A 67,751-nucleotide genomic window follows, 5' to 3' on the forward strand; every position below is an offset into this window, starting at 1 on the left:
TATGTCTGATGCATTAATCTTCAAATTAATTTTTCCACAAAATAATAATATACTAATAATATTCAAATTTATTGTGTAAATATTTTTGTAAGTTACTATTATAATAGATGTGATCATTAATTTGTATGATTTAATAGGTAAGGTTATTTGTAGAAAGTACAAGTCAATTTTATTCATTTGTTATTTGCTCTTAACAAAAACAAAAGCCACAATTATCCAATTAAAGGTGCTTTTTGTGTAAACTTACCAACCTCAAGGATATCTTCCTTTCAAAGACCATATTGAAGTCCTATCAAGTACTCATATAGTAAAAATACTTTTCCAAAATGAAAAATGGAATAGACTGGTAATGTTAGATTAGAATCTATAATTTATGTACTTCTATGTTTTATATATGTATTTCTACGTTTAGTGGTGGTGTGATGGTGTTGCATGCATATGATTATGAACTATAAAGGTAGAGGAACTTCATGATGCATGTATGTAGGCATTTCATCCAAACTCACCATCATTCACTCCCTCATTGATTGCAATTTAACATCCCATATTTTATTTTGAAAATTTTATCCTATATCTTATCACATATTATATTATAAATGACACATTAATTGTGACATCGACAAGTAATTCCAGAACATGAGAGGAAAAAAAAAACAGAATATTTTTTATTCTACGAAAATTTTTGCAATAAACAACGCAAAATCCAAATTTTCTCTTCTATATATGTCATGAAGAACATCCTACATACCATATTGTTTCTCTATTAGATCACCTTCAAAAAAAAGTTTTTCTTAGAAAAAAGCAATTAAGGAGTTGAAAAGGTACTTCTTTCAATTTATATACCCATTGTTTTCCCCTTTTTTATATATAATGTTCTTCATAAAACATCAAAAAATTTCATTCTCAAAATTTACATTTTTTTAGTTTTAGTTTGTAATACATGCTTTGATAAAAAAAAAAAAAAAAAAACCGAAAAATGGATCATAGAAAACTAAAGATGGAACTTGTACTCGATGAAAAATCTCGAAAAACAACATTCCAGAAGAGAAAGAGAAGCATGTTGAAAAACTACTATGAGTTCTCCACACTATGCGGAATAGATGTTTGCATGATCACCTATGGTCCTAAACAAAGAACAATCAAACTGGCCTCAAAAACGTGCAGCGAGCTCTAACATTATAGATAATCATTAGTTCATTAGTAGTAATAATCATTTATATATTAGCTATGTTCAATTAGAAATTATAATTTATTTGCTTCTATGTTTTAGATATGTATTTCTATGTTTAGTGGCAGTGTGATAGCGTTGCATGCATATGATTATGAACTATGATGGTAGAGGGACTTCATGATTTATGTACCTATGCACTTTTATCCAAACTTACAATCATTCACTCCCTCATTGATTGCAATTTAAAATCCCAAATTTTGTTTTGAAATTTTTATCCTATTTTTCATCAAAAATTCTATCATAAATGACATATATCATAATTACCGCTAATTGATTGTGATCACATAAGAAAAATAGGAATTTTTTTTATTCTATTAAGGTTTTTGCAATAAATTATGGAAAATTTAAATTTTCTCTTTTATATATGTCATGAAAATCGTACATATCGTATTGTTTCTCTACTAGCTCACCTCTAAAAAGAAGTTCTTTTTTTTTAAAAAAAAAAAAAGCCATTAAAGAGTTGTAAAGGTAATTCTTTCAATTTCTATACCTCATCATTTTTGGTTCCTCATAAAACCCCCAAAAAGTTTCACTTTCAAAATTTAAAAAGGTAATTCTTTCAATTTCTATACCTCATAATTTTTGGTTCTTCATAAAACCCTCAAAAATTTTCACTTTAAAAATTTAAACTTTATTAATTTTATTTTGTAATACATGCTTTGATCAAAAAAATAAAAAATGGGTTATGGAAAACTGAAGACGGAACTCATCGCCGATGGAAAATCTAGGAAAATAACATTTCGAAAGAGAAAAAGAGGCATGTTGAAGAACTGCTATGAGTTCTCCACTCTATGCAGAATAGATGTTTGCATGATCATCTATGTTCCTAAACAGATTCGACTGCCTACAAAGCTCATAACATATCCCGATGATTCCACCCTTTTCGTTTGCATGATCAAACAGTTTCAGACCACCTCCATCACATTTGATAATTATTGGCCAAAACAAAGAATGTTGCTCATGCATGGCTGGCAGCACCTTGGATACTTCACAGTGAATATCCATAATTTGTTTTGGTACTTGAAACGTATACAAATAAATAATAGAAATAAACCAAAGCTTAATTCCTACAACCTCTTTTTTAATCCCTCCTACCCATTTTCTTTTCCCGCTGGAAAATCCAACCTCAGGTGATTATTCAGGAGAGTTTGAAATCCTGATAAACCTTATAGTTAAAGTTTATAACAGAAAAAAGAGGAAAAAAGAACCAGTTTTTATGATGTATTCTGTATTAAGTTATGTGTGTGTGTATATATATATATTATCAATATAGTTTTCGAAAAACTGAATCATGAATTTCTTTTCTCTAAAGGATTTTTAAAATTTGGAAACAAATAGTTTAATTTTTCAAATATTTTATCGCATCATATTCAACTTTTCATGGTTGCATTTCATGATATCAAGTTTTAAATCTGGAAATCTTTGGTACATCCATGTTATCCTTGACTCGTGGTGAGTTTTGCTATAGAACTTTGTAACAATATGCTTTCATGTATCTAACAGCAAAAATGAATATTGTACTTGTCCCTTTAAAGCTATTTTTACATAAAATTCTCAAACATTGTAACAAACCTCTGGTTTCTGTTTCTTCTTTTCTGCTGTTTAAAAAAAACAAAAACAAAAAGGTTCACGAATTTTTCATGTGTGAAGAGTGATTTTGGTGAATATACAGACAAGAGTGTTTTGTATATTAGCTGAATTTACAATTTTTTTTTGTTTTTTTGTTTTTTTTTTTTTTTTGTGGTGGTTAATGCTTATGTGAGGATGTTGTACAATTTTCAAGCTTTCATTACTCTCCCTGCCTCTCTGTGATCCGAACATGTGTAAGAGTGTGACAGAGATTTGCTTGTGTTTGATGAATATAATATATATGCAAAAAGATATTGTGCTTCATAGAAACAACCAAAAATTTATAATATTGTTTATATGTTATTCCAATTTTGAGCTGAATATCTATGGTTATTAAGCAAACACAACCTTTTCTCACTTGATTGTACAAACAATAGGTGAATATATAAACAAGGGAGAGTCTGATAACCATCAATTTATATAGAGGAAGGATTCTTGAAGATAGTCCTGTTAAATAAATTAATAATTGTGGACTTAGAATAATCAATTACTCACTTATAGGGCCTATTTATGCCATTAATGGGATTGACTTATTTTAATATTTTGTAGTAGGGCCTTTGGTTACACACTCTCTATAAGACTCCAGTTGGCTCATTGGACTAGAGAACCAACTCTCTTTATAAGCCCATTGACTTACCTATATTTTTCTACTATTATTATATTATTAAATTATTAGTATTTTGTGTGTGTTAAAATTAATGGGTAAGTGTGACTTGCAGAGACTATAAAAGGTCTGGGGCAAGCAAACAAATATATGCCATACGATATTTTGATATTAGGGTTTTCAGAGATCTGAGAGTGGTTTAAGAGTAGTGTGTCCATAGGCACTACTTTACATTGTTTTCTATTTTGCAGGATTAAATATTTAATTTATCAATGGCTGTGTTTGAAGGTTAGTAATTTATGATTTATAGAATTTATTATGTATGTTTAGATCCACAAATTCTAACAATTGGTATCAGAGCACATGGTTAATATGCATAATAAATTATTTTGAAATTTGTTGTTATATTGATATGCGACCATTAAACTTTGATCGTGTATATTGATGACATGATATTTATTTTATAATTATTCTCTCGTCCTCGTGATTCTATTATTACATGCTTGTTTCCTGAAATCCAATATGTGATATTCATTTGTGTTGGCGGCTATTGATTGTCTGGAAATCCAAATTTTAATTTTGAATTTTATTGATTAATTTCTTTTCTCTTGCGCAATATCGGGTTTATATTGAGTTTGTGCAAATTATGTGAATTTTTTGTTTTAGTTCGAATTAAGATCTGGGCATGGTGGAAAAATAGGTTGTTGTTATGAATTGTATTCTTTAACATCTTTAATTGGACTGGAAACCTTTTTTTTTGTTTTTTGAATTAAAAAAAAAAAATGAGAAACCCCGTTTTGGCTGAACGAATAAGTTTTCTTGGGCATTGATTTTGGTTGCTAAAACATTGAAATTGATTTGTGGAAAACATTTCCCAAGAAAAGAGGAATCAAACAGCACCAAAATTGTAGAAAAAGATTGCCGGAAAAGAAATTTCCAGGCGGGTCGAATTAGCGGGTCGCGTGACCCGTTTGGACTAGAACCGGGTCACCCGTGACCCGGTTGGGTGAAGAAGAAGAGAGAAACGGCATGCCGTTTGGAGCTTTGGTGCTGATGTCAGCACGACGTGTTGTTTGTTGATGTCAGCAAAAAAAAAAAAAACTTTTTTTTTCTTTTTATTTTTATTTTGTTTATTTATTTATTTGGTTAGTTGTTTATTTATCTATTGTTCACTCTTATTAACAAAAAAAGAAAAAAAAAAAGGGGGGATGTTATTCATTTATTTATTTGTTTATTTATTTCATTCCAATTTTATTGAATTAAATTTAAATATCTATGCATGAAAATTTTGATTGTGTTAGCTTTCCCTAAAGAGACTTTGTGCCTAGTTGGTATAGTAGTGTGGAATTTTAAGTACTCACCTGTCGTGAGACTTATTTTTATCTGCATTATATGTACCAATGTAATGTATGTTGGCATAGTGGATGGGATGTTTTATATTTGCCTATTTCATGAAATTGGCAATATGTTATTTTTCTCCCACTTGTTAACCAGGGTCTATACGGGTAACTAGGCTACCCTATTGGTAGTTTTAGTTGCTTTGTATGACGCTTGGAATGGCAGTGGAAGTTAATTAAATGCCATGTATTGCAGGTTCTGAGTTGCCCTGTCGGTGATTCAGTTCAATGCATTTGATTGTGGTTATTTGGTTGACTGTCCCTGGCCTGCGAAAGGGTATCTTTAGTACTACAAAGACCCTAGCGATATGGATATTTTATGTTTTGTGTTAAGGGGCTAGAAAATAGTTATTGTTTTATATGTATTAAATGTTTTATTGTGCTTGCTATTTTCACAGTTAGTAGCATCCCGAATGTTCTGCCTATGATTGCCATGATGAAATTAGATGGGACAAACTATCAAAAGTGGAAAAAGACTTTAGTTATGAATTTGACATTTATAAAATTGGATTTGGCTTTAGAGATAAATCCACCAGAGATACCAACTGATGAGAATAGTGCAGCAGATAAGAAACTTTATGAGGTTTGGAGGCATTCAAATAAGTGCTGCATGATGATGATGGAGAATTATATGGACGAATCAATTTATGCGAGTATTCAAAAGGTTGAAACTGTAAAGGAACTTCTTGAAGAGATAGGAAATAAATTTATCAAATTTGATATGAATGAGAAACATCATTATTTGGACCTTTTGAATAATACTAAGTATGATGATGCTTATCAGAAAGAGTACTTCAATGAACGGTGTGGTTACTGCTGTAACACCCCGTCCCAAAGTACAACGGAAATTTTCCAACTTTGACGGAGGTTGACCGTTAACCGTTGACCAAGGGGTCAAAAGTTGACTTTTTGACTCGGATGGAATTCTAGGTTGACTGAGGCACCGTTACGAAGTACACGTTGGCACGAGTTCGTAGACTAGTAGCACGTTGAAAACGGAGCTACGGTTTGAAAGTTATGGGCAAAACAAGTTGATGTCCAAACTGTCCAAGGGATGCCGGAGTTGACTTTTTATTCATGCAAAGTTGAGCTTTGACTCATGCATGGTTGTGAAGTACTAGTCTATACGAGTCCGTAGACTAGCGGCACGTCCGATTTGGACATGTGGTTTGAAAGTTATGGACCTGTAGAGTTTTTCAAATACTGTATTATTTTAATATTATTTTTAAACGTGTAACATTGTGCCACGTGTAACTTATTAAATGTGACCATGTGTCACCATGTTGAGATGCCACATGTCAACCATGCTTAATACCATATTATTTTATTATTGTTGTTTTATATAATAATAATATTTTTAATATTATTTAATTAATTTTAAATTTATTTCTTTTATTTCTTTTTCTTTTCTTCTTTCTTTTTTTTTCTTTTCCCCATGTGGGAAAACACCTTTTTCCTCTTTTCTTTTCCTTTCCTTCCCTTCTCCTTCTTCCCCGAGCCCGTTAAGAACCAGCAAGGAATTCTCTCTCTCTCTCTCTCTCCTTTGACTCTCTCCCCCTCTCTCTTTGACCGACCGTTTTGGCCGGACAGCCACACACGCCGATCACCGGGGAAGCCCAGTCCCCTATGACCCCAACCTCCAATTTTCCCGGCCAGTCGCCGCCGGACGCGCCCAAATCGGGCCGGTGAAGTCGACGGCGGCGGGTTAAGTTTTTCTGGCGATTCTCGCCGTTTCCGGCCAACCCAGCTCGACCCATACCTCTATTCCACCATTTTCGACCCCTCTGAGTCATTTTCCAGGGTTAGATTGCCCAAAATCCCCACCGTTTGAGAGATCCCTCAAGTTTAAATTCAGCCGAAGCTTTCCGACCAAATTCCGGCCACCGCCGGTCGAATTGAACTCAATGGAGGTCGGTAATGTGATCGTCCTCTCACAAGCCTTCCATAGACATATAATTGGTCAATTTTGGTTAACGTTGTGTTTGACCCCCTTGGGTACCGGGTATTATTTATCCGAATAAAATATTAATTTATTTGACTGTGTAATGTTGTTGTTCTAGGAGCACGGGTGAGTCGTGGAATTGATCCCATGGTGGATCTTAGGTTAATTGCGTGCTCCAGGTGAGTGACCCTTGAAAACTATTTTGGGCAATTAATTATATTTATGTTGTGTAAATTTGATATCTGGAATTTATGCTTATGTGGTGTATTTTAAATATAATCGGGAAAAAATATTATTTTATATATATGTTTACCCATTAATGCTAAACGAAATTTTGGGTTGTTAAGAAATTTTCGATTATTATTTTATTGTGATTTAATTGTATTTATTACACATGAGCAAGGTATTTTCATAAATTAATTGTGTCTGGATTTTTATATTATTTTTGGGCATAATTGGTTTAAATATTTTGTGAAAATATTTGTTTAATTTGGTGGTTTAATTTTATAATTATGCCCTTGGTATATTATTTGTTGGACCTCGTGTTACGAGAAAAATTATTGTTTTATTGTTATCGATGGTTTCGTACCGGGTTTGTTAAAGAAAAATATGTGGGATGGTAAATGTGAAAATTGATATATTTCCCACGGTAATTTTTTGGAAAAACGGTACGGTTATAATTAATTTAGTAATCATTTTAGATGCACTCATACAGTATTGGTGTTTTGGTGTATATGTGGTTTAGCGCGCAAGTATTATGTCTCCCGTAAGTTGCCATTGGATCGAGGGCAGGTAAGTCTTATATATTGCGTATCAGCCGCCCCCCTCATTGGCCGGGATGACGGTTTCAGCAGCGGTACTGTCGGGATGCCGAAGTGCCGTATGCAAGTTTCTCTCTTTAATCTCCCGCCAGTCGGTGCTCGAGACGCTGGGTATCGGAGGGCATCACTGGTATATGGTGTGGTACGTCAAGTACAAATTTTTCGGATAGAAATTTCAAACCCCAAAGTGTTCAAAAATTATTTATTATAATTTATTACATTTTAATTATATTTGGGGTATTTATTTATCTATGGTTTATTAAATTAATTGATCCCTTGGTTTTCGGAAAATACGAATATCGGGTTTTGTGAAAATATTTTAAAAGGGAAACATTTCCAACGGAGTGAATAGTGAGGGTTTTGAAAGAAAATATTACTCCAATTGTTATTATTATTTATTTATTTAATTGTTGATATTAATTAAATTCCTTTCATTGCTATATTATTAATATTAAAGGTGTTCAGTAGATAGGGTCACTCACTGAGATGATTAGCATCTCACGTTTTTAAATTCCGTTCCCTTAGGTCCAGTTGGGAGACGTTGATCGTTCGGGGCGAGCCCGACGTCTCAGTTCATTGCTGAAAGTCCAAGAAGTATTTCTTCCTTTTTTCCTCTCCATCTTGTATTACTTCTGTATCTGTCATTGTATTAATTCCACATTTATTTGTATAATGCTCTGTATACTGTATTAGACATTTAGTTGTTAATTATGCACTGATTTACTGTTATTCATTTGAAGTGCTGTAAATTTATGGAATCAATTTGTAGTATTGTGGGAGGAATAAGGGGATGAATATAGAAGTGTGTTTTCAGTGCAAGAAATTTTTAGTTAGTCCTACCCTTAGGGGAGGTGCTGCCGAATTTTCCGTTGGAAGGTTCGATGGTATTTCCCTGGGATCAGGGCTTGTCTAGGGTTCCGGGGAGGAATTCTGGACGGGTCCTGACAAGTGCAATAAAGTTGGACACAAGAAGATAGAGTGTTGGAATTTAAAGGGAAAGCAAGAGAAGAAAGATAATATTTTAATGATTGAGACCAATATTGTTGATGTGCCTTTGAATTCTTAGAGGTTAGATACTGGAGCAACAATTCATGTTACTAATTCATTCCAAAGGATGATAAGGCAAAGAGGGCCAACCAATCTTGAGCAGCATGTTTATATGGGAGATAGCTCAAGAGTGAAAGTGGATATCATAGAAACAATCAAGTTGAAGCTTGTTACTGGATATGTTTTAGAATTATAAGAAGTTTTATATGTACCCTTAATTAGGAAGAATTTATTATCTATTTCTCTTTTGGATAAACAAGGTTTTAGTTTTAGTTTTTTTTGTTTAGGAATAATAAAGTTGAGATGTATAAGGATGATAAAGTTGTTGGTTTTGAAACTTTATGTGGCAATTTATATAGACTTGATTTATTTAGTAATGGTCTTAATTCTTCTATTAATTCTGTTGTTGACCCTGTTATTGCTTCTAAACGTCCAAGAGTTAATGATAATTCCTCAATGTTGTGGCATAAGCGTTTGGGACATATTTCTAGGCACAGGATGGAAAGGTTAGTGAATGATGAAATACTTGCTAATCTTGATTTCTCCGATCTGTCGACTTGTGTAGAATGTGTGAAAGGGAAGCTAACTTCCAAGGTTAGAAAGGATAAGACAGTAAGGTGTGGAGATGTTTTGAAATTAATCCATACTGATATATGTGGATCTTTCACTCCAACGGTTTTGGGTGGTTATAGGTATTTTATTACCTTCATTGATGATTTTTCTTGTCATGGACATTTTGAGCATATATGTGAGAAGTCAGATTCTTTAGGTTCTTTTAAGGAGTTTCAGGTAAAGATGGAGCTTTAAAAGAATAAGAAGATAAAGGCTGTGAGGTCTGATAGAGGTGGTGAATTTTATGGCAGATATGATGAGACTGGACGGAACCCAGGGCCTTTTGCAATATATTTACATGAATGTGGCATTGATGCGCAATATACAATCCCTGGTACGCTTTAGCAGAATGGCATAGCTGAGAGGAGAAATCGCACTTTGTTGGATATGATGCAATCTATGTTGGCAAATTCTAGCTTGCCAGATTACTTGTGGGGAGAAGCTTTATGGACGGTGGCATATATTTTGAATCAAGTTCCAAGTAAATCTATTCCTAAGACTCCTTTTGTGTTGTGGTCAAGAAGAAAGCTTAATTTGCACCATTTTCGAGTATGAGGTTGCAAAGCTGAAGTAAGGATTTATAATCCCCAAATTAAGAAGTTGGATCCTAAAACAATCAGTGGATATTTTGTGGGTTATCGTATTGGATCTAGGGGTTCCAGATTTTTTTGTCCATCTCATACCACCAGAACTGTGGAATCAGATAGAGCTATTTATTTTGAAGATGATTTTGGGTTTGATGCTAGTAATGGTCCAAGGGAGTCTCAATTTAGAGAAGAAAATATATACATTCCCAGTGTTGTTGTTCCTGATAGTGATGTTATTAATCCAGTAGTTGATGAACCAATAATTGATCAGGATGAACCTGTAGTTAAAGAGCAGGATGTTCCAGCTATTGTAGATGCTGATATGCCTTTGAGGAGGTCACAAAGGACTAGGAGCTCAGCTATTCCTGATGATTATGAGGTTTACTTGCAGGAGCATGAATTTGATATAAGTGATGATTGATCAAATCCAATCACTTATGAGGAAGCCATAAGCAGTTCGCACTCAAATTTTTGGTTGGATGCAATGCAAGATGAAATGAAATCCATGGCATCAAATGGAGTTTGGGATTTGGTTAAGTTACCAGAGGGTAGCAAGCCTATTGGGTGCAAATGGGTCTTTAAGACTAAAAAAGGACTCCAATGGTCAAGTGGAGAGGTATAAGGCTAGACTTGTAGCTAAAGGGTTTAGCGAGAAGGAAGGAATTGATTATATAGAAACATTCTCTCCTATATCCATAAATGATTCTTTTAGAATCATTATCGCGATTGTGGTGCATTATGACCTGGAGTTGCATCAGATGGATGTCAAGACTGCTTTTCTGAATGGTGATTTATATGAGGATGTATATATGGTTCAACCAGTTGGTTTCCAACAAACAGGGAATGATAATTTGGTTTGTAAGCTTAAGAGATCTATTTATGGTCTTAAGCAAGCTTTAAGACAATGATATTTTAAGTTTGATGAGGTTGTCACCAAAAATGGCTTTAAGGAGAATGTTGTTGATAGATGCATATATATGAAGGTCAGTGGGAGTAGTTTTATATTTCTGGTGTTGTATGTTGATGACATACTTTTGGCTACTAATGACACTGACCTGTTGGCTGAGACAAAGCAGATATTGTGCAACCATTTTAATATGAAAGATCTTGGAGAGGCTTCTTTTGTTTTGGGCATCAAGATTGTTCGAGATAGGACTAATTATGTGTTGCAATTGTCTCAAAGAGCCTATATTGATAGATTCCTTAAGAGATTTGACATGCATAATTGTTCTCCTGGAAGTGTACCGGTCACAAAGGGTGAAATATTTTTTAAGGATCAATGTCCCAACAATGATAAAAAGAGGATGGCGATGAGAAATGTTCGCTATTCTTCAGTAATGGGTAGTATAATGTACACTCAAGTTTGTACACGGCCTGATATAGCTTTTGCTGTGGGTGTGCTTGGTAGATTTATGAGCAATCCTGGTCCTATTCATTACTAAGCAGTTAAGAAGGTCTTTAGATATCTTCAGGGTACTAAAGATCATATGTTGACTTATCGACGTACCAACTCACTTGATGTAGTTGGTTATAGTGATGCAGATTATAAAGGCTGTATGGATGATAAGAAATCTACCACTGGATATATATATATTTATCATAGCAGGAGGTGCTGTATCTTGGCGGAGTGCCAAGCAGTCTGTGACAGCATCCTCGACTATGGAGGCAGAGTATGTGGCGTGTTATGAGGCTACTCGTCATGCAGTTTGGCTTCGGAATTTTATTCATGATTTGGGAGTGGTTGACTCTATTGAGAGGCCTATTATGATATATTGTGATAACACTGCAGCAGTATCTTTCTCCAATAATTTAAAAGGTATCCCTGGTGCGAGGTACATTGATGTTAAGTATTTTGTGATTAAGGAGAAAGTTGAAGAAGGGCTCATTACTGTAGTTCACACGCCTACTTATAGCATGGTGGCAGATCTACTGACCAAGGCTTTACCTGTAGGCATATTTGAGGAGCATGTGTTCCGTATGGGATTGTTAGGCAGCTGAGACTGCTGTGGGCCAATGGAAGTTTGTTATGTTTTCTGTAGTAATATCCATGTTGAGTATTGTTTATTTCTTTGAATATTTTAATACATTGATGTATGTGGATCATTATTTATTTATGAGATGATTTATTACACATATTACTGCTCCTTGTATTTACAGGCCTATTGAGACTATTAGTCTCTATGTATATGTGTATGTTGATCCACAAATGCCATGGTGAGTCACTACTACCTAGTTTGGGTATATTGCTGTATCCTGTCGATACACAATACGCTTGGATGAAATGGTATTTGTGTGTTGGGGGATTGCACGTGGTTAGGTAAATCTCTACTATCCAGACTGAGTTTATGGCATGCAAAGTGCTCAGTTGAAATGATATCATGTTTTGGGAGATTTACTGAGAGAATCTTTACTGCGTAGTCTAAAATATTGTTATGCCCTGTCGGTATGCTATATATTTAGATGAAATGGCATTATGGTTCGGGAGATTCTGTAGTAAGTGAGTTTAGATTATATATATGATGATGATTATACAGTTCAAGTGGGAGAATGTTAAATAAATTAATAATTGTGAACTTAGCATAATCAATTACTCACTTACAGGGCCTATTTATGCCATTAATGGGACTGACTTATTTTAATATTTTGTAGTAGGACCCTTGGTCACACACTCTCTATAAGACTCCAATTGGCCCATTGGACTGGAGGACCAACTCTCTTTATAAGCCCATTGACTTACCCATATTTTTCTACTATTATTATATTATTAAATTATTAGTATTTTGTATGTGTTAAAATTAATGGGTAAGTGTGACTTGCAGATACTATAAAAGGTCTAGGGTAAGCAAACAAATATATGCCATACGGTATTTTGATATTAGGGTTTTCAGAGATCTGAGAGTGGTTTGAGAGTAGTGTGTCCATAGGCACTACTTTACATTGTTTTCTATTTTGCAGGATTAAATATTTAATTTATCAATAGCTGCATTTGAAGGTTAGTAATTTATAATTTATAGAATTTATTATGTATATTTAGATCCACAAATTCTAATAAATCCTTCGTGTTGAAGAACCTCATATGGATATTCTAGAGGTACAACTCAGAAGCACTATGAAACTCTCATTTTTACCATATTAGTTTATGCATTTTGTAATGTTGAATCCATTTTTCATTCCCTCTGACAATTTTTCTTCTCTATATGTCTCTGTGAAATTCATAAGAAATCCCATTCAGTTGCAAGAGAAATATATATATATATATATATATATCTCAAGGAGAGGCGTAAGTAGACGCAAAGACACTAGAAATGCCACAGGCTCTTCGGAAAACCAAACTGAACCTGAGCTCTCTAATGCAAAAAAGATGATGAAAGATCTATCTCCATTGCCCAGAGAAGGAAAAAGTTGAAGGGATATAAACACCAAAGAAATCAAGGAGTGAAGAAAAAATATTAACTGTTAGGATATGAAGAATGATCAATATGCAGAAGTAAAGAGAGAATTGGAAATTGTGAAAGAGGAATTGAACATGCTGAAGCTTGACATGGCTGCTGCTTTGGAAGACAAATCAAAGGGAGGGAAGCAAACTAGGACAAAAATATCATCTTATTCAAGCTCTTTTTAACCAGTTAAGAAGGATACTGGAAAGGAAAGCAAAGAGAAAGCACTATTAGAGTTGGCTACAAGTGAAACTCAACTAGAAAATGAAGCTGATCAAATATCATCCGAAATTGAGCAAGCAAAGAAGAAACTGAAGGACATCTTTGTCGATCTTGAACGAGAACTTGAATTTGATATTGGGAATTTTCAGAAACAAGAGGACTTGGAGGCAGAGTTAGAAGTAGCAAAGAAGGAATTGGCTTCAGTGAAAGAAGAAAATTTTCTGTACCTCCATGGATATCACCAGAAACGAGCTGAAACATGTCATGGCAGAGTTGAGAAGGTTGAATAAAATAGAAGAGAAGTCGGATTCAATCATTGAAGACCTCAACTCAAAGATTCTAAAGGCAAAAGCTAAGTTGGAAGCTATATCTTTAGCTGCCGAAAAGGATAAATCAATTGAATCCAATCTCTCTTACACCCTTGAACAGCTCACGACAGAAGCAGAGAATGCAAAGAAAGAAAAGGAGCTTCCAGTCAAAGAATCAGTAAACTTGGAAGCAGAAATTCACAACACCAAGTTTGAGATAGGCCTAATCGACTAACGATTACAGACTGCCACGAAAGAGCTTGAAGCAGTGAAATCATCAGTAGATTTAGCTGTTAAAAATCTAAGGTCTCTTATTGAGGATACCATGAAAGGTAGATCTCTTGTAACTCAGCAAGGCTCCTTCATTACCATATCAAAGTTTGAATATGAGTACTTGACTGGACGTGCAGTTGGAGCCGAAGAAATTGCTGATAAGAAAGTTGCAGCTTCTCAAGCATAGATTGAAGCTATAAAGGCTAATGAGAAGGATATTCTGATTAAGATAGATTTAGCTCAGAAAGAAATTAGAGGGAAGGAATTGGAGGAAGAGAGAGAAGCACATACAACAAAGAGGTCAAATTCTGGAAAGAGGATGGTTGAAGGAGCTCAACTATATAACAGGAAACAAAACTGGGATAGGAATGCAAGATTGCATAGAAAAATCATGAAAGGGAATGATAATTTAACTCCTTCAAGGAAAGGCAATCACAATTTGACACCATCAAGAAAAGGAAATGACAATTTGACTCCATCAAGAAGAGGAAATGGCAATAATTGACTCCATCCAACAAGCTAATCTTAGCATATGAGGGTTAATGTTAAAAATAAAATAAAATAAAATAAAATGGAAAGGAGTCCTGAATCTAGTCAAGTTATTAGTGGCAGACAAATGGGCAAAGATCTTTGAGGCTCTAAAACATTTGTCACATGCTCTTTGGACGAGGGAATTGATCAATAGTCCATTAAATAAATAAAAAAAGATCTGGTACATTTTTCAAAATGTTGGAGGTAAATATGAACTCAAAGATGTTTCAAAAAAATGTGCAGGTACATGAAGAAAGAAGATTCTTGGCTGAATGAGTGAGGCATTGGATATAAAGACAATGGGTTTGTGGATATGTATATTGATACAAAGTACATTCTAATTGCAATTTTTCTTCTTTTATATTGCTTTGCTTTGATGTTTTCTATATTTAATTCCCTTTTCATGTGTGGATTTTCCGAATTGGGCATGTGTAATCTGTGATCCCTTTTAAGACCTTAAAATGTGATTTTTTGAGTTTAAAGGAGAAAAAAATTAAAAAAAAAAAAAGTTGGAAACAAAGTCTGGAGTAAAGAGCATAGAAAATTTGATTTACTGCTAATCTATGTACACTAAATTCATTGCCAAGCACAAATATGTAATACTGTGCAATTCTATATGTACCAAATAAATAAAAATAAAAATAAAAATAATAATAAAAAAGACCAATAGCAAATTGTTATACAGGCCAGGGTGAAAATTTACAGTTTAGCAACGTTAAGGTAGTGACACTTGGCAGAGTGGAACGCACACTCTGTCCTGTGGCAGTAGTCCGACCAATGTTAAATTCTGTCAAAATATTTGACCTGACAGCAGAGTAGATTGTGTCCGGTGGTGCAGTTTTTCTTCTTTGCGGATGGGTGAGAAGTTCTATGTCCATTTTGACCCAACGTACTTAAACGCGTAACATTCCCATTCTCTCATTTGGGTTTTGCCAACTTGGCTCCTACCAAAATCCCATTTTGGGGTTGTCGTTCGCTCTTAGTTTGGATAGTTTGGAGGCCCACGACCGCCGCCATAGCTTTCACTTTCAGGTATCCCTCACTGCTGCTTTTCTTTTGTATATTTTGTATTTTCAATTTCTAACCTATATTTGACCCCCCAAAAAAGAGAAAGCAATTTATTTTTTCATCCGTTTTTTTTATTTTTATTTTTATTTGGTTCACTTCTTCTACGATCCAAGTATTATTGCTACCCTTTTATCCCAATCCTGTGTTCCTGAAAATCTTGCATCTTTTGCGACAACCACGGATAGGAAGCTTCATATAGTATACTGCCATTACTTGGTTCTATTTTCACACCAGGAAATTCAATTTTGGCTTAGTAGTTTTTGTACTTTCATAGTTTTGTTCTGCTCGTACAATGCCTTGGTGGGATCTGGGATCGCTTTCTCGGCTTAAAATTTTCAGTGGCGGCTCACAGGTTGGTGATGTAAAGCCTTTTTAGCTTTTTGGGTGTTTATGGAATGCGTATTTCAAAAGTTTAGCTTAGTAGACTTTGTGGGTTTGTTTTGCTCTTTTTGTGTTTATTATAATGTTAAAGTTTTCCCCTGGCTTCTTGTGGGTGATTCTTTTGGTGGAAGAAAAAGGGCTTGTTTGGACTGATGGATATTAGAACTAGATCAAAGAATTGATTTTCCCCCCTTTTTGTTGGCTTTTTGGGTTGTCTTTTTCTTTCTGTTTTTGCTTACCAGACTTTGTCCTTAATATTCTTCATAACATTTGAACTTTGGTTTATTAAGACCCATATGTTGAGAGCTTTTTTCTTGTTAACGGATGACTGGGTGATGGCTAAGTAAATGCGCTTATTCATTGGGATTGATATAATATTTACACTAGGAAGTGGAATGTTTTTGAGAGCAGAGGGCCGATTTCTGTTACACTTAATCTGAAAAGAAGTATCCGATATTCCTCTTTGGTAGTCAAATACTATACATCTGACTACGCACTTGCTATTTGTTAGTTTCTGGTTTGGAAGGGTTTAGTGTTTAGGGAGTCATATTACTGGAAACTCTTTCCTCTCTGTCAATCCCACCTACCAAGTGAGGATCTATATCTCAGCACCTAATCTGAGAGTTTTTATTCATAGGATCTCTATTTTTTGCTTTGCAACTTGTGAAGATTCTACTCTCTTCTTGACCTCACGATTGCATGAAAAAAAAAAAATATCATGTTAGCCAATTAGTAAGTGATCATGGTAGACTAAGCGGAACTTTTTACATTTTAGAATAAAGTTAGTAATTTGGGGATTCTATGATGTGTACTCCCTAAAAGTTGATTTTTCTGGGGTTATCTAGGATGTGTCAAGCAAGAGGCAGGGGATATCATCCATTGACTTTCCATTGATAGAACAACAGAATGAAGAGGTATCTTTTTTTTTTTTTTTTTTTTAATTTCTTTTAAATGTCAGTTTTCGTGGAGTGTGGGCTTCTGTGGGTTTAAAGAAAAACCTAAACTCTTGTACACACGATGGTGCAGTTTTTTCTTTCTTCATTTTTCCTCTTTTTCTTCAAGAAATAATCTACACTTATTTCTTTATTGGCAGCATAGTATGAAAGTAAAATTTGATGTAGGGAAGTCTACATATCCCAAGTTCCAGTCCACTTCATTACTTAAGTTGACACTCCTTATGGGGACCTACTTCCTTTCTACCTGCTTTCTTCTTATGTGGTCCTTAATGTAGAGAAGGAAGGGTGGCAACTTGTACCATTGGTGTCTTTTTCTGCAGATCTACCCAAAAGCAAGTGTCTTATCTGACATATACACTTGAGTGTTTTGTTTTGCTTTTTCATGTGTAACCATAGAACTAGATTAACCTAGTTTCTTCCTTCACACTAGTGCATGTGCATTGTATCTCTGATGCACTAGTATGTTACATGAATGAAGCAGTGATAGCCTTTGTATGGATGATCAATCTACTACGACACTGATGTTTAGGACTCATCACTTTCCCAAGTCTTTGCTAGTCGTTCCATTCTCCATGTTGGTCGTATGTTTTTGTTGTCTTTTCTGGTTGAATTCTGTTAGGATATGGATTATAGGAAACAAAGACGTTTGAACGAGATACAATATGGTTTAGGTGGTGACGATCGCCTGAGGGTATAAATTATCACCATCACAGGCAGTACCCTCCAGTGCTTATAAAACCTGAGTCCTTGGCCCTCCATTTATCTAATTGTTAAGGGTAACGAAGTACCTTCACAAGCTTTTCACTGTTGCCTCTTAATTGATTCAAGGGTGGGCAGATTTATTGAGTAAAAGTTTTCCATGGCCTGGTGCTAATGAGCTTCATGGAGCCTAAACTTTCCTGTGGACAAAACACAGCAAGCTAGTGACATAAGAGGTGTTAGCAGCTTGGAGGAGAACTGGGTTATTCAATATATAGTTCTTCATGTTGCATCACTTCATTAATTATTATATCTTGAGCATGATGAGTATTAAGCAGAAGTCAGCAGAAGGATGTTGGGTTCCCTATGAAGTGAAATTTACTATTTCCCTGAGCTGAATTCCTATGCACAAGAAAGAAAAAAGGAAGGAGCATATTCCATGCAAGCTTGTGTAAAATTATTAGCGTCGGAAAGGTTTCTCTTCACTGCATGTGAAGGAGGTATCTGGTATACTGCGTTGCATGCAACCGAATTGCTGTTGATGGAAACAGTTAAATTAGTGAGTGATGGTTGATGTTAACCTGACTGCAATAGCTGAAGGAAGGAAATACCCTTGATTACTTTGAGATCCAACGGAAGCATCTCGCTGCTAGCAATTGACTTTTATGCCAATCATTGTTCTTGAATTCATTATTAAAGTGAGTGGTAGAATCATCTTTTAAGAATTCGACCAACAAGGGACTTAAGAAAATTAGTATTCTACTCTATGTACTACAACCATCTATGAAGTTTTCTGTATGAATATTTGTAGATAGTTCTACAATGCGAAATACAAGGTCTTTAGAGAGATTTATTTGAGTTAAACATGAACAGACAGCTGACATTTTCCCCATTTCACTACGTTCCCAAACATGGTCAAGAAATGCTACCTAGTCATTGACTTCTATGCCAGGGTCTATTGGGAATCTTGTGCAGAAAATAAAACTTAAGAATTTTATACACCAACTTGTATGTGCCTATGAGGTGGTTAGAAAAACAGAAATGTAACCATCCCTAGTTATTATATCTAGCATATAACCACCATCATATATTAGATGTAAGATCAGCAATACCAACTTTAAGTTTGTGAAGATCATTAACAGGATTTGTCAGCTGAGTATGTTATTTGTTTCTTGATTCTGGCACATCTTTCGCCTGTCCAGCAATTGCTGCATAATAAGCAGATTCATATAATTTTGCTATTTATGTATTATCTGCTGTCAGGATTCTGTATTTTCTGCAGTTTGAGCATTAGTTTTAAGTGTTTTGCTAGTGGTCGCTACAAATATGTATGGCAGCTGTTTAATATGATTTAGCATATATTTGTATCTATTCCACATGAAGCTGTCCATGATCTGTTGAATTGGCTATATCTATATTAGGTAATGCGTTTAATATGTCAATATTATTATATTAGGACTATAATGATCTTTCCACTTATATTGGTCTCTATAATTTTTTTTCCATGAATTACGAATATGATGTGTATGTCTATTATTTAGTTGCTATTGTTTATAGAAAAGCTGAGGGGAACGTGTGCTTTGTCTTTTGCCTCTGTGCAAATAGTTGTCTTTCATTACATAGACATTTCCAATTCATATGGCAGCATAATGAAGAGAAGCTAACAATTTTTTGTTTCAGCAATAGCAAAATTAACAAGTTGATGCCTGCTTTTTTTTTTTTTTTTTTGGTTTTTTCAAGCCAAATAGAATGCAGGAAGTTCAGCTTGGTTCGCATACAGTAAGGTCCCATGGAGTCTCAGTTGCAAGGACACACATGCATGATTGGCTGATACTCATGCTTCTAGTCTTGATTGAGATCATCTCATTATATGTTATCCATCCGTTTTATCGTTACGTTGGGAAAGATATGATGACCGATCTCAGATATCCCTTGAAAAGTAACACAGTGCCTGTTTGGGCTGTTCCTGTAAGTTTTCTTTTTTCTAGTATTTTGTAAACATAAGTTTCTTTACTCATTGTTATTCAAGTATACTTCCTAGATTTGCAAATTTCTTATTTGAATATTGAACTAATAATTATCTTTTCGCCCTTATTATTCTTCTTTCTTGTTCTTTGTTGGATTAGATGTATGCAATGATGCTGCCCATCTTGATATTTCTTGTTGTATATTTCCGTAGAAGAGATGTCTATGATCTTCATCATGCCGTACTAGGTGATAAATTTTGGCTCCATATTGATTTGTTAGTAAGAATATTTCTTGTACGTAAGAAGCTGAAGAATTTTTTTTATATGAAGATAAATTGATGATTTGAAGTTGCTTATTGGTGCAGGTCTCTTATTCTCTGTTGTGATAACAGCAGTTATCACAGATGCTATAAAAAATGCTGTGGGTCGACCTCGGCCAGACTTCTTTTGGCGGTGCTTTCCAGATGGAAAGGATGTATGGTTTTCTGATCCAGAGTCGTTAATAAATTATATCATGTTGTTGATTATGGAATTAACAACTAATTGCATCTCAGGTTTATGATCAATTGGGAGATGTTATATGTCATGGTGATAAGAGTATCATAAAGGAGGGCCATAAGAGTTTTCCTAGTGGGCATACTTCATGTAAGTAGCACAAAGTCCATTCTTATAACCACTGAATGTCTACGTATGCAGAAAAGTAGAAAAGAGATTGAACAATATTGACGAAACTATGCAGAAAAGTAGAAAAGAGATTGAACAATATTGACAAAACTATGCAGAAAAGTAGAAAAGAGATTGAACAATATTGACAAAACTTAGGGCTTTTCAGCATCAAAAATCTTACAGAAGAATGTTTGGCCAAAAAAGTTAGCTGAGCACATGGCATGAGCACTAGTTTTACTTTTAATTTTACTCTGACACACTTGTTATTGTTATATGCAGGGTCCTTTGCTGGTCTGGGTTTCCTTTCTCTTTACTTGTCTGGAAAAATAAAAGTATTCGATCGCAGAGGCCACATTGCAAAATTATGCATTGTTTTCTTTCCTTTACTTTTTGCATCACTTGTTGGCATCTCTCGAGTTGATGATTACTGGCACCATTGGCAAGATGTGTTTGCTGGAGGTCTCCTAGGTTTGTGTTTCATGGTGAATTGTAATTTAGTCATCTCGCAACTTAAGCAATATAGTTTTCCTCATTGTTGCTGACTTTCAGGATGCATTTTTGCAGGGCTCATGGTGTCTACATTCTGTTACTTGCAGTTCTTTCCACCCCCCTATCATCATGAAGGTAAACTTTAAGTCTTGAATAGCTCGTATTATAATTGGTATTCTGGTATCACATTCTTTAACTGGTGCCAATATCATTTAGTTAATCAGATTTCTAACTGGAGAGTATATTTTCTCATCCTTGGCCATAAATCTTTAGTTAGGTATTCAAAGTGGTATATCCAGCATATCATAGAACCAAATGAACATGGCCTTTTAAAGTATTATTTTTTAACTCTTTTTTAAGTTTCTGGTTCTTACAATGACTATTCAACAAAGGCCTCCATCAGACAATGTTACTAACGTTGTTTTCTTGTAGATTGGTAGTTTTAAGTTTTTTGTGCTGCGTGAAAATGTTTTGTAGGTTGGGGGCCATATGCTTACTTCAGGGTGCTGGAAGAATCGCGAGTGGGTACACAGGCACCAAATCCGACGAGCATACATAATGACCAGGCCTTGGAGGTTCAGGTTGAGGAGCAACATGAGAGAAGAAGAAGCAATGGATGTTTGGGACTATCTATAACGAATGATGATTCTTCTTTGACACTGGAAGAACTAGAATCTGGGAGGAGATAGTTGTTTTAAATATCTAGCTTTTAGAGCCAAATGTGTATTTCATTAAATTTGGCAGATGTATATGCTGTAGTATATTCCACGGTTAAACCTCAAAGTTGATTTTTGGAACTTGATGGGAAGTTATGAAAAAACATCTCAACTTGAACTATTACAGGCTTTCCTTTTCATTGACCTTCAAACCGGAAGGGTTTCAGTTATTATTATTATTATTATTATTATTATTATTATTATTATTATTATTATTATTATTTTTGGTTTTGGTTTCCTCTTGGGTTCTGCCTAGAAATATGTGCAATGCAATACATTGACATTCTGAAGGTATTTTTGTTATGTGGCGTATGCGTGAAGCATTAATCTTCAAATTTGTTATTCGGCAAAATAATAATAATAATCTTCAAATTTACTGTATAAATATTTTTCAATAATTTGTAAGTTGCTTTTATAATTGGTCTAACATGTGAGGTCGATTGTAAAAAAGTATCAAGTGATATTTACTCATTTTTTATTTACTTTTAACAAAAACAAAAATCACAATTATCCAATTAGAAATGCTTTTTGCGTAAACCTATCAATCCGAAGGATATCTTGCTCCCAAGTACCATATTGAAGTTCTATCAATACGTGTCCAAAACAAAAAATAGAATAGACTAGCAATGTTCGAAAAATAGAATAGATTAGCAATGTTCAATTAGAAATTATAATTTATTTGCTTCTTGTGTTTTATATATGTATTTCTATGTTTAGTGACGGTTTAATGGCATTACATGCATGTGATATGAACTATGAAGGTAGAGGGACTTCATGATGTATGCACGTATGTGTTTTTATCCAAACTCACCACCATTCACTCTCTCATTGATTGCAATTTAAGATCCCAAATTTTATTTTGAAATTTTTATCCTATTTTTCATCAAAAATTCTGTCATAAATAACACATATCGTAATCACCACTAATTGATTTTGATCTTACATTTTAGGCAAGTATTTTCTATAACATAAGAAAATGAATCTTTTTTTATTCTATGAAGATTTTGGCAATAAATTATGGAAAAACTAAATTTTCTCTTCTATATATGCCACAAAAAAAACCTCTCTTCTATATATGCCACAAAAAAAACCCTATATACCATATCGTTTCTCTACTATATCACTTTCGAAAAGAAGTTCTTAGGAAAAAAGCCATTAAACAGTTGAGCTACTTCTTTCAATTTCTATATCTCATTAGGTTCTTCATAAAATCCCAAAATTTTTTCACTTTCAAATTTTGATCTTTTTTAGTTTCATTTTGTAATACTTGTTTTGATCAAAAAACAAAAAAAATGGGTCATGTAAAACTAAAGATGGAACTCATAGCCGATGAAAAATCTCGGAAAATAACATTTCAGAAGAGAAAAAGAGGCATGTTGAAGAAATGCTATGAGTTCTCCATTCTTTGTGGAATAGATGTTTGCATGATCATCTATGGTCCTAAACAGATCGAACGGCCTACAGAGCTCATAATATATCCTGATGATTCCACTCAAGTTGCCTGCATTATCAAACAACTCCAGACCACCACCATCTACAAACCGCCGAAAAGAATATTCAATTTATCCGACATTTTCATCGACCGGAAAAGGAAGATCGACACCGAAATCACCAAGCTGCGCAAAGTGTATTTCGCCACCAAGTATCCGATTTCCGATGAGCTGATCAACTCTCTATCGAGGGATCAACTCAATTTCCTCCTAAGTAGATTGGATACGAAGATTGAAGATGCAAAAGCTATGATCGATCTTCACAAAGAAAACGATCTTCTGCTAATGAAAAACCCCGTGGGACAAAACTGTGCGAACCACGTGCAAAACATTTTTCATGACCAAAAGCCTGCTATCCCTTTGAACCATCATCATCATCATCATCCAGTTGTGGATCATATGCAATTGCCATTGCAAGTCCTCTTGAATCGAACAACTCCTCCTCCTAAAATGGTTCCTCCTCCTTGTTTCGATTCGAATCCGAATCCGGCCATAAACATTGCCATGAAAAATCCACTGACGATGATGATGTTGATGAACGATCAAGCTGGGCTCGAAAATGGTGCGTCGAGCTCTAACATTATAGATAATCATCAGTTCATTAGTAGTAGTAGTAATAATCATTTGTGTGGACCAGTTTTCAATGATCCAACGCTTGGGATGATAGACAATATGATGTTCAGCAATATGGGTGGCCAATATAGCCAGTTGGTGCAGGTGCAGCAGCCCATGCCGTACATTCAGTATAATCAAACGGTGAATGCAGCAGCAGGTATTCATTCTCAAAGGATTTACGGTTCTGATGAAGGGAATCGATTTGATGATGAATTCAGTGAATTCTTATATAAGAACAAGATTCTTTGATGGACATATAGAAAGTAATAGTAATTTTATACATATATGAACTATATAATTCTGCTTGAATTTGGTTCTAATTAGTATGTATTTATTTGTTTTAATGTTTAGGAGTTTTAATTATCTTGATTACTTCATAATTAACATTGCAATTTAACTTATTGTTCAGCTTTTTGCAAAATTTTAGATTTTGACATTTATTATTTGTCTGAAACGTTGTGTGAAACTAAATTAATGCTCTGTTTTAGCATAGTTTCTGTTCAAAATTAATCTTGTTTACGTTAAATTAAATACAAATTTAGCACTTTTCTTATATTATTCTTTGGTGGGTCAGTCTGCATTTGTAACCTTCTAACATTTTGGTTTATTTCACAACATAGTCAACTGGAGTAGAGTAGTCGATACTTGGATAATAAAAAGCAAAATACCCAAAATTAGAGATTAATTGCAAAATTGATTTATTAAATATCAAAATACAATCCCTTTCTCGGAATCTGAACTCTGTTTGGATACAAAAGATCGAAGAGAATCCAAGCTAAACCCATACCCGATCCCTTGTCCATACCCAAACCCTAACCCGACGCCACAGCCCATCCCGACTCCGAACACCAACTTCAAGTGGTTCCATGGCCAGCCACCGAAACCAAACCCTCCAACCAGACCGAAGCCCACTCCAGCACCACACCCGAACCCAGCTCCACCTCCGGGACCCAAAACCGTTCCCTCTGCTTTCTGGATGTTGTGGTTGAGAAATTCGGTGAATCGGTTTTCGCTATTCCTTTTCCTGCTCAAGTTGTTCCCTTTCCAATCCCATAACGAATTATTGTTTTTGGATTTGGTTTTCATGGGGTTTTTGAGTGAAAGGAAAAGGATAAAGAGCACAAAGTAAAATTTTGGTCCGCCTGTTTGGCTGGGTTCAAATTCCTTATCGGTCTAGTGGATAGGGATATATATAAAATTTTATCCCAAAAAAAAAAAAAAAAAAGAAAAAGAAATGTACTTTTCCCAACTTTATGTTGTTGTTTGATACCGTGAAATAATTCTTTTTAAAAAAATACCATGATATAAGTTAGTATAATTAATTGGCTTCGACAATAAAAAATAAGCTATAGAAAAATTACAAAATAAAATATAAAGCTTGGGAAAAAGATCCTTAAATATAAAAATCTGTAGCAAAATGTCTTTGTCACATCTATTACCATCTATTCAAATTTGAGATGTGTACAATCAAATGTGTTGGGGTTTTGTTTAATAGGGGACAAATCGTATTAATTTTCATGGTGGTTGGGTTTTGTTTGTGCATTGCACAACTAACTTATAGTATACTCGCATCTATGCCTGTATAATGGTGGGTATAAGATACGAAATTATTCTATTATTACTAAAAGATTAGAACAAATAATAATTCATTCTTTGAGATAATCCATTAAAAAAGAAAGGTTTATAGTATAGGTTTTTTCTAGTCCAACGAAGTGACATAGTATTTATTTTCTGTTGATAGAGGAATATTTTCATGGATTTGCCTTGGTATCGTGTATATGCCATGGCATCATTATGTTTATTCTATAGTTAAAATTTATTGTAATAAAAAAAATAGTATACTTTAAATAAAATTATTTCTTAGATAAAAAAATATAATCAAATTATTTTATGCTGTAAGTTATATATGTGTACGTTGAACAGCAAAAAGAAGAAACTTTTGTAATTAAACAGCAAATCATATACATTTTAGATTTTTAAGAAAGTAAACGCATTGACGTCGAGATTTTTTTTTTTTTTCCCTTGCTAATTTACATTGACGTCGAATTAATAGTCTTATATCTGAAAAAGTTATAAATTTATACGGGTAATACTAGTCTTATTATACGGGTAATACTAGTCTTATCAAAATTTACATTGAAAAGGAAAAAGAAGAAACTTCAGAATTAAACAGCAATATATATTTTAGATTTTTAAGAAAGTAGATGTATTGAGATCGAGTATTTTTTATTTTATTTTATTATTATTATTATTATTTTTTGTGTTCTGGAAATTTACATTAACGTCAAATTAATAGTCTTATATCTGAAAAAGTCATAAATTTATACGGTAATACTAGTCTTATCAAAATTTTCTTTGTTAAACTTGGGATACAAGCTCATGTAGACTTTATGACTTTTATTAACAAATAGTATACTGTCAGTGTCAATCTTTAAAAATTCAGTTTTTTTTGGGGTAAAGTTTAAAAATTCAGTAAATAATTTTAATGGTCGTAGCATTATTGCTCTATAATATATATATATATATATATATATATATTTACCAAACTGAAATTGACCTCCACTATATAACATAGATATAGATAAAAGTGTGATAGCTAGAGCTAAACAAATCCTCCATTGAAAAGCAACCTTCAAAGCCATCTCTGTTCCCACAAAGTCCCAAATTCCTATTAATTATTATTTTGATATATATGGCTAAGAAAGGCCAGCTGGTCCAATTTCATACACCACCCAACAACCAAAAATTTGTAAATATGGCCGCCCATTTGATCGCGGCCTGCCACCATTAATAGTATTCCCAGTCATATATTGTGAGGACAGACACATCATATATATATATATATATATATTATATCATTTTCATATAGTGACTATATATGATATAATTAATATATGATATTATAACACTCTGATTTGTATATTGGCCTTATGGTCTAACATACATCTGGGTGTGAATTTGCTGTTCTATGTGCTTGCGTGTGACTACTCTGCATATACTACGGAATTCAACATCATGACCAAAACGCCCCACGATGTGCTTGGACTTTCTTCCTTCGTTTAGTTTTCTAATTGTTCTAGTAGCATCATATTTTTTTGATATTTGAAACTAATTTTGAAATTAGAAAAGTATATATATTTTTCTCTCATATCCCACGTATCTATATTTTTTTTAAAAAATGAATTCTTCAGGGTTTATAAGTTGTGATGGAAATTGAAAAGTATATTATTCTTTCTCCAATCTTTAACAACCAAAAGCTCTAATAATGGGGACAATATCCACCAAACAACCATTTTGCAACACACACCGACTTTATTGACCTAGCCATCACTTTGGGGCTATTACTAGGTTTTCTTTTCCTCCAAACAGTACGTAGTAGGTACTTTTCATTTTCAACATTTCACATTTTCTATTTCTTTATAAAGGGGCAAGCTAGTTCTGGTAAACCAAAAAAACCATCTCTCTTTCTCTGCCTCCCAAATGGAGTTACTTCCCAAATCATCTTATGGAAACTTGAAGAGATATTGGCGAAGAAGACGATACCAACGACTTGAAGACACAACACGAAGCCGGAAGAATTCTAAGGTCACAAAGTTTGGAGGAGGCCCAAATCCAAAAAGGAAATGGAAGATAAAAGCTCTGCCAAAGCTGAGAATTTTGAGGAGGCCATTTAGATCACCATTGAAGCTTCTGACAAAGATTAAGAACGCTTATATGGACATGATGATCCATTTGGCAGGGAACGTAGGGTCGTTGAATACAAGCAAAACATTTGGAGGAAAAAGAATACCAAAAGCTAGGCAAGTTGAGGCTGTAGTTTATTCAAGCCGTGAAGTGGAAGAAAGATTAGTTTTAGAGATATATAAAGCTCTTGCAGCTTCTCGTGCTGGTCATGAATTAACCGCCCCAAATTAAATCCTCCATTGTATATTAGTTATTTTATACTTAATTTAAGACATTAATTTGTATTCTTCGATCTTCTTCTTCTTCTTCTGGATATTCAGATCTTGCATACCAAAATTGGAATGCACAGTGTAACAAAGTTAATATTTACTTGGTTTCCTTTCATATAACTTTTCATTGTTTTCTTCCTTGTATATATATTATATACACTATATCTACATGTTTACTGGTCTAATTTTTTATTTCCTCAATCATATACATAGTAATTAGTACTTTTCCAAGTATAATTCAGGTTGCCAAAGCCAATTTTTTTATTTATTAGAATTTAATTACAAATTTAATTACAATAATTAATGTCCTGGTTTTGATCTGGACTACTGTTAAATTAAAGCAATTCAACTAAGATAACCTGAATTGGTCAATATTTTACTTCCTAATTAAAATAATTTTGTAAGGACAACGTCTCTATATCGTTGTCTATAAAGAAAATTTACTTTTCTTATACAAACAAAAAGTCAAAAAGAATTCGTTTGCAATTATTTTCGTTAACTGTGAAAATTGGGTGTGGTATTTTGTTTACTTCACGTGCCTTGATGGAGGAGCATTTTCTCTTATGTGCATTATTGAACATAATGATGGGTCTATGTTAAGCTCCGAATCAATTTTTTTCTAATAAGGATCCAACAAAAATAAAGCATGTTCCCTGACAATTAGGACTTAAAGTCTAATACGGACTTAAAGTCCAAACACATGTGCTTTTCAATTTAGATTTTGAATGGTTGATAGAATTTGATTATCGGCTACATCATGCCTGTTCTGTCCCTATCTATGCAACTGTAGTTAGCTTTTTATGCCAAACTTCATCATCTAAATATGAATATCGGTTGCTTGGCTATCACTATTTAGATTAAATGAGAATAATAATAATTGGGACATTGTTTTTTCCTTTTTTTTTTTTTTTTTTTTTGATAAGAAATTTTTTGTACGTTCGAGTTTTTTAATCATATTTTAGCCAAGTACAGAAACAGAGCATATTTTTAAGGTATAAATTTTGGATTTTCTATTACTGTATTTCTGTCTTAAACATAATAAACAAAAGTTTGTAAGTCTATTTTAATTTGAGAAGTTTTTTTTGTGTCATATTTTAATTTAAGAAGTTATTAATAACAAAAAAAAAAAAATAAATTAATTATGATTAATATATAGAAAGCATGACTGATCTCGGGCCATTTGACTTCGGTTAATGATCAAAACAAACTTTCTAGGCCATCACCACTCAACAATTAGTTCACAAAGATTAAAATTTGGGCTGAAGAAGGCTGGTACATACGAGCATATCCATGAAGAGCCCAGCCCACATGTCAAACACATATTATAGCAACTGTTTTTTTGCCCTAAAAAAAAAATAATTCAAAATCGCAACTCGCACCTTGTTCATATACGAAAACTATGTAAAATATTTATCGAATATTCATTCAACACAATTTTTTTTTTTTTTTTTAACCATCACTCACCATTTTAGTTAGTAATATATATGGATAAATGGTATTCATAAAAAAATATATGGATGATACTCAAAAAAAAAATAAAAAAAAAATATATATATATATATATGCATAAATGGATTTTTTGGGGTCAATTTTACAATTTCTTTTTATCCAAATGCATTTGTCAATATATATATATATATATATATAATTGTAAATACAAGCATTTTTTTAATAAAATCAATACATGCTATCGAAGATAGCTTTACAATATTATCCTAAAAATAAAATATTACTTTTTTTTTTTTTTTGGTCTTTTTGGATTTTGGGGGTTGGGAAATCCAATTAAATTCATCAGAACTTCTAACTTTTAAATAAAGAAATGATGAACTTTGGTTATAGGGTACCTTGATTTTGAAGATGAACCAATTCACACAACTTACCTATCATACAATGAAAATATTGTTTTCGTGAAAAATTAATTTAAGCTTTCTAACTGTAACAGATTGACCAACAATCATTTGCATCACGTATATATAGAAAATGTAATGTTATAGGGGGATTAAATTATGATGAAGAACAGCAGTAAGATTTTGGCAACCCCATTTATGTTTGGTCAAAATCGCATTAACATATTGATGGATGAGATTCCTCCAATTTTTTTTGCTTCCCATTTTTAGAATTTTGTAATGATTCACAATTGATTTCCACATCAGCAACTAACACCCAACATTTTCCATCTTATTTTCAAACTGGTTGTTGCTTAAATAACCAGCTGTACTACTTCTCAAAAACAAAACCAAAATCTTCCAATTTCTTATTATTTGCTTAAATAACCAGCTGTACTACTTCTCAAAAACAAAACCAAAATCTTCCAATTTCTTATTATTATTATTTTAATTTATATATAAATATATATATATTTTTAATAGGGTTATATATATATATATATATATATATATAGATATGTAGAGGTGGTACCAAAAGGAGGGCCATAGAGTTAGTTAAAGCTGTGTAAAAGAAGCAAACAATTAGATCCAAAAAAATAATTATTATAAAACCTTACTTCAAATATATATATATATATATATATATAATATTGAACTTTTAACAAAATAAAATAATGAAAAATGCATGTCGTAATTTGAATACATCTCTTTCTTCTTCTTTCTTCTTCTTATTCTACCTCCACACAGACGACTTCAATCCTACGCCAAACAATCCCTTAGAAACCACCAACAACAACCCGGTATTGTTCACTTTCTCTAACTGCAACTTCTTTATATATTCTAGTCTTTTATTTTCATTCCCAACTATAGCGCGTGCACCACTACTCGCTCACCCATTCTGTTACGCTCTCTAACTGTTTCCGATATCAAATTTTTTTTTTTTTTCATGTTCGCATTGGAGGGAACCAAACAGGGACGCGAGCAACGAGCTCCTTTCTCTAAATCGATCCCCTCACTTTCTTACACGTGTCGGTACACGAGAAAACGAACGGTCCTGATTGCTTCATGGAACACCGCCTCTCTGATTGTTCTCATATGCCGGTGATATACATGTCACGCCACTCTCTGTAGCTTCACTTCCTTCACTCTCACTCTCTCTCTCTCTCTCTCTCTCTCTCTGTGTAATTCTCGGCTGCGAGTGTTTCAGGTATGATTCTTTGTTCGTCATCATCGAGCTCTTCCGAAAGGTTCTTTTCGCAATCTTTTCGAAGAAAATCTTAATTTTCTCTTTAAAGATTCTCGAGAAAACAGTTTCTTAGGTTTTGACAACGATCAGGTTGTGATTATTTTATATAATTTCTTAGCTTTTGCTTTTATGTGATTGCATTTCGATATGAAATTTTTTACTTTATTATTATTATTATTATTTTGACTCTGAAATTTGATTTTCATTTTGTTGTGCTTTTTGTGGTTCTTAGTGACGAATTGAATATGGAGACGGAGGCGTTGTCAGCTTCTGCTCCATCGGAGACCAACACAGCTTCCACGAACTCATCGCCACACGACCTCTTCTCGCAGATCAGCACGTATTCCAATTTTCCCGCACCTTCGCAAGAAAACGGCAGAGATTTCGGCGCCGATTTCGCTTCCATGTACCGCGCAATTTTCCCGCCAAACTTCCCGAGCTCTCTGTCTCTGACGCCGTCGACGACGCACTCCTCCTCCTGTGGAGAAGACGAGGCTGCCGTCACCGAACACCGTCTCAACCAGGCTTGCCTCATTCTGGAATGCCAGGAGCTACGCGATGGTTTCGATCTCTGCCGCGCAAACCTCCACGAGATCACCAAGGAGGTCGAGTACCTCCGCCGCGAGAATTCTGAACTCCGATCCGCCAATACGGAGCTCGTGAAGCTACTCTCTTCACAGACTACCTTCCAAAGCGTCCTTCTCTCCTCCTCTTATCCGAACCGATCGTTCATGCAAAATTTCCGCCGCCTCAACATCGGAGGCACTACTGCTCCTAATGCTCACGGCTCCGAAGAAGTCTCCAACATCAGTCCGACGAGCGTGATGGAAAATAACCGGTTCCAGAGACGGTCAAACACAGAGAGAATCAACCTCCCGAAGAGCATTTCAGTCCGATCAAGCGGTTACCCTAAGTTGAACCAATCTGCAAGTGCGAGCAACGTCGACGGTCCAAGCCGCATCTCTACTCGCCCGCAGGTCACGGGTCCACTCGTTTCCGGATCGGTCAGTTGAGTTTCACAAACAATATTTTCATGATTATTACTTTTATTTATTTATTTTGCTTAATTTTACAGAATATTTCATTCACAAAAAAAAAAAAATAATAATAATAAATAAAAAATCAAATAATATTAAACTTTGGTTTTGTTAATGTGTTATGGAGGTGCAGCAAAGGGTGTATGTGCCAGCAGGATGTGGTAGTGGTTCAGGGAAGAGGGATCAGGATTCAGAAGGCGGTGGGGATTTGGAACTGGAGGTTTACAACCAAGGAATGTTCAAGACGGAGCTCTGTAACAAATGGCAGGAAACTGGAACGTGCCCGTACGGTGACCATTGCCAGTTCGCACACGGAATCAAAGAGCTTCGACCTATAATCAGGCACCCAAGGTACAAGACCGAAGTCTGCAGGATGGTCATGGGAGGAGACAGGTGTCCGTACGGTCACCGGTGCCATTTCCGTCACTCGCTCACTGAGCAGGAGAGGGTTCAGCTTATGGGTCTGCCCCGAGCTAATTGATCATATCATTGGGATTGGTTATATTTTGGTAGGATCATAATATTGGACCTTGATATTCTCCTACTTTTCTTTGCTTAATTCTCATTGGAACTTTATGTAATGTATATAGATCTTGTTCACAGAAAAATCAAAGGCAATAAGTAATGTTGGGATAATATGGTTTAAGAAAATTATGGTAAATAAGGGAAGAAAAAAAAAAAAAAGTGGAATATTTGCTAAGTTTGATCATTAGAGGCAGGATATTGTTAGCATATATGGGTTTTTGTATAGGATTAGATGGGAAATTGTATTTGTTTCATTCTTGGTTACACTAATACGTTTATATGGTTCAGAGCTCTCTCTCTATTGTCTTGGTTGGTTCAATATTCTGAGTATGGGTAGAAATGGGGCTCAAGTGAAATAGATTTTTTTTTTTTTTTCCATTTTTCATTTTTCATTTTTTGTTTTCTGTTTTTTCTTGTTGAAGAAAAGGGAGTGTACGCTGAAAAGAGTGCAATGGGTCGTAGAAATGTCTCATACAACTAATACGACTCCACCTTGTAATGATTGTATTCGATAAGCATGCACTTGCACGCAAAGTTCAAATCAAGTTGGTTATGTATTTATTTTTATGTTTATAATTAATTATCTCTTTGTATTTCAATATCACCAATAATTGAAACCAAATCCAAAAACAATACCCAAGTTTTCTTCTATTACAGAATCAAAAAGCATTCTCGGAACAGGTTTTGTAGAATTCTATAATCTTGGCGAGTATATAGTTACAACTTTATCTTTTAGTATCTTTTCAGAAAATTTTAGCACCTAATATTACACGTACTCATTTTATTTATATATTTTTCATACGTGTCTTTATTCTTTTGAAACAAATGCACGTTTCTTTTTATTTTTATTTTTACATGTTTATTTAAAATTTTCAAAAATTGTATACAAAATGGAAGATATGTGACAAATATAATTCAATTGAGGATCTCTGTCTTATTTTTTTCTAGAAATATTTGAAAGCATATTTACAGAAGGTGCAACAAATGAACATAAGTCGAAATTAATATATATGTACTTTATAATAGTAACAAAATTATACTTCTCTTCGAATCTTCTTGAACAACCTTCCCCTCATCCCAAAAACAAAAAAAGAAAAAAAAAAAAACGATGTTTTTCGACGACAATGATGGCTAGTGGACAACGTGCGATTCATGGATGATGACTAGGGTTTCAGAGGCTGCTAAGATTTAAGGAATGTGAATGAGAGGGAGCGACAGACAAGTCTAATTGGGCTACTTACAGTTGGGCTTTAAGTTTGGGCTTGGCTGACCTTTGATTTTGGGCTTTACTGAGACGGAAGAGATGGTCCAAATTGAGACTTCTCAAGTTGGAAAGTACAAATTTTAATAGAACTTACAACTACACGAGAGAGAAGAAGAAAAAAAAAAAAACAAAATCATAAAAAATAATAATTTCTTTAGTTCTATTCAGATTTAAGATTTATAAACATAACGTATCATGATCATTCTGAATATATGCCAAGTGATTAAATTAAATATTGAAAATCAAAATTTATTGGTACATACAAATTATTAAGATGAAGTTGATCTCATTTACAAAATATACAACTAAACCTTAATAAATGACTCATTATAACAATTATAAAAAATCTTCCATAAGTTTTGAATGAACAGGCTAAGCAGAATGTAACATCCCGTCCCGAAGTACAACGGAAGTTTTCCAACGTTGACCGTTGATTTTGACTTTGACCGTTGACTAAAGGGATCAAAAGTTGACTTTTTGTTCCGGTTAGAATTCTAGGTTGACTGAGGTACCGTTACAAAGTACACGTTGGCACGAGTTTGTAGACTAGTAGCACGTTGAAAACGGAGCTACGGTTTGAAAGTTATGAGCAAAACAAGTTGAGGTCCAAACTGTTCAAGGGGTGCCGGAGTTGACTTTTTATTCATGCAAAGTTGAGCTTTGACTCATGCATGGTTGTAAAGTGTTTGTCGATACGAGTCCGTAGACTAGCGGCATGTCCGATTTGGACATGTGGTTTGGAAGTTATGGACCTGTAGAGTTTTTCAAATACTGTATTATTTTAATATTATTTTTTAAACGTGTAACGATGTGCCATGTGTGACTTAATAAATGTGACCATGTGTCACCATGTTGAGATGCCACATGTCAACCATGCTTAATACCATATTATTTTATTATTGTTGTTTTATATAATAATATTATTTTTAATATTATTTAATTATTTAGTTATTTTTATTTTATTTTATTTTCCTTTTTCTTTTTCTTTTTCTTTTCTTCTCCCCACGTGGGAAAAAAGGCCACAGGGCCGTTCCTCTTCTTCTTCCTTCTCCTTCATTTTTCTCCCACCGGCCGTCTCTCTCTCTTTCTCCCGTGTTCACCATTTCCGGCCACCGCCTTGCCACACGCGCCAACCATCGTCCAAGACCACACGTCGGCGAGCTCACACGCCGGCGACACGCCCAGATTGGGCTGGTGAAGTCGGCGGTGACGACTTGAAATTTTTCGGCGATTCTCTCCGTTTTCGGCAAGCCCAGTCCAAATTGCCACCCGTCTTCCCCTATTTTGGGTCCTCTGAGTTCAATTATGGCCTCCAATTTTCAAAATTCAAAGTGGTTTGTGAGATGCAAAGGAATCAAGACTGGCCGAAGTTTTCCGGCCAAATTCCGGCCACCACCGGCGGAATTGGGGTCAATGGAGACCGGTAATGCGATCCTCGTTCCACAAGCTTCGATTCAGTATATTATTCGACAATTTTGGTTAACATTTGTGTTTAACCCCCCGGGTACCGGGTATTATTTATCCGAATAAAATATTAATTTATTTGACTGTGTGTGAATTGTGTTCTAGGAGTACGGGTGAGTCGTGGAATTGATCCCATGGTCCATCTTAGGTTAATTGCATGCTCCAGGTGAGTGACCCACCTTTAAAAATATTTTGGGGTAATTAATTATATTTATGTGGTGTTAAATTGATATCTGAAATTTATGCTCATGTGGTGGAATTTAAATATAATCGGGAAAAAATATTATTTTATATATATATTTATCCATTGATACTAAATGAAATTTGGGGTCATTAAGAAATTCCCGATTATTATTTTATTGTGATTAAATGGTATTTATTACACATGAGCAAGTATTTTCAGTAATTAATTATGTCTGGATTTTATATTATTTTTGGGCATAATTGATTTGAATATTTTAAGAAAATTATTTTTTTAAATTGGTGCTTTCGAATTTTATAATTATGCCCGTGGCATATTATTTGTTGAATCTCGTGTTACGAGAAAAATTATTGTTTTACTGTTATCGATGTTTTCGTATCGGGGTTGTTAAAGGAAAATATGTGGGATGGTAAATGTAAAAATTGGTATATTTCCCACGGTAATTTTGAAAAAAATGGTACGGTTATAATTAATTTAATAATTGTTTTAGACGCACTCATACAGTATTGGTGTTCTGGTTGTATATGTGGTTAGCGCGCAAGTATTATGTCTCCCGTGAGTTGCCATTGGACCGAGGGCAGGCAAGTCTTATATATTGCGCATCAGCCGCTCCCATCCTTGGCCGGGATGACAGTTTCAGCAGCGGTACTGTCGGGACGCCGAAGTGTCGTTTGCAAGTTTCTCTCTTTAATCTCCCTGCCAGTCGGTGCTCGGGACGCTGGGTATCGGAGGGCATTACTGGTATATGGTGTGGTGCGTCAAGTACAAATTTTTCAGATAAATTTTCAAACCCCAAAGTGTTCAAATTATTTATTATATGTATTCACATTTTAATTACATTTGGGGTATTTATTTATTTGTTGTTTATCAAGTTGTTTGATCCCTTGGTTTTCGGGAAATACGAATATCGGGTTTTGGTGAAAATGTTTTAAAACGGGAACATTTCCAACGGAGTGAATAGTGAGGGTTTTGAGAGAAATTATTACCTTCAAATGTTTATTTATTTATTTATTTAATTGCTCGGTATTGATTACTTAAATCCCTTTAATTGTTATATTATTAATATTAAAGGTGTTCAGTAGTTAGGGTCACTCACTGAGATGATTAGCATATCATATTTTTAAATTCCGTTCCCCTAGGTCCAGGTCGGGAGACGTTGATCGTCCGGGGCGAGCCCGATGTCTCAGTTCGTTGCCGAAAGTCCAAGAAGTATTTCTTCCCTTTTTCCTCTCCATCTTGTATTACTTCTTCATCTGTCTTTTTATTAATTCTATATTTATCTGTATACTGTATTGGACGTGTAGTTATTATTTATGCACTGAGTTGTTGTTATTCTTTGAAGTGCTGTAAATTTGTGGAATCAATTTGTAGTATTGTGGGAGGAATAAGGGAATGTTTATAGAAGTGTGTTTTCAGTGCAGGAAATTTGTGGTAAGTCCAACTCTTAGGGGAGGTTCTGCCGGATTTTCCATTGGAGGGTTCGATAGGATTTCCCTGGGATCAGGGCTTGTCTAGGGTTCCGGGAAGGAAATCTGGACAGGTCCTGACACAGAACTTGTAACTACCATAGTAAGGATGATTTTTGAATAATAGAATATATAAAAATATAAGTAAACACCATATATAAACACATTCATTTAATTAAATGGCTTAAGTAAAATACGACTTTCAACAATGCCATATTTTCTTATAGTTTAAAAGATTATATACATTTTCTTTATAAACATTTTTTTAAATAAATTACATTTCCAATTTGTTTTAGAAAAATACTTACATTTATACAAACAAAGTTCCATGTAGATTCGAGAAAAAAAACATGTGTCATGAGTATTACTAACAAATCTATTAGGTGTCAAACAATAATTAAGTTCACAATATTCGTGTCATATTTGAAATGGACAGATGACTTATACTGATTTCTTGACCCATATTAATGAATATGCAGACAAATTCTGTTCTTATTTTCAGCGGATGCATGGTAAACAAGATCGATAAAGACTACAAACATTGCATTTAGGCTTTTGAGACCGTTTCTACAACTCTTTTAGTTTTCCCTTACAAAAGCTTGATAATTAAGTTGAATTTCATACGAATTTTCATGAACACCAGGTAAAGTAAGAGGAAGAAGGATCGAGACTCATATTATAAGATTCCTCAAGATGGAAATCATAGATCAAATTAGATATGATGAACTTGTCGAGGAGATGGAGAAAATCGAAAATGAGAGCTCGAGCTTCACAGGTAAACTATCATCATTTTCAAGTAATATATTTATGTCTTTAATTTTGAAGGCATGGTTGCAATAATGGAAATTTTATAGTTTAATTATTTAGAAAGATTGACAGACCATTTTTCTCTGATTATGGAATATATATAGCCTGCCTTTTTCTTCGTCTTTTTAGCATATTTTATATATAATGGTTTCACAATATACATAAAGAATTTTTGACAACGACTAAATAAAATAATGTTAATTCATATTATATTAGAGAACAAAAATTTCATGATACCTTCATTTTTCTATAGTATTTTCTCCAATTTTAATTGTATTATCTTGTTCATATCATTATTTTTTAGAATTTTTTCTCTTTGGATTGTTTTCCTTGTTGTCATGCCAAGAAGAGGGAAAATTTATAATCCAAAGAGTTGGTAGCTTAAGCCCATTTGAGGACAGTAAACAGATCTCATGTTTCATATACTAGTATTATTTTTTAAATTTTAAAATCTTTACTTGTTTAGAAGCAGTCTAACACAATAAAAAGTGCAAGTAGATTAAAACATATAAAATGGTAAGCTATGGGCTGAAATTGAATAAAAAGTAATTTCCTTTATGTTAAGTTATGACGGAAAAAAGAGAAGAATTAAATGAATTTATAAGTTTTATTATTTATTTTATTACATGGAATTATATGTAGCAAAGAAAATATAACACATAAACAAGAAGAAATTGTAAATCAATAAATGTACTAAAAGCTTTATTTTTCTTTTTTCATGAAAACTTTTTAAAGATTTTAATTTCTTTTATCTTTTCTTTTTCTTAGTTTGGATTATAAACTCCAAATTTAGGATTAAGATTGTGACATATGAATAATATATCTCATCTAAAAAGGTCATTTTGATTTAAAATTATACCACATATATATAGAGCACAAAATGTGGAAATCTATGAAAACTGTGTATGATTGATTATGTGGCATAAAAAAATGAAAAAAAGGGGCCAAAAAAAGGATTACCAACAGAATATATAACAAAATTATTGAGGAAAAAAATAAAGGGTTTAATAAAGGGTTTGAGTTGTCTTTCTGTCCCGATATTAAGTAGATAAGTTTTTGAAATTTTGCATGATCAACATTTTTGCATGTGGTTTTTAACACGTAACAAAGAAAACCAAAAAAATCCACATGCAATAAATCTACGTGTCTCGCAACAAGTAAAGAGCATACAAAGAAACCATACTCAACAAAATCATTTCCATCACCTTTAAAATATTAAAGCCGTAGTTGACAAAAAATCTGCTTAATTCCATAAATCATAAATGAAAATATCTTTAAGCCCCTTCCGTATATAAGCAAACAAAAGCAAGAGTTTATTATTTTCTTCTTTCCTTTTTCTTTCTTTATCTATTTATTTATTTATTCTTTTCGTTTCTTTTTTCCTGAAATTCATCTTTGATTGCCAACTCATTAGGTTCACATATATACCAGAAAGGACCGTAAAAATGTCTTTTTCCTTGGGAAAATATATATATATATATATATATATATGTATACATACGTTTTATTCATTATACTTGTTACCATTACTTATTTCAATTGGTTGTTTACATAAATAGTGGCATGTGGTGTGTGGTTTAGTGCAATTAAATTTTATGACACTAAATGGAAATATGGAAATATTTTTCTTGCTTTATGAGGTTCAATTTGAATTGGATTTTGTTAAGGGGAGAATCAGATTCTTCTGGCATTAATGGCATCAAGCACCTATCCATTTATGGTAAATTTGGAGTCTAAGTCATTAATTAGAGGCACCTATATTCCATAATCCACTGTGGTCAAGACCACCATTGCCACAATCTTAATAGTTTTTGGCTATAGCCTTGTTCGTTTGATCAACTGAAAAAAATACTATGAGATGCGTATATCAGATTTCTATTCTAAAATTTAGGTCTAAAAGCCCAATTACAAAGCTACACGCCCTGGTCAACTTTACCAGTAAAACACAAGTTTGAATTTCAAAGTAGAACTTTGAAAAACTTTGACCAGCGCGTGTCTTCAATTCCCTGTGTCTTTTCCTCTGAAACTTTTAAAATTTCATTAACATTCAAAAGGTATTGGTGCGTGGATCAAGATACAAAATCATAGAAGTTGATTTCATGGGTGGTTGTATAGTACTCACACAGAAGGATTTTGTTCTAGGATTTACACCAAATTGTAATAATACATGATAATTTGATTAATTTCCTAGAACTTAATGCTTCTTTCCCTTCCCTTACCTCAAACTTAATGCTCTTGGATTCTTTTACACCACCCTCTTCCTCTTTTTTTCCACCAGCCAAAAACCCAAAAAGAGAAAAGTACAAACTTCCATTTCCCACTCTACTATTTAAGGGTAGTTTCTCCCCACAGCCAAAATGTGGTAAGGGAAGCAAGCCAAAACATTCATAGATATGAATCCATCAAGAAATTTCAGATCTTCAAACCCTAATCATCGAAATCCTAATGTTCTTCCAATGGGCTCACTCATGTTGCCATATCCTCCTCCTCTAACCACAAATATTGAGGTGTAGCAAACTTTTCTTAGCACTCATTTTGTTCATAAAATCTCCAAATTTGTTTTTTTCATTAATTTTGTTATAATATGTAGGACACCATGTTTTTTTTTTTTTTTTTTTTTTCTTTCGCTTTCTATAGGATGCCGAGGAGTCTAGCGAATCCCAATTTGACCAACTTCAAAAGCATAATCTTGAGCTGTTTTGGAATCAGCAGAACTATGAGATGCGAAATGGTTCAGGTTTCTTTTTGTTGTTTAGTTCATTATTGGAAAATTATGATGCTATATGTTTTCCTGCCCTTGATGTGATTATGTTTCCTATAAAAATTATCATCAATGAACTTGTACAATTTTTATGTCTTATTTATATAATTTGTTTTATATATACCATGGCTTTGTTAGAAGGCCTTGGAAAATGTTTGATAATTTCCCATCAAAAGATGGCTGATTTATGTATTTAATAGTTTCTCATGTTAATGTTTCAGTTGTGAAGAGCCAGAATCAACTACCTCTTGCAAGGATCAAAAGGGTAATGAAATCCGATGGAGATGTAAAGGTTGCCTTTTTACTTTGTTCCTTTTAAAATATATATATAATTCACACAAAAAATCCTTGTATAAATCCTAGAAAGAAAAGTTAATTTGTTTGGCCATCCACGAAACATCTACTTTCCAACTCAAAAATTTGTAGTTTCAACCAAAAAAAAAAAAAAAAAGCTTTTATTATGTTACACATATCCTTTTTTGAATACGTAAAACAAGATATTTTTCTACTCAAATAGAAATATTAATTATATTATATAAATGTGTACAAATGTAATCTATATACACTTAACATCTTTATTTGTAATTGAAATTGTATTGATATGGTTACTTTAGGAAAAAAAGAAAAGAAAACGGAAACTTAACACGTAAGATTAAGATATTACCATATATATATATATATATATGATTTTTAAAACTGGCATCAATGGTCTTATAGTAATTAAACTAATTAATCTTTATGTTTAGTTGTATAAATAATTTATTAATGTTTGAGAGTGTATTTTAATTTCAGATGATCAGTTCAGAAACTCCTATCTTGTTCTCCAAGGCCTGCGAGCTCTTCATAATGGAGCTCACACTTCGTGCATGGATGCAAACTGAAGGATGCAAGAGACGAACCCTGCAGCGTGGCGACATTGCCAGGGCGATTAGGAGTGATGAGCTCCTAGACTTCTTGGTCGATGTTGTTCCTTTGGAAGAAGAGGAAGACCAAAAGGTTTTTAATTAAAGTCATTAAAATCATTACATTTCTTATATATATATATATATATATATATAATTAAAGTCATTAATCAATTTCATTTCCAGCTGGAAGAGGAGGCAGGGCAAAATTCTGGTGGAAATGAACAACCTGCTGCTGTTGAACCACTTAATTTTCCTGATCAGGCAAACGGTGACACTGTAAGTCATGATGATCGGAGATTAACCTCATATATATGACATATAACATATCATTTTTATTTATTGTTTTTGGATGTGCTATATATAATATAATGTTAGAAATTAATTCAATTTGCATAAAAATAATTCATGAATATCAGGAAATGGCTAATACAATGGTTCAAGGAGTGCCTCAGCAGTTCATGTATGATCCATCCGTGAACTCTGCTCAACTCCAGTTCAACTATCCTCCCAAGGTGAGCATAGAGTTTTTTACATGATATTCAAAAACATCAAATAAAGAGCATATAAAATATATCATAGTGTGTGATTTATTAGGTACATAGATCATACATATATGTATATATATATATATATATATGTGTGTGATTGTGTATGTGTTTGATCAATGGCTTGTTCCAATACAGACAATATATATATAAAAGCCAATTTGTTTAATTTCAATGATTTATCTCAATTAATCAAAAGCCTTTTATTTTATTTTATTTTATTTTGTTTTTTCAATTGTTGCTACACTTTCCAAGGGGGTCTTTTTTTTTAATCGTATTTCTTCTTTTGGGAAAGTATATAAATTTTTTAATTAATTTTTCAGTGAACCAATCCATATTCCATACTGAGGAATGGCTGGAGGGAAGCGCTGGGAGGAAGCTCAATAAAATGTGGTAGAAATGACTACTTTAAGTTATATGAAATTAAAAAAATAATAATAATAATGTCCTATATATGAGGCATTGTGGTAGATTTAGGGTTGTACAAGAAAGATGAACTCAGTATTGTTCCAGAGGAGGAATCTTTTACCATCTATAATATATATATATATATATATATATATATAACTAGCCACAAATTAAGTGGTTGCAATATTGTCTTTGAGTTTTTCTCCTAGCATTTACTCATCGCTTTGAGAACTTACCAATCAATAACCATTGTGTAATTGAGCTCAATTTATTGATGGAGAATACAATATATATATATATATATATATATATATAAACATTGGTCGAAATATATTGGAATTTATATGTATGTATATATATATATATATATATATATTACTAAGCCATTATTAATTTGTTTTGAGACATGAACAAAAGGTATGGCCCACGACGAAAAAAAAGAAAATATTAACCGTTAAGCTAGTTTTACTTTGGCAATGAATAAAAGACAAAAACTAGATTGTATGGAAATACATATGAACATGTTACTTATTCTTTTCATGGACATTTATATATTTTGCGTACTTTGCCTAGAAAAAACGGGAGAGTGGATAAAAGTATTTATTAAACCAAATCTCTTTGATAAATTGCATAGTGAATAGTTGACACAAAATATATATTGACAATAAAAAGAGTAGAGGGTGTGGGGGATTTTATACTTCCAATTTAGGTAGAAAAGTTTAGAGTATGTACATTTTATTTTCCATGAAATTGTGCGGTTAAGGTGAGGTGAATAGCAAATAGGTTAATTTGATTGGGAACTTGATCAATAATGTTGAAAATGGAAAAGATGCTTTTGCACCTCTGAAAATACCTCTCTCTTTTTTTTCTGTTTTTTTTTCTTTTTTTTTTGGTTTACTTTTTGGTAAATTATGAAATTATCTGTTGGTGAATTAAGGCAGATAAGTTTTAAGGCTGTGGTCCCCGCTCGAGAAAAGGGGTAAAATTACTTGGATTAGTAAGTAAATTTCTTTTTTAATCTAAATTCCGAAACATATTTGATTTTTGGGAAATTGGAAAAGGCCCATTTTATGTGGTCACCCGAAGCCTAGTTATGAGTTGTCAAATGGGCCACAATATCCAAGCCTATCTTACGCATTGGACTGTTGGGTTTCCACCCAAGAAGATCATTGTCAACGTTTCGGGCCTTTCGGCAGCTCGTGAGCTCATTCTGGGCTAAATCCTCTAATTGCAACAAAAGCAAAATGGGCTGATTTTCAAGGCGGCTAAATTACAAAATGTCACAAACTTCTCTCTAATTTCAAATTGGGGAATTTGGTCCAATATCCCGGGATGAGCTTACTCTTTCATTTGCTATTATTTTTTTCTACCATTCAATATCTATTTTAATCTTAAAAAATAAAAAATAACTTGGATATCCTTTTATGTTTTAAGCAAACAAAGAACAAAAATTTACTTTTTAGAAAAAAAAAAAAAAAAAACAAAGTACATCAAGTAATTGTTTTTACAAGAAAACACAAAAATAAAAAAAAATAAAGGAAGCCTCATCTCAGCACCCTTAAAAAATACAAAGAAAATACAAAGAAAAAACAAAAAAACAAAACTTCATCTCATCTCAGCACCTTTGAACGACTATCTCTGAGGTAATTGTTTTAATATTTTTGTTTATTTGTTGCCATGCATCGGTGTGGGTTTGTTTTTGTGTTAATTTTTTCCCTTACCGTGACCGGTGTGGATTTGTTTTTGTGTTTATTTTTTGCCTTGCCGTGGATCCGTGTGGGTTTTTTTTTTTTTGTGTGTGTTTATTTGTTGCCTTACTGTTAAATACTTACAAATTTAGTACAATGTGATACATTAAAACTTTTGATTTGTGTTTAAAACCGGTTAAAAATGTGGAATTTTTGAAATTTATTTGAAATTTAGGTTTTTGTATGAAAGTGATTATAACCTAGGTTTTAGAATAGATTGATATTAGATATCAATAGGAAATGAAGAGAGGAAAAAAAATGGGACCGATTTGGCCTTAAACAGTGGCCGAAGGTGGGAGAAATAACCGGGTCAAAAATCAGATCAGGATCAGTTCAAGTGGGTTAGGGTCAACCCGGCTAAAGATTAAAGATGGAGTGGAAGACATGTCGTCTGGGATGAAAGACACCTAGATGACACGTCGTTTTTAATTTTTTTTTATTTTTTAAATTTTTTTTTATTTTTTGGTTCCATCGACATCCCTAAGCATAAAAAATAAATAAAGGATGAAGGCAGGGAAATCAATGAATTTGATGAAGAATAATGTTAGTTTGTAATAATGTTAGTTTGTAATAAAAAAACATAATATATGTATATATATATATATATTTGTTACAACTTAGGGATATAAAGATTTTTACCCTAATCGAAGTTTAAATCCTAAAGCTAAAGGTGTTATCTCACTAGTGCATAATACTCAAACTCTGTCTAGAAAACTACTTTTGTGGGTTGAAAAGAAGAATTTTTATAAAAATGTACTTGATCCTTAAGAAACTAATTATTTTTCTTTTTTTGATTTGTATACAGATAAATCCTTGACCCTAAACTAATTATACAGATAAAATAAATATAAAGTGAATGATTTGTATAGCATATATAGGTATCAGTAGGTCTGAGCTTTTATAACCAAATCAGGTTAAACACAAGCAGTATGGGGAAGAGATGTAGCTACATTAGTTGACATACTCATATAGAAGCGGTAGACATGTTGCAGTCCAGCTTAACCTATATGTTCAGATTATAGTCTACAACTTTTTGTGCATATTTTTTAGACATATATTGTATGTTAAGAAATAATTAAATATAACATTAATATGATATGTATATATACAGTCTAAGGGGTGCTTTTGATTGGCTTATAACAATCTGTCTGTTGCGTAGCTTCTACGTAGTCCTCCACCTCTATACTTCACTTTCTTGTTTTTCTATTTTGGGTGAATTGACTACTTCCTCTCCAGTCATTTCAACATTTCACTTTATTTGCTTCTGCATGTAGCATCATAATTGGCTACAATTGTGGGTTGCTCTATTAAAACCCCACTTTAGACTATAGCTGCATTAGAAATATTAGTTGCTTTTTAGACCTTCTTTTTCTTTTAAGTTTTTTCTTCTTCCCTTTTGGTAGGGTAATTTATTACTAAAAATCAGTACTTGGAGATTAAAAAAAAAAAAATACTTTATGATTAATTAGAATTGAAGTTGAGAATTCCAAAGTTAGTACTTTTTAATTGTTAGTACTTTCTAAAGGTATAGATATATATATATATATATATAGAGAGAGAGAGAGAAGATCGGTGCATAAAATTTTAGGTACATGGTTAGCTAGAAGCAAACAGGCAAACACTTTATCCCCAAAAAAGAAAAAAAAATTAAAGAAGAAGAAGAAGATAGAAAGATTTAGAAGTAAACATACTGCTATACAGTAAATGTTCAGTAAATGTTTTGTAGATGGCATACACAATATCCTTAGGAAGAGAGCGTATGAAATTGAGGATTGCGGATATTTATATATGTATACATAGTTGACAATGTGGTTAAAGGTAGACAAAAATTTATTAATGTTATCAATGTACATTTGTAGGTTGTACTTTATAATGGCACCAAAGAGGAACTTGTGAGGTCAACTGAAAAAGGGAGGTAAGAAGGTGGAAAGTAAGAGACGCAGTGGTAGCACATCAGCACCCGACTCTAAGTGTCGACTAACTACTAGGCAAAAATCCAAAGCTGAGACGGAAAGCACCAAACTTCGAGGGCACATTTCACTTTCCTCTCCCCCATCTGAGATGGTAAGTTTTATATTCATTTATGTTGTTTTGTGCAGTAAATGATAAGACATCTGTCAGTATTTATTCATGAATGTGAAAACTCGAGAAAAACTTTACCCGATGGCCATCAATAATTGCCGATGGGCCATCGGGATTTTTTTTAGTTTATTGTAGGTTGATTGCCGATGGTTTCATCGGTAATTACCACTAGTGCAAAAATGTGACCCATATGTCTTAAGATTTAGTTGGAAATTATTATTATCAAGTTAGGGTGGAAAAGTAGGGTATGATTAAATCGTTGACGTTAGTTCCATTTATGTAATTCATTTTGCAGCCCATTGACGCTCCAAAAGAACGGATCTTTCAGGATGCCGATATATTTAAAGTTAGGGCACATTCATTCGGGAATCCAATAGAAGCGAACAAAGTAATTACAAGTGTACTCACAAGTGAGCAGCTAGAAAAGTATAGACAAACATGTTTTGGACACTTACTTGACATGAAGAACCTCAGGTTCTCTGGTCAGCTAGTGCATCACCTGCTTTGCAGACGAATTGTGTCCAACAATCCAAAAGTACTGGAGTTTAACTTCGGCGGATCTGGAGTGCGATTTACAAAGTGGGAATTCGCACTTATTAGTGGCTTGTAGGTACCCTTCCATGTATGATATGCAAATTTCCAAAGGAAAGGAGCTGCTCACGAGGTTGCTAAATGACAGGACTGACTTGAAACTGCCCGAACTGGAGTGAATATTCAAGGGTACACATTTTATGGATGATTGGGATGTTGTAAGAATTGCATTACTATATTTCTTAGTTCATGGTGTACTCGGAATGGATCCGAGGGTTCAGATAAATAGAAAATTCATTGATTTGGTTGCTGATATTGAGGTATTTAATTCCTACCCTTGGGGCATTCTGAGTTACAAGGAGACGATCAACTCATTCCACAATGCATTCCAGCATAGAGGATATGCGGTAAAGAATAAATCACAATCGTATGACCTAAAAGGTTTTCCATTGGCGTTTCAGGTATGGTAATATATTTAATACATGTAGCGTTTACTTAAAAATTATATTTAATAACCTATAATTTATATTTTGTAGTTGTGGGGGTTTGAAGCAATCCCTGATTTTGGTAACCAATTTGGTGAGCGGCGTGAAACCCGTTTTCCGAGGATCCTTGGATGGCATGCTACAAGTCAACCGAACCATTTTGCTGTCTATAATTGGTTCACCTCAAATAGCAATGTAAGGCAAATTTTTTTAGACTACATGGTACGACTACATTCAAGTTACATTACCAAAGTCAGTTTCCAAATTTACTTTTTTTTCCTTTCTTCATTTCATGTAGTATGTTGTGCACTGGAGGTTAGATGCTACCGATGAAGAGAAGACTATGGATTACTGGCGAACAATAGCAGTGAACATACATGAAGTTCGCTATACGACACCACCACTTGTAGCACCAATAGCCACTGTTGGCACTAAAGATGCATCCAAAGCTGAGGAGCATTCTAGTGGCCCTCCAGATGCTAATTTCAGGGTATGCAATTGTTACTTGCATGCAAATTTGTATTTCATATGTTGTACTAATATATATTGACTTATGTTTTGGATATTGATATTGATTAGCATATTGATATTGATTAGCTTGCTTGCTTGGAGGCAAAATTTGATGAATTAAATAAAGAGATGGAATTGTTAAGGAAGATGCTTAGTTTTGTTATTGACCAACAAAAGCATCAGGTATCATTTAGACAACTTAGTATACTTTAGGGTTTCAGCATTATTAAATTATATATTGTAATTCAGCAATGATTTGTTGTTAGGGTTTAGGAACTGCAAAATAACCATTGTGTTTTGCAGGCCGAACATCATATGCACAGTCATTCACCGTCATCTTCGGTGTGACCATCATCCCCTATGGCACCGTCATTTGGAGAGCAAGCCGAAGAATTTGATGCACCCATAGACGGTTCCAATGGTAGGAAGGAAGATGATGATTGTACTACACCATTTGAGCCTATCGTACCTGGAGGACCCTATGTGGAGGATTCCATGGCTTTGGTGCCATATCGGCCTTTGCATTTGGGGTGGGATATCAGTGCTTCAGCTGACAGTCCACATCATGACCAATCAGCTGAGATTGAGGTGGAGGATTGGACACATAACGTTGGTGATACAAGCCGATTCGGTAGAGTTTACCACTAGCCACATCATATCATCTCTCCTTACACCGACCCGTGTAAGAAGAAGGTCAAATTTAATCTTAATTGACATATTGATGCATCGAAGGAGAGGGTGTTCGATGAGTGGTATAGGGTGGCACCGAACGAAGCAACTTTGTGTACATCTTATATGACGGTGGGGAAGAAATTGTTTGCTGAGCTACTTACCTCTGAAAGATGGTTGACTTCCGATGTAAGTTATATACTTTATTTTCATGTAAAATCATTGTGTTCCTACGTTTGGAATGATGTTTTATTTATCACCTCACACTTGTTATTTATTTCCTTTAATGTGGTTTTGCAGCATATTGACACTATTTTGTATTTCATACGAAAAAGGCTGTTTGAGAATGAGAAGATGTTCACCCACACCTGTGCCATATTAGACGTGTTATTTTGGGTAAGATGATGGGATGTTACTGTGTTGCTTAATGTTATATTGATGACATTTTATATTGTATCTATTTCATTATTTGGCAATCATCCATCAAAGGGCGTTATCCCATATGGGGGGCATCTCGAAGCACATATTTATGTGATTCAACACTTCGTAGCTATGTGAGTGGGAAGTCACCCAAACCTAGCATGCTATGGCGGAGATGTGATTATGTAATTCCCTACATATATTTAAAAAAATTCTCACTAAGTTTCCCAATTTGTGGATAATGAGGTTATGTTCTAATTTGCATGTGTACATCCCTGTCAACAATGGAGGCGCCCATTGGTTGGCAGCATGTGTGGACTTGAAGGCCCGACATATTGATTTATACGACCCAAATATGAGAAACAAATATGTCCAGAATAAAGAGTTGAACAATGCGGAATGCCTTACGTATATGCTGCCTTACCTATTGAAGGATGGGGTATATTACGAGAAGAATCCGGACGTGCCTCCCACTTTAGAGCCATTCACGATGACCATGATCAAAGATGCACCCCACCAAGACAATGGGTATGAATGTGTTGTCATTTCAAACCACTTCTATTGCTGCTATTTTATTGTGCTTACGTGTGGAAATACACGTGGTTGGTTTTCATTAATGTTAATCATTAATGCTATTCTGCAGGGATGATTGTGGCGTCTACGCTTTAAAATTTATTGAAACAAGAGCAGTGAGGAGAATCTTTCATTTGGCCCAGAAGACATTAGGTTTTTTAGAAAAAAATATGCTGTTGATTTGTATTTGAATAAACTTTCAATGTAGATCGTATGTTTAATGTTATGACACCCTATACTAATGTTATCTTAATATGCTGAACCTAGCTTTAGTAATGATAACCGTTGACCCAAAAAAAAAAAAAAAAAGGAGAAAAGAAGACCCTCAGTTGTGATAAAAATTAAAGCAAAGATGATTATCGAGGGTGCATCGATAATTCCCGATTCACCATCGGTAATTACCGATACGCTTTCGGTAATATCAATTCACATATTTTTTTACTCCAAAGACTCAGCTAATGGGTGTTTCCAGCAACAACATGCAAAATATACATTCATCAATGCCCCCAAACAGAAAAACCCCAAAAGTTTCGAAAACGTTCTCCAATTGGCAAAAAAATTTGATTACCGTAGGTTTCATCGGTAATTACCAAAACCCCAGTGGCAATCACGTTTTACCAATGTTGTGGCCCCAACAAGTCCCCTAATGTGTGTTAAATGCAAGAACATGCAAAATATGAATTACTAAATGATTCAAAGGAGACAAAACCCCAAAAGTTCTAAAAAAGTTCTCAAATTGGCAAAAAAAATTTATTATTGTAGGCCTTCGGTAATTAGCGATGAAAACTACGGTAATCAATTTATACTTGCTGGAAACATTACCATAGGTTTCATCGGTAATTACCGAAACCCCGGTGGTAATCACATTTTACTAATTTTTTGGCCCCCACAAGTCCCCTAATATGTTTTAAATGAAAGAACATGCAATATATGGATTCTTCAATGATCCTAAGGAAAGAAAACCCCAAAATCTCTGAAACAGTTCTCAAATTGGCCAAAAAAAATATGATTACTGTAGACTTTTGGTAATTACCGATAAAACCTACGACAATCAATTTATACTTTCTGGAAAAATTACCGTAGGTTTCATCGGTAATTACCAAAACCCCAGTGGTAATCACATTTTACCAATTTTTTGGGCCCCATAAGTCCCCTAATGTGTGGTAAATGCAAAAAAATACAAAAAATAGATTCTTAATTGATCCTAAGGAGAAAAAACCCAAAAATGTCTGAAAACCTTCTCTAATTGGTAAAAACATATGATTACTGTGGACATTCGGTAATTACCGATGAAACCAACGGTAATCAATTTAAACTTTCTCGAATAATTACTGTAGATTTAATCAGTAATTAACGAAACCCCTATGGTAATCATATTTTACCAATTTTTTGGGCCCCACAAGTCCCCTAATGTGTGTTAAATGCAAAAACATTCAAAATATGGATTTTTCAATGATCCTAAGGAGAGAAAACCCCAAAATTTAGGAAAAAGTTCTCAAATTGGCAAAAAATATATGATTACTGTAGGCCGTCAGCAATTACCGATGAAACCTACGGTAATCAACTTATACTTTCTGAAAAAATTACCATAGATTTCATCGATAATTACCGTAACCCCTATGGTAATCACATTTTACCAATTTTTTGGGCCTCACAAGTCTCTTAATGTGTGTTAAATGAAAGAACATGCAATATATGGATTCTTAAATGATCCTAAGGAGAGAAAATCCGAAAATTTCAAAAAAAGTTCTCAAATTGGCAAAATAAATATGATTACTGTAGGCCGTCAATAATTACCGATGAAACCTACGGTAATCAACTTATACTTTCTGGAACAATTACCGTAGGTTTCATCGGTAATTACCTTAACCCCTATGGTAATCACATTTTACCAATTTTTTGGGCCCCACAAGTCCCCTAATGTGTGTTAAATGAAAGAACATGCAATATATGGATTCTTAAATGATCCTAAGGAAAGAAAACCGCAAAATTTCAGAAAAAGTTCTCAAATTGGCAAAATACGATTACTGTAGGCCGTCAGTAATTATCGATGAAACCTACGGTAATCAATTTATACCTCTGGAAAAATTACCATAGATTTAATTGGTAACTACTGAAACCCTTATGTTAATCACATTTTACCAATTTTTTCGGCCCCACAAGTCCTCTAATGTGTGTTAAATGCAAAAACATGCAAATATATGGATTCTTCAATGATCCTAAGGAGAGAAAACCCCAAAAATTTGGAAAAAGTTCTCAAATTGGCAAAAAAAATACAATTACTGTAGGCCATCGGTAATTACCGATGAAACTTATAGTAATCAACTTATACTTTCTGAAAAAATTATCGTAGGTTTAATCAGTAATTATCGAAACCCCTATGGTAATCACATTTTACCAATTTGTTGGGCCCCACAAGTCCCCTATGTGTGTTAAATGCAAAATATAGATTCTTAATTGATCCTAAGGAGAAAAAATCCAAAAATGTCTGAAAAAGTTCTCAAATTGGCCAAAAAATCATGATTACTGTAGACCTTTGGTAATTACCGATGAAACCTATGGTAATCAAATTATACTTTCTAGAAAAATTACCGTAGGTTTCATCGGTAATTATCGTAACCCCTATGGTAATCACATTTTACCAATTTTTTGGGCCCCACAAGTCCCCTAATGTGTGTTAAAAGCAAAAAAAAAATGCAAAATATAGATTCTTAAATGATCCTACGGAGAAAAACCCCCAAAATGTCTGAAAAAGTTCTCAAATTGGCAAAAAAAAAATGATTACTGTAGACCTTCAGTAATTACCGATGAAACCTACGATAATTGATTTTTACTTTCGAGAAAAACTACCGTAGGTTTCATTGGTAATTACTGAAACCGCTATAGTAATCACATTTTACCAATTTTTTGGCCCCCACAAGTACCTTAATGTGTGTTAAATGCAAAAACATGCAAAATATAAAATCTTCAATGATCCTAAGGCGAAAAAACCCCAATAGTCTGGAAAATTTTGACACTTTGATAACTTTTTCTGAACTTTTGGGGTTTTTTCTCCTTAGGATCATTGAAAAATCCATATTTTGCATGTTGTTGCATTTAACACACATTAGGGGATTTTTGGGGGCCAAAAAATTAATAAAACCACATTATCGTAGGGGTTTCGGTAATAACCGATTAAACCTACGGTAATTTTTCGAGAAAGTATAAATTGATTACCGTAGGTTTCATGGGTAATTACCGAAGGTCTATAGTTAACATATTTTTTTTTTCCAATTTGAGAACTTTTTCAGACATTTTGGAGTTTTCTCTCCTTAGGATCATTTAAGAATATATATTTTGCATTTTTTTTTCCATTTAACACACATTAAGGGACTTGTGGGGGCCAAAAATTGGTAAAATGTGATTACCATAGGGATTTTGGTAATTACCGATTAAATCTACAGTAATTTTTCCAGAAAGTATAAATTGATTACCGTAAGTTTCATCGGCAATTACCGAATGTCTACAATAATCGTATTTTTTTTCCAATTTGAAAACTTTTTCAGAGATTTTGGGGTTTTCTCTCCTTATGATCATTTAAGAATCCATATATTGCATGTTCTTTCATTTAACTCACATTACGGGACTTGTGGGGGCCAAAAAATTGGTAAAATGTGATTACCATAGGTGTATCAGTAATTGCCGATGGAACCTATGGTAATTTTTCCAGAAAGTATAATTTTACTACCGTAGGTTTCATTGGTAATTACCGAAGGTCTACAATAATCAAAAAATTTTGCCAATTTGAGAACTTTTTCAGAAATTTTGGGATTTGGTCTACTTAAGATCATTTAAGAATTCATATTTTGCTTGTTCTTTCATTTAACACACATTAGGGGACTTGTGGGGGCCAAAACATTGGTAAAATGTGATTACCATAGAGGTTTCAGTAATTATTGATAAAACCTACGGTAATTTTTTTTGAAAATAAAAATTGATTACCGTAGGTTTCATCGGTAATTACCGAAGGCCTACCGTATTCATATTTTTTTGCCAATTTGAGAATTTTTTCTTAAATTTTGGGATTTTTTCTCCTTAGGATCATTTAAGAATCTATATTTTGCATTTTTGTTTCATTTAACACACATTAGGAGACTTGTGGGGGCCAAAATATTGGTAAAATGTGATTACCATAGGGGTTTCGATAATTACAAATGAAACCTACGGTAATGTTTGAAGCAAAAACAAATTGAACATTTTCACTTATTAATGTCATTTTTTCTCTTACTTTGTCAGAAGTTATCATTAATAATGCTACATTTAGCATGTTATTGGTTGGAACACACATGATTGAAGTTGTCGGATGGAATTGTGGTGATTTTTTTACGACGGTGTACAAATGTCAATTACCGACTATGCATTGGTCATTACCATTAGGCAGTAATATCATCCGTGCAACCGTAAGAAACCTACAAACAACTGAACCAAAAACTGAACACAGAATGATATGTTATCAATACAATACGACAGATGAATTTGACAACAAAAGAACACATAAACCCAATGTCTATTATGCCAAAACACATGTTACGCGGTTGAGCAACTAATTGCATTCCTGACTACATTGCATAACACACGCATACCGCATAACATGCCCCCATTGTCTTATTATAGCGTCGAGCAATTTATGGGCCTTCGGTTCAATGGTGCTGTTGGTTGGTAGTGCTATCAAGAGGTACGGCGACTAAGCATGATCGGCTGCTGTGACCAATCTGTTTGCACCTCCCGCATCTATATTGATGACGCTCCTCTCCTTGAGATTGAATCATTTTCTTTCTTGGTCTTCTTGACTGTTTTCCAATTTGAGGTGGAAGTACAACTTGGTTTATGACATCATCAGGAGCATGCCATTGACATTTATCTCCAAGTGGATATATGGTTTCCAAATATGCCTCACGAAGTGAGTGAACTGAGTAATGCGCCAAGCAAAGGATATATGAAGAAATATGAGGATGCTTACATGCTGCAATTGCATGGACACAAGGAAATCCATCAATGTCAAATTCCTTGCATGAGTACATCTTATTTTCTAAGTTAACAACTCCAACGAACACGCCATGGCCAACAACTTGAAACTCATATAAGTTCAATGGAATAAAACGTAAGCCTCTGCCATTATTTGAGTGCTCTTGCATGATATTTTCCCACCAATTAGTAACAGGAGTTTGCATTGCAGCTGTGTTAATTCGATGTTCATACCACCACTTTTGCAAGACATCACGAATGTGATCTAGTAATGGAAAAGCAAGTTTATTCCTAGCATCAAGAAGCACAGAGTTCATGCTCTCTGCGATGTTAGTTGTCATTATGGTGTATCTATTGCTCGGAAAATGTGATCTAGCCCATTTTGTAGGATTTGCATCCTTGAGATATTGTACAACTTCAATACTAACCCCTTCTAAAAGCTGCATGGCCTTATCAAAATCCTCAACAATATATGCTCTAGCTGCATCATTAAAAGTTGATATAATCACATTGACATTACCTTTAAACTTCTTAGCACGTAAATTTGTACCAAGATAATATGTGCAATGGCCATGGTGATTATTAGGGAAAACTGTACGTATCGCTTTTGCAATGCTTTTGTGTCTGTCCGATATAAAAACTATATTCGGATCATCCCCAAACGCTTCTTTAAACCTCTCAAAAAACCACGTGTAAGCCGCATCCGTCTCCCCAAGGCCTATTCCATAAGCAAGTCGATAAATTTGATTGTTCCCATCCAAACATGATGCAATATACAATAAACCTATATATCTATTCTTTAGCGTAGTTCCATCGACAGCTACGACTCTCCGCATATGCTGAAACCCTCTAATGCTAGCTCTAAATGCCATGAAAAAATATAAAAATCTATTTTAATCGTTAGTTTCAATTCAAGTGAACGTGCTCGGATTTTTGCTCTTCAAAACGTGACTCCATAAAAGAAGTTTTGCATATGAATCTTCTGGCGTGCCCCACAAACCTGATAATGCAACTTCCTTAGCAGCCCATGCTTTATTGTAGCTTATGTTTACTCCATAATTAGAGCGAATGTCATGCACGATATCTCGGGGTTTGTATTGCAGTGAAATCCCATCAAACGTTGGCTGGATGATGTCTCCGATAACTGAACTTAATGCTTGATGATGATCCCTTTTCATGATATTTAAAGAGCAAATATGCTCATCCTTGAAGGCCCTAATCATGAAGGCCTCTGTATTATCACCATGTAGCTTGGTAGCATGCATTCACCACATGCAATTGTCATTTACACATACAACCTCATATCGGACTCTATCTGACTTCTTGACCTTGAATTCAAAATTTCTCCTTAGTGCATAAAGACTAAGCTTCTTCTGTAGCACATTCTTACTCGCAAAGAGTTGGTTGATCCGAATGATTTCATGGGCATTGACAAATGAGAAGCGACGGTTAACCCTATGTTCAGCCATAGATACGGTAGAATCCTGTCGAATGTCCAAATGGTTTTCGGTATAAGGAGAGGCAAGCACATCATCATTCACATTAGCAATTGGACTATTACCATAAGGAGAATCACCATGTCGACTATCACCAGCAAAAAGTGCCGAATGTTGGGTCCAACAAATGTCACATAATCCATCTTCACTACGAGCAGTGTTGACCTCAACCTCAAATTGTTCATCTTTATCATAATCATGTCCACGATATTCATTCATATCATTAATGTCGAAGCACTCATTATCATGATCATGTTCCACAGATTGCACATTATTTTCACAAATTTGATTTTCGAAGAATCCAGGTTGAGTTTTTGGCACATGCAGTTTGGTCACTGGGGACTGCATGTCAGCATCAGAGGTACATATAGCTGTCTCTGGAACTGCAGATAGTGGGGCAATAGTCATAAATCCTGAACTTGTAGGTATCCTATTCACAACACATCCAGCAGTATTAATACTTTGTGGAACCCTGGATAACACATCAATAATAAATGGAGATCTGTCTTGAGGTCTGTGTGAACTATACTCTTCTATAAAACTTTGTAGGTCTTCCTCATTTTCCACAACGTACAGCTCATATGACAAACACACATGGTATATGAACTTGAAGATTAATTGATATTGTGTAGAATCTAAGTTGAGAGCATTGTTGTAACACCCCATCCCAAAGTACAACGGAAATTTTCCAACTTTGACGGAGGTTGGCCGTTGACCGTTGACTTTGACTTTGATTGTTGACCCAAGGGGTCAAAAGTTGACTTTTTGTTCTGGTTGAAATTCTAGGTTGACTGAGATACCGTTACAAAGTATATGTTGGCACGATTTCGTAGACTAGTAGCACGTTGAAAACGGAGCTACGGTTTGAAAGTTATGAGTAAAACAAGTTGGGGTCCAAATTGTCCAAGGGGTGCCGAAGTTGACTTTTTTATTCATGCAAAGTTGAGCTTTGACTCATGCATGGTTGTGAAGTACTAGTCGATACGAGTCCGTAGACTAGCGGCACGTCCGATTTGGACATGTGGTTTGAAAGTTATGGACCTGTAGAGTTTTTCAAATACTGTATTATTTTAATATTATTTTTAAACGCGTAACGATGTGCCACGTATGACTTAATAAATGTGACCATGTGTCACCATGGTGAAATGCCACATGTCAACCATGTTTAATATCAAATTATTATTTTATTGTTATTTTATGTAAAAATATTATTTTTAATATTATTTAATTATTTTTATTTTATTTTATTTTCCTTTTTCTTTTATTTCTTTTTCTTTTCTTTTTCTTTTTTTTCCCCACGTGGGAAAACACCTTCCTTATTTTCTTTTCCTTCCCTTCTCCTTCTTCCTCGAGCCCGTAAAAAAAACCAACAAGGAATCCTCTCTCTCTCTCTCCTTTGACTCTCTCCCTCTCTCTCTTTGACCGACCTTTTGGCTGGATTTCAGTCGCCGGATGGCCACACGCGCCGGCCATCGGCGAAGCCCAGCTCCCCACGACCTCAACCTCCAATTTTTCCGGCCCGTTGCCGCCGGACGCGCCCAGATCGAGCCGGTGAAGTCGGCGGCGGCCGGTTAAGTTTTTCCGGCGATTCTCGTCGTTTCCGACCAATCCAGCCCGACCCATACCTCTATCCCACCATTTTCGACCCCTCTGAGTCCATTTCCGGGGTTAGATTGCCCAAAATCCCCACCGTTTGAGAGATCCTTCAAGTTTAAATTCGACCGAATCTTTCCGACCAAATTCCGGCCACCGCCGGTCGAATTGAACTCAATGGAGGTCGGTAATGTGATCCTCATCTCACAAGCTTTCCATAGACATATAATTTGTCAATTTTGGATAACGTTTGTGTTTGACCCCCCGGGTACCGGGTATTATTTACCCAAATAAAATATTAATTTATTTGACTATGTGTGAATTGTGTTCTAGGAGCACGGGTGAGTCATGGAATTGATCCCATGGTGGATCTTGGATTAATTGCGTGCTCCAAGTGAGTGATCCACCTTTGAAAATATTTTTTGAGTAATTAATTATATTTATGTCGTGTTAATTTGATATCTGCAGTTATGCTCATGTGGTGTACTTTAAATATAATCGGGAAAGATATTATTTTATATATATTTACCCATTGGTGCTAAATGAAATTTTGGGGTCATTAGAAATTCCCGATTATTATTTTATTGTGATTAAATAGTATTTATTACACATGAGCAAGTATTTTCAGCAATTAACTGTGACTGGATCTTATATTATATTTTGGGCATAATTGGTTTAAATATTTTATGAAATTATTGTTTAAATTGGTGGTTTAATTTTATAATTATGCCCACGGTATTTTAATTGTTGAACCTCGTATTACGAAAAAATTATGGTTTTATTTGTTATCGATGTTTCGTACCGGTTTGTTAAATGAAAATATGTGGGATGGTAAGTGTGAAAATTTAATATATTTCCCACGGTAATTTTGGAAAAAGCGGTACGGTTGATTTAATAATTATTTTATACGCATTCATACAGTATTGGTGTTCTGGTATATATGTGGTTAGCGCGCAAGTATTATGTCTCCCGTGAGTTGCCATTGGACCGTGGGTAGGCAGGTTTGATATAGTGCACATAGCCGCCCCCCTCCTTGGCCGGGATGACGGTTTCAGCAGCGGTACTGTCGGGACGCCGAAGTGCCGTTTGCAAGTTTCTCTCTTTAATCTCCCTGCTAGTCGGTGCTCAGGACGCTGGGTATCAGAGGGCATCACTGGTATATGGTGTGGTGCGTCAAGTGTAAATTTTCAAATAAAATTTCAAACCACAAAATATTCAAAATTTATTTATTATATCTTATTACATTTTATTTATATTTGGGGTATTTATTTATTTATTTGTTGTTTATTAAATTATTTGATCCCTTGGTTTTCGAGAAGTACGAATATTGGGTTTTGTGAAAATGTTTTAAAAGGGGAACATTTCCAACGGAGTGAATAGTGAGGGTTTTGAGAGAAAGTATTACCTTTAAATGTTTATTTATTTATTTATGTAATTGTTCGGTATTGATTAATTAAATTTCTTTATTTGTTATATTAATATTAAAGGTGTACAGTAGATAGGGTCACTCACTGAGATGATTAGCATCTCACATTTTTAAATTCCGTTCCCGTAGGTCCAGGTTGGGAGACGTTGATTGTCCGGGGCGAGCCCAACGTCTCAGTTCGTTGCCAAAAGTCCAAGAAGTATTTCTTCCCTTTTTCCTCTCCATCCTGTATTATTTCTTATCTGTCATCGTATTAATTTCATATTTATTTGTATAATGCTCTGTATACTGTATGGGACATGTAGTTATTATTTATGCACTGGGTTGCTGTTATTCTTTGAAGTGCTGTAAAGTTGTGGAATCAATTTGTAGTATTGTGGGAGGAATAAGGGGACGATTATAGAAGTGTGTTTTCAATGCAGGTAATTTTTGGTAAGTCCTACCTTAGGGGAGGTGCTGCCGGATTTTCCGTTGGAAGGTTCGGTGGTATTTCCCTGGGATCAAGGCTTGTCTAGGGTTCCGGGGAGGAATTCTGGACGGGTCCTGACAGTTGTTGTCAGGACCCGTCCAAAGTTCCCCACCGGAACCCTAGACAAGCCCTGATCCCAGGGAAACCCTACCGGACCCTTCTGTGGAAGATCCGGCAGAACCTCCCCTAAGGGATGGACTTACCACAAAATTTCCTGCACGGAAAACACACTTCTATAATTGTCCCCTGATTCCTCCCACAGTACTACAAACTGGTTCCACAAATTTTCAGCACCCAAAATGAAAATACAGTAATCCAGTGCAATGCAAATACATAAGTGTCCCATACAGTATACAGAGCTTTATGAAGTACTACAAAATACAGAATACAGTAAAAGTGAAAGAAATAGTACAACTGCAGTAAAAGAAGAACAAGGTACTGCACGAACAAATACAGCGAGGAAGATCGAGTCCGCTCCGAGTGAACACCGACAACCTGGTACCTAGAGGAACGGAATTTAAGAGTGTGAGATGCTAATCATCTCAGTGAGCGACCCTACTACTCTACACTATCATACCACGGTAATAGGTATATAAATAATAATTAGTTGGAAATAATAATTTCTCTCAAAACCCTTACAATTCTCTCAGTTGGAAAGGTTCCCCTTTTAAAATATTTTCATAAAACCCTTTATTCATATTTCCCGAAAACCAAGACATCAATTAAATACCAGAAGCGGTAACAATTATATTTTTCATTAACATTTTATTTTTAAAACACAGTTCTGAAAATCATTTGATGCACCCACTATATACCAGTGGCGCCAACAGTACCCAGCGTCCCAAGGTACCGCCAGACAGGAGGTTATAGAAAGAAACCGGCATACGGTCGCGTGGCGTCCCACTGCGCCGCTGCTAACCTGGTGTCCCGGCCAATGGGGGGTGGCCGCCCTCTCCGATGGCATCCACAGGACACCCTCATAATATCAACCGCGCGCTACTCACACCCACCTACGCGCTAATCACAACCGTGTGCACACTAACCATATCACATATACCATATCACATAATCAGAACACCAGTACGTGCACGGTGCATCTAAAAATTATAAAATCCATAAATTTAAATCATAAAACAATTTTCACATTTTTCATAAGCATAGCGGGCATAATCCATCCGCTTGAACCGGGAAATTCTCCACAATTTCCTTATAATCCATACCATAAATTCCATGATTTTCAAATCCACCAACTCCCAAATCCATCAATTCAAATATCCACATTTTTTCCAAGCATAAATAATTTCTCGAAATATCATAATCAAATCCCATAATATTTTATGGGCATATTTCATAAAATTTGAAATCACCAACATAACCAAATATTTTCCTTGAAATATTTGAAAATCGAATCGTGCCCAATTTACCATTAAAACCACACCAATTTCAAAATCCTCAAAACCATAAAATAATTCCACATGGCATAAATTGGTGAAATACACATTTTTTTAAATCCGATAAATTCACAAATAATTCCACAATAATTCAAATAAATATTTGGCACATAGAAATTAAATTCCAAATATTTAAATCACACATTATATATTCACCAATTAAATTCCCAAAATTAATTTGAAGGTGGGTCACTCACCTTGTGCACGTATCTCAATCAAGATCCTCCGCAGGATCGACTCCGCTACTTGCACGTGCACCTAAAACATCCACAGTACCAAAACCACAAATATTAATATTTTATTCGGGTAATCCCCAAATGGGTACCCGGGGAGCGAACATCAAACGATAACTAAAATTTACGAATTATATACCGAATCGAAGCTCGAGTGATGCTAATCACAGATCCGGTCTTAATTTCCGATGATCGTACCCGACGGGGTCGGAATTTTATCGGGAAGCTTTTCGGGTTTCGGCTCCGCAATTCTCCCAAACCGTCGCGAATTGGTGGAAACGGAAGTCGGATTTGGGTTCAGGAGGTCGAACACTGCGGACTGGAGCTGGCCGGAATTTTCGGGTTCTCGCCGGAACAGTATTTTCCGGCGGGCCGCCACGTCACCGGCAACCGTCACCGGAACAGTATTTTCCGACGGTGGCCGTTTGCTGTGAAATTTTGCAGATTTGTAGATCGTGAGGAGAGCAATCCAACGGGACCGACGGTGAGCAAAACGGAGGTCGGACGGCGGAGAAATCACCGTTTGAAGATTTTCGACCCCTCGCCGGAAAACGCTCCGATCCCGGCGCGTCGGTGGTCCGATGGCCGTGATTTTTGGTGGGTAGGCCGGACTTGAGGAGAGGATCAAGGCTGTCAGGTGCGTGTGGCCGGAAAATGGCCGGAACAGTGCCGATTCGCGGTGGCCGGCGGTGGAGGGGAAAAATCGCCGCCAAACTTCGGACGTCCGATCTGGGCGCGTCCGGCGGCCGTTCGCCGTGAAATTTGGAGGTTTTGCCGGAAATGAGGTGGGCAATCTGGCTGGCCGGCGCGTGTACAGTAACTAGGCCGGAAAAACGTGAAAATGACCGGCGGCCGACGGGTCCTCTCTCTCTCTTTCTCTCTCCTCTCTCTCTTTCTCTCTCTTCCCCGAGAGTTTTTCAAAATTAAAACCCTGCGTGACACTGTTCATGCCACGTGGACCACTCAGAAGCTGACACGTGGCATTTCACTGTTCACGACCCAAAAACATTAAAATAATACGGTATCCGGTAAACTTCAAACGTCCATAACTTTTTAACCACAAGTCCGATTTAAGCGTGCCGCTAGTCTATGAACTCGTATCGACGAGTACTTTACAACCATACAAGAGTCAACTCACAATTACATCACAAGAAAAAGTCAACTCCCGGCACCTTTTAGACAGTTTACACTTCAACTTGTTTTGCCCATAACTTTCAAACCGTAGCTCCGTTTTCGACGTGCTACTAGTCTACGAACTCAGGGCGTCATGCACTTCGCCACGGTACCCTAGTCAACTCAAAATTCTCACCGAGTCAAAAAGTCAACTTTTGACCCCCTTCGGTCAACGGTCAACGGTCAACCTCGGTCAACGTGCACGGATTCCGGTGCGATTTGGGACGGGGTGTTACAGTTGTAGACAACATCTTTAAGTTCTGCCAACGTACAATTCCTTTTGATACGTATAATCTTCGTTCTTTGACGTTGGTATCTCCAAGTACCTTCAGAACATACACTCCATGTTCCATCATAGAATAGTAGAATTGAAATTTGTGACATTAAGCACAAAGGGTTTACCAATTCAAAACATAATAAGTATCTCTTTGTCACAAGCTTGTGGTAATTCATGAGGTCGTATGACTAAAAATAATTACAATTGTAGAATCTTTGCTAGAAGGTTTAACTATAATTCTGAAGCAAAAATAATGAAAAAATACAAATGCATTTTCAGTAAATGAGTACAGAAAATAAGCCAAACAATTATGTTTAAATGTTGCCTATTAACGCCTAGTAGAATAGCTACTCTTGATAGACATAGTGGATCAAGTAGATTAAGATGTCAAGTTTGTAGCACATGTGCTAAATCATAACATAATGTTAGCTTGAATGGATGCAATGTTGACAATGTGGTGTTCTGTGGATTATTTTGTTCAACATCATAAACATAGTTACATTTAGCATGTCATTCGTATACAATAACATTATCAAAGTGGACAAATTCGATTGTCCAATCGATTTGCTTTTAGAAAATGGAAAAATTAAATATTCCGATGGAACCGCCGTTAAATTTTCCAACAAGCAAGTGTTTTGTAATTACCGATAGACCGTATGTAACAAACAAAGGTTGTAATTTTCAAATGGAAATTTTCAAACCATTTATGGATTGTTTGACATAAAATAGCACCAATATATAACTTGCACTTATATATCATGCAAAGTGTGACAAACAATGAATCCAATATAAGGGAAAAACGTATACATATCTGTACATATATATATATATACACATACCAAAAAAATCTTTAACTCTAATCCGCACAAATGTACAATTTAATTACACCCTTTTGAAGTATATGGGCTCCACAATGAAGACTTTCAGTCTTGTTATTATCATAAAAGGTTGGGGGTATGCAGGGAGAGTGAACTGAACTAAAGGTGGTATTGTGTTTTCTGCAATGGTTGGTCAGTGCAAAGAAAGGCTGAAAGGTACGTAACCAACAAAAGAGAAAGAGAGAAGGAGACACACTGGATTCATTGAATGTGGTAGCAGGGAGAGTAAGAGAGAGGGATAGTAGTTAATGAGGGTAGATGAGAAATGGGAGATGGTAAAAAAATTTGTTTAAATATTTTCCACTTTATTCGACAATTAATGAGAAATGAGGGTAGATGAGAAATGGAAGACTGTTACATTTATTCTACACTTTCATATCCATTTATTTAAATATTTTCCACAAATGCACAATTAATTCCCTCCTGACAACTCTCGTTTGGACATACTGCCATGGAGCCGCATTTTAAAAGTGATTGGAAGAAGCTTGCAAGCTGGGAATAGTCTACAATCTAAAACTAACTACATTTCAATGCATACCATTCAAACAAGTTCAAATGGTCAGAAACTAGAGAGCCAATATTTGAGAACTCAATTACCATCCATTTAAATTCTCATTCTTCGTATTTATTGCTTTTCCACATCTCAAATAATATGGAGAATTTAATAATGAAATTGGGTCCTTACACATCATCTTGACACGAGAATCATGTACAAAAACTAAAAACTAAATCTGAATTAGCAAAAGAAATTTGTACAAGTGTTTTATGAATAAAAACTAGAAAATATTACAGCTCCTACAAAAGGCTCTGTTGGTATCAATCCTGAATTGACCAATGTTCCCCCTCAATGTCAAAATCTCGAACACCAACTGGCACCACAATTGGTATAATGCCAAACTTTAGTAACAGTATTAAAAGCATACGGGGCACTTCCATTAAAACGGAGACCGATTTGATACCTGGATGAAATCAAACGAAATATCTGCAGTTAGTTACAATATTTAGCATACAAGTTTCGAAGAAAATAATTAAATACCTAGAGTATCTATGAGATCCCACATCGGTTGGAAAGGGGAATGAAGTATGCCTTATGAGAGGATGTGGATACCTTTCCCTTGAGAGGCCTTTTAAAAGCATGCGAGCTGGGCCCAAAGCGGACAATATCTCATGCGGGTGGACTGGGCTGTTACAGTATCCATAAAGAAGTATAAAGGTTCAAATCTAACAATTGAGGCAATAGCTCATACCCAGTAATATCCCTTGCTCTATATGAAATGTATAGAACCAAAATCCAATTTCATAGACTGATTTGCTAAAGGATGCCCAAATCTCCAAAACAGCAAAAAAAAACACCAATTTCAATCAATACATTGAGTAGATGGCCAACTTTCAATAAATACTAATCTAGACTGCCAGAAAAAATATAAATATAAAAAAAAACACTCAAGTGATTTTTAATTTTTTTCAAGGAAAAAATAAGTATAAGAGGGTAGAAAAAAAAATTTTGAAAGGGAGAAGGTATATTTCATTAACATATATACATATCAACACAAGGGGGGGTATTTTTCATTAAAGCTTTCAAAATAGGGGCATTTACCCAAATTCGTTTCAAAAAATAATATCTAATTTCATACATATTCAGGAACTAAAAGAGTTAGAAAAATATGCTAAAAGGATGTCCGCATATACATTATAAGAATTTCCTAAAGGCAAGACAAATAACATAAGATATAATTAAAGTAACACAGGAAACATTTCAATGTCAAGTAACACCTTCAAATTTATAAACATGTCAAATTCAAATAACAGTGAAAAAATTCCATCAATGGCATGGAAAATGCTATAAATGTTGGAAGCTATATACAAATGAGCATAATGAAGGAAAAAATACTCACAAATAAAATACACACTTACCATGAAATAAAGGAATGGAAACAGAGATGCTATTGGCAGCACTGCAAACAAATTGAGAAAGATAGTCAGTCAAAAACAACTACTATGTTGAAAAAATCATATAGATCATACATCATACAAGTGGTCCCGGACATGTGTGATTCAAGCAAGAAATGAAGAAGAGATCATTTCTTAAACAAATTCTATAAAAACATGGTATAAATAAGACTGATCCAAGTAAAAAGTATCGAATGATGAAAAATATCAGTGTGATGCACAATTAAATTCTGTTTGAAAAGGAAAACAAAAGGCAATAATAAATGTCTAATCTATTTACAGATAAAATAAAATAACTTGAAAACAAAATTAAGAAGGATGAAGAAGAAGAAGAAGAAGAAACAAGGCTATAAGTCGGACTTCAAAAAGGTTAACAAAACTGAATTAAAGTTAAAGATGTTTGTTGGATCTTCATTCAATCCTACTTCAAAGCATGTCTATCAAAAACAGAGTGTCAAGAAGAAGGAAGAATATGAAAATGTTTTCCATCAAATTCTTTTGCTACTTCCTTGTCAACCTCTGCCAACCTTCCAAAATGCAGCATCAAATTCATCCACCAGTAATCTAACAAGTACAAAACATGTAGGAGAGAACAAAATACACATCACAGATGCAACAAATCAAACAAAACATCAACATGATCAACATTCAACAATGCTTTGGAATGCCAATAACCAAAAATTAATAAAAATAAATAAATAACAAACAGTAGAAGAATAAGAAAAAGCATACCATTACACAACACAACAATCCAAATAAAAAGAAGGCCTCGAATTGGTAAACCATATTGTATCTCTTTATACTGTTCCACCTTACAACGTGGGCAATTCTCATAGTAAACCACGTTCTTCAGCAGCCTCTCTCTCCTCTCTTCTGCCAACTTTTTTTTTTTTAACTTACTTCTTGGGTTTTCAATACTCTCACAGATTTCTCATTTATATTGAGAGATTGAGATGAATGAAACTCTATTATTGCCTCACCATTAAATGGATTTGAGTAAAGCACCGATTAAGCATAGCCAATGAAGCATGGTAGACAAACACAGAGACACCTTGCTCGTCCTGTATTAAGTCCCAACTTATCTGGTGAAACTATAACAAATAACGTGTGGTTCTAACTCCTAACAATGTATATAAACTTATTTGTCTTTTTTTTTTCCTCCCATCTTTGTCTATTCCAGAAAGTCATATCTAGTAAAAAAAAAAAAATATATATATATATATATATATATATATACCAATAATAATAATACATATTAAACACATTTTTCATTTCCTCTTTAACTATCATCATTCAATGCGCCTGCCAATCATAATTTATACAGAACCGGTGGCAGATAAGCAATGGCACCAGACAACTAAGTACAGCAAAGACATACATTAAATAAGTATCACATGCAACTACGTAAAGCAATAAATTAAATAAGTATCACATGCAAAACCGTGACTAATGAACAGTCGAAGTTTTACCCTTGTTTTGCAAGAGCTCATTTGTTCTATCTATGGAGAAACCACAAACATTACATAAATTTAATAGCATCTAGCTACCATTTTTAGAGCTGTCAAGGAAGAAGATTCATATAAATCTAAAAGACCCAAGTATCCATGCAAAACAACGTACACCTAAATGCAGATAAAAAAATTGCCACTACAGTATGCATCATATTTGCAATACCAAATGCAAATTATCAAACACGCAGGAACCTTAAGGGAAACAGATTTTGCATCATAATTAGATGCATAACCATAAGCAACTAACCATCATTACTTAATCAATTTTTCATACCAACCATAAATTTCCAATAAATCTAAATTTCATAAAATATTTTAGAGCCTTTAGCATATATGTTGAAACATTCCTTACATAATTGCCAATGAAGAGTTCACGTTAATATTTAATTTCATTTCTGCCTTGTCATTTTCCAAATAGACCTTTCAACAAAATACCAAACAAATCTTGGGTTCATATTCAACACATATTCCGCTCATTAGCCTAAAGCTACTTAAAAAAATGATTAGATAACCTCCTGCACCTTGATGTCAATGGAATAGGGTAAGCCGTAAGTCTCAATAGCTCCAAAATTGTCCATGACCTTCCAAATAGAGGTTTGAAACATCCATGTTTCAGACTAACTATTCAAAGGGCAATCTTTGGGGAACCGTATTACAAACCCCCAACTTTAACCAGTTCAGCAATCAAGCTCAATAGGAAAAAACGAACTCTTGTCCTAACAAAGTTAAAATTACTTTTACATATATATATATATATATATATATAATGAACAACAGACAACAAACAACAAAAACCAAATGCAACCCCTAAATCATCATAGGAGACGCTTTTGATCAGTGAGAAATAAGAGATATGAGAATCTAAACCTTTTGGCCTTTGTCTTCTCTCCTGAGATAGAAGAAGAACTCTGTGTAAAGTGAACAGTAGACCCAATTCCAAAAACTCCAATGGTTTCATTCACATAAGGCGATTTACAATCAGGATTTTCTGTTTCCTTTGATATAAAAATAGAGGGAAAACCTCGCAAGACTCTGACTGACAGGCAAACCAATCCAAAGCTTTCGCATTGGAAGGCACAACAACCTTTAGAAATCCTCACAGAATCACATATGAA

The 67,751-nt window shown here is 34.5% G+C and overlaps 6 protein-coding genes across 18 annotated transcripts; 5 read left to right on the forward strand and 1 right to left on the reverse strand.

The window, feature by feature from the left end:
* Positions 1 to 15,416: 15,416 nt before the first annotated feature.
* LOC107416102 (putative lipid phosphate phosphatase 3, chloroplastic) lies at positions 15,417 to 21,801 on the forward strand. Of its 4 annotated transcripts, XM_048471388.2 has the most exons (10): positions 15,417 to 15,673; positions 15,984 to 16,061; positions 16,936 to 17,004; positions 19,486 to 19,713; positions 19,872 to 19,959; positions 20,078 to 20,187; positions 20,267 to 20,357; positions 20,658 to 20,846; positions 20,943 to 21,002; positions 21,345 to 21,801. In XM_048471388.2, exons 2-10 carry the CDS (start codon positions 16,002 to 16,004, stop codon positions 21,554 to 21,556), a joined length of 1,107 nt encoding a protein of 368 aa, XP_048327345.1. In that variant the 5' UTR covers positions 15,417 to 15,673; positions 15,984 to 16,001; the 3' UTR covers positions 21,557 to 21,801. The 4 variants fall into 4 exon arrangements, with proteins under 4 accessions (XP_048327345.1, XP_015880044.1, XP_048327346.1 ...); XM_048471389.2 differs by lacking the exon at positions 16,936 to 17,004 and having other exon boundaries at positions 15,418 to 15,673; XM_016024558.4 differs by lacking the exons at positions 15,984 to 16,061; positions 16,936 to 17,004.
* A 950-nt stretch (positions 21,802 to 22,751) lies between these two features.
* Positions 22,752 to 23,952, forward strand: LOC107416088 (agamous-like MADS-box protein AGL11). Its single transcript, XM_016024542.3, has one exon. It carries the CDS (start codon positions 22,876 to 22,878, stop codon positions 23,935 to 23,937), a length of 1,062 nt encoding a protein of 353 aa, XP_015880028.2. The 5' UTR covers positions 22,752 to 22,875; the 3' UTR covers positions 23,938 to 23,952.
* Positions 23,953 to 24,396: 444 nt separating this feature from the next.
* LOC107416087 (uncharacterized) lies at positions 24,397 to 24,774 on the reverse strand. The gene has a single exon (XM_016024541.1). It carries the CDS (start codon positions 24,772 to 24,774, stop codon positions 24,397 to 24,399), a length of 378 nt encoding a protein of 125 aa, XP_015880027.1.
* Positions 24,775 to 27,168: 2,394 nt separating this feature from the next.
* Positions 27,169 to 27,603, forward strand: LOC107416086 (uncharacterized). Its single transcript, XM_016024540.1, has one exon. The coding sequence runs from the start codon at positions 27,169 to 27,171 to the stop codon at positions 27,601 to 27,603; it is 435 nt and encodes a 144-aa protein (XP_015880026.1).
* A 2,588-nt stretch (positions 27,604 to 30,191) lies between these two features.
* LOC107416098 (zinc finger CCCH domain-containing protein 14) lies at positions 30,192 to 32,896 on the forward strand. 5 transcript variants are annotated; one of them, XM_060816206.1, is made up of 4 exons: positions 30,192 to 30,327; positions 30,501 to 30,774; positions 31,006 to 31,777; positions 31,938 to 32,896. In XM_060816206.1, exons 2-4 carry the CDS (start codon positions 30,737 to 30,739, stop codon positions 32,289 to 32,291), a joined length of 1,164 nt encoding a protein of 387 aa, XP_060672189.1. In that variant the 5' UTR covers positions 30,192 to 30,327; positions 30,501 to 30,736; the 3' UTR covers positions 32,292 to 32,896. The 5 variants fall into 5 exon arrangements, with proteins under 5 accessions (XP_060672189.1, XP_060672188.1, XP_060672190.1 ...); XM_060816205.1 differs by lacking the exon at positions 30,192 to 30,327 and having other exon boundaries at positions 30,377 to 30,774; XM_060816207.1 differs by lacking the exon at positions 30,192 to 30,327 and having other exon boundaries at positions 30,378 to 30,774; positions 31,944 to 32,896.
* A 4,366-nt stretch (positions 32,897 to 37,262) lies between these two features.
* On the forward strand, positions 37,263 to 42,460 carry LOC107416085 (nuclear transcription factor Y subunit C-4). Of its 6 annotated transcripts, none has more exons than XM_048472174.2 (7): positions 39,602 to 40,045; positions 40,176 to 40,269; positions 40,521 to 40,564; positions 41,092 to 41,295; positions 41,388 to 41,480; positions 41,621 to 41,716; positions 42,073 to 42,460. In XM_048472174.2, the coding sequence occupies exons 1-7, from the start codon at positions 39,932 to 39,934 to the stop codon at positions 42,073 to 42,075; spliced, it is 648 nt and encodes a 215-aa protein (XP_048328131.1). In that variant the 5' UTR covers positions 39,602 to 39,931; the 3' UTR covers positions 42,076 to 42,460. The 6 variants fall into 6 exon arrangements, with proteins under 6 accessions (XP_048328133.1, XP_048328132.1, XP_048328131.1 ...); XM_048472173.2 differs by having other exon boundaries at positions 39,603 to 40,045; positions 40,176 to 40,275; XM_048472172.2 differs by having other exon boundaries at positions 39,608 to 40,045; positions 40,521 to 40,591; positions 42,073 to 42,458.
* The last annotated feature ends 25,291 nt before the right edge of the window (positions 42,461 to 67,751 follow it).

This window comes from Ziziphus jujuba, chromosome 4, assembly GCF_031755915.1.
Source record: "Ziziphus jujuba cultivar Dongzao chromosome 4, ASM3175591v1".
Classification (NCBI taxonomy): domain Eukaryota; kingdom Viridiplantae; phylum Streptophyta; class Magnoliopsida; order Rosales; family Rhamnaceae; genus Ziziphus; species Ziziphus jujuba.

Bases quoted from the DNA above. Each gene is read 5' to 3' on its own strand.
- LOC107416102 (XM_048471388.2), top strand. From the start codon at position 16,002: ATGCCTTGGTGGGATCTGGGATCGCTTTCTCGGCTTAAAATTTTCAGT. The intron at 17,005-19,485 runs GTATCTTTTTTT...GGTTTTTTCAAG, and splicing joins TAGAACAACAGAATGAAGAG to CCAAATAGAATGCAGGAAGT. The intron at 20,358-20,657 runs GTAAGTAGCACA...TGTTATATGCAG, and splicing joins TCCTAGTGGGCATACTTCAT to GGTCCTTTGCTGGTCTGGGT.
- LOC107416088 (XM_016024542.3), top strand. From the start codon at position 22,876: ATGGGTCATGTAAAACTAAAGATGGAACTCATAGCCGATGAAAAATCT.
- LOC107416087 (XM_016024541.1), bottom strand. From the start codon at position 24,774: ATGAAAACCAAATCCAAAAACAATAATTCGTTATGGGATTGGAAAGGG.
- LOC107416086 (XM_016024540.1), top strand. From the start codon at position 27,169: ATGGAGTTACTTCCCAAATCATCTTATGGAAACTTGAAGAGATATTGG.
- LOC107416098 (XM_060816206.1), top strand. From the start codon at position 30,737: ATGATTCTTTGTTCGTCATCATCGAGCTCTTCCGAAAG. The intron at 30,775-31,005 runs GTTCTTTTCGCA...TGTGGTTCTTAG, and splicing joins TCATCGAGCTCTTCCGAAAG to TGACGAATTGAATATGGAGA. The intron at 31,778-31,937 runs GTCAGTTGAGTT...TGTGTTATGGAG, and splicing joins GTCCACTCGTTTCCGGATCG to GTGCAGCAAAGGGTGTATGT.
- LOC107416085 (XM_048472171.2), top strand. From the start codon at position 39,932: ATGAATCCATCAAGAAATTTCAGATCTTCAAACCCTAATCATCGAAAT. The intron at 41,296-41,387 runs GTTTTTAATTAA...TTTCATTTCCAG, and splicing joins AAGAAGAGGAAGACCAAAAG to CTGGAAGAGGAGGCAGGGCA. The intron at 41,481-41,620 runs GTAAGTCATGAT...CATGAATATCAG, and splicing joins ATCAGGCAAACGGTGACACT to GAAATGGCTAATACAATGGT.